This window comes from Acomys russatus, chromosome 8 (assembly GCF_903995435.1).
Source record: "Acomys russatus chromosome 8, mAcoRus1.1, whole genome shotgun sequence".
Taxonomy (NCBI): Eukaryota; Metazoa; Chordata; class Mammalia; order Rodentia; family Muridae; genus Acomys; species Acomys russatus.
The window spans coordinates 31182594-31254682 of record NC_067144.1 but is presented as its reverse complement, the minus strand read 5'-3'; the positions used below and the strand labels follow the sequence as shown (position 1 = coordinate 31254682).

The window sequence follows — 72089 nt, the reverse complement described above, 5'->3', positions numbered from 1 at the left end:
CTTTGTGCTCCACCAACCCTGTTCTCTCTCTTCTAATACTTTCCCTTGAGCAGAATGTAACGGCATGTGCCTGAAGTCTCACCACTTAGGAGGCTGAGTTTGGGGGATTGCCCTGAATTCAGAACCAGCCTGGGCTGCATACTGTTGTCTTACCTCAAAAACATCATACATATAATGAATTGATTGATTAAACCCTGTCTTCACCAAGTGAAGCCTAATTCCCACTGTCCTTTAGTGCTGCACCCAGTTCCTAGATCACAGAGAAATTTCTTTACCCAAATCACAGGCTTGTCCCTGGGGAGGGGACAAAATGACCTGGTTGGGCTTTTTCACTTCCTCTTGACCAGCATGACCAGAAATGCAACACAGCCAGGCACACCTAGCCATATATAATATGTGAGTTGTATATAATTATATATACACATATTATATATAAGATACATTATTATATGTTTCCCGAATAATCAGCAGCCATTAGAAGCAGAAGAGTGTAAATCAATGACTCTAATCCCAGCAGTTAGAAGGTGAAAAATTTGTGTCTAGTTTTAGTTCTGCTTTACCTCCAAGCTTTAGTTGATAGGCAGTGCTTACTTCAGCCTTTCTTTCTTTCTTTCTTTTAAAGATTTATTCATTTATTTATTTACTTATTATGTATACATTGCTTTGCCTGCTTGTACCCCTGCAGGCCAGAAGAGGGCATCAGATCACATTATAGATGGTTGTGAGCCACCATGTGGTTGCTGGGAATTGAACTCAGGACCTCTGGAAGAGCAGTCAGTGCTCTTAACCTCTGAGCCATCTCTCCAGCCCCCAGCCTTCCTTTCTGATACTGGAGAACCCGAGCGTGCTTTCCTTTTGCACCTTCCAATTGCTGGCACTGTAGAAGAAAGGCAGGAGTCCTTCATGAGGTCTTTTCCCACTTCCAAATCATAAACTGCTTTGACCTCTTCCAAGTAACACCTTTCCTATCCCACTAAAAGGGTCTTTAAAGATGTGTCTCCACACATCTTGATAGTGAGCACTAGTTTATAACAAATACTAGAATATTAGTTAGGTCAAACACCCACCAGGATATCCAGTCAGCCCCAGAGACAAACACACTATATTGCTATTATTAGCATCTCCCAACATCCTGTACATACAGTCCTGGATTTTGTCAGAAATGATCCATGTTAGGACCTGAAGACACTAAGATATGAGCCACACTTGAGGCTGCCTTCCAACAGAGAGTGGTGGGATGATGGGTGAATGTCCCTGGCTACATTTCCCCTTTGGACAGAACAGTTCCTGGCCTTGACTTTGACATCTAAAGATGCAGTGAGGCAAAGCATGGGCTAGTGAAGGCCCTGTTGGGTTTCTTTGACTTCCTGGCTGTGGACTTTCAACCAGCAGTCCCTGAAATCTGGAGGAGTCACTTGGCACCTCAACATCCTGTCATTTTCCTTGCCTTGGACTCCTCGTGATGAGATAATCTGCCAATTTATTAATGGTTTGACAACTAGAGAGCACTCTGTACTCTCCTCTGTTCATCACCGACATCAGAGTAAGGTTTTCATTTGGTGTTCAGAGGAACAGTTCAAGAACAGTGCATTCTTCCTGCTGTGTCTTTGTGAGCCTGTCATAATTCGTGGTTTGTCATCATTTGGGACTCAGCAAAGGACATAATCCACCCTTCCCTTCCTAACTAAGACTGTGCTCTGGCTTTTTCAAACTCCTTCCAGAAGTGATCATGCCATCTAAATAGATAAATGCCTGCAGGTGACTTATATCCTCCAATTACCTTCTCCGCTAAACATGGAAAACTGGCAGAGGCCCTGGAAACACTTGTGGGCTGATTTCCAAATCAGCCACCTTTTCACATGGGGAGCTTATCAGTTTTCTTCTCTTGATCCTTCTCAGCCAAAATGCTTAATCATTCCTATTCTTGAAGGTCCAGGAGAGACCTCCAACATCTACTTAGAAGACAGTTCACATTGGCTTCCACTTCAGAGACAAGAGAATACTAGACTGTTTGAGTGTGCTCGGTTAGAATAAAATAGTTTATGACTTTCTATCTTGGAGGAGAGAGAGGGTCACGACAGTCTGCCTTTCCCAAAGACTTTATAGGTAGTTAATATATGCATGGGAGAGGAGACATTTTCTTCAGAAGATAGAGTCAGCTGGCCTGGATCTTCCTATGTAGACCAGACGGGCCTCAAACTCAGAGATCTGCTCTCCCCTGCCTCCTAGGTGCTGAGGTTAAAAGTGCGTCCCAGCCAAGTGTGGTGGCACACTCAGCGAGGCAGAGGCAGGCTGAGCCAAGGCTACATAAAGAAACCCTGTCTTAAAAGAAAAAGAAAGAAAGAGTATCCTAAAAGAAAAGAAAAAAGAAAGAGTATCCTATCACACTTGCCCACCACCAGCTTTTTATATGACCTCTAGTGATTTGAACCCAGGTCAGCATGTTGTAGTAAAGGCTTTCACTACTCAGCATCTCTTGGCCCACAAATCCTATTCAATTTTTAAAAAAGAAACATAAGAATCATTCTCTGAGTTTAAAACATGAAGTCTGTGTCTACACTGTGAGATGGCATCAACATTTTATATGAGGACTGTTCCAGGATTTTAGGGGCTTTAATCATGTGCCATTTGGGGGGTCCTTATTGGAGACACAATGCACAAAATCAGACATGAAGGAGGAGAGTATTTAGAATGAGAAACATGTCAAATGTACAACATTTGAAAAAGCTGCTAACCTCGGGTGTGGTGGCGCTCCCCTTTATTCCCAGCACTTGGGGGCCAGAGGCGGGTGGGTAGCTGTGAGTTTGAGGCCATCCTGGTCTACAAAGCAAGTCCAGAACAACCTGGGCTGTTATACAGAGAAACCCTTTCTCAAAAAAGAAAGGAAGGAAGGAAGGAAGGAAGGAAGGAAGGGAAAAAAGCATCTCACTAAAGTACAATGGTCCAAGTTTCTTTGCTATTCATCCATTGGGGAATGAACTGAGCGAGGGTAGCTCCACTTCTCTGAAACATGGGCTGGCTCTCAGGACATGATGGCTCATCCAGTGTGACAGCTGTGACATTCCAGAACATGTACAGTTAGGTCATTATCTCAGTCAGGCCTCTTGAGACACTTCAAGTGCATAGCTCATGCTTTGAGGAAACACAGACATTGTCAGGAAACCGTAGGGAAGGAGCCACTGCTGTCATCACACTGCTGTAACGGAGCTGCAGGCACCAGCCAGCTCCGCAGTGACTTCTGTTAGACAGTCCAGACACTGCCATAGTGATTAGAGCGGGGTTCTGGATCTCCAGTCCCATTTAATAGTCATGTGACTTTGGGACAATAGCCTAAGCTTTCTTATCTATAAAGCAGAGAAACTGGTTGAGGAAAGGAACAGTAGGGAGGGTTTGGAAAGCTTCATCTGCGGGGACAGAGCTGTCATTAGACAAAAAGAACACATCCCATAGAGAAAGACTACAGTCAACAATGATGCACTGTGTGCCTCAAAATAGAAGAGGGTGTTTTGGGCTGTTCTTATTTGTATTTATGTATTATCTTAAAATGAAGATTATTGTGAGTATAGGTTGAGAGTGTGCATGTGAACGGCAGTGTCTGCAGAGACCAGAGGTATCAGATTGCCCTGGAGCTGGAGTTACGGGAGGTTGTGAGCTTCTCGGCATGGGTTCTGGGAGTTGAACTTGGGTCCCTTATATGAATTTTCGTTCAGAATTTTAGACTCAACAAGATAGGAAAGATCACTATGAATGTAATAGTTATATAATTCCTGATTGTTTCACGGTTTTTCCTGCTGCATGTAGTTTATTTTATTTATGTGTAATAAAATAAATGTATATGTTAAAAAAGAAATATAATAATAAAAAATTCCAGAGAGGAATTACAGTTTAATTTTTTAATGTAATAAAAATAGAAAAGATAAAAATTAATAAAAGAAAAAAGATTTCTAACTTTTTAAAAAAGGAAGAAATGTCTTCTTAGCTTCTGAAATATTCCTTTAGTCCCTGGCTTGTGTTTTTTCATTTGTTTTATTTTATTTGTTGTTTGTATAAATATAATGTGTGGGTATATGTTTGGCACAGCTGGTAAGTGAAGATCTGAGGACAACTTTCAGATGTCAGGGCACTCCTTCCATCCCTTCCATCCCAGGGGTCCACCCAGCTCATCCAGTTTGTGCTGCATGCTGTCATCCGCTGTGTATCTCAAAAGCCCTAGATGAAAGCATTTGAGTTTTTGGTTTGTTTGGTTGGTTTTTGTTTGTTTGTTTCTTTGTTTGTTTTTTCCTATACAGGGTTTCTCTGTGAGGCCTTGGCTGTCCTGGACTCACTTTGTTGACCAGGCTGACCTAGATAGAACTCACAGAGATCGGCCTGCCCCCACCTCCCAGAGTGCTGGGGTTACAGGCGTGCACCACAGCACCCAGCAAGAAAGGATTTTGAATGTTCTGTCCCCAAAGAAATCACAATTGTGAGGTGATGGATATGCTAGTTGTCCTTTTCTGAGTCCTATTTAATGCATGCACATACTGAAACTGTGCTCCATAAAATATGTACAATTATGTGTATCAATTAAAAGTAAGATTAAATTAAGCCTGGCGTGGTGGCACACACCTTTAATCCCAAGCACACGGGAGGCAGAGGCAGGTGGATCACTGTGAGTTCGAGGCCAGCCTGGTCTACAAAGCAGGTCCAGGACAGCCAAGGCTACACAGGGAAACTTTGTCTCGAAAAACCAAAAAAGAAAAAAAACTAAAATGAAATTAAAATAGGTAAATAACTCAGGCAGGTGCAATGGTGTTCAGGGGTCTTATACTTCTAACTGGCTATCTAGTGGTTTTTTGGATTATGTGTGTCGCTGAGAATTGAACCCTGAGCCTCATACCGGCTAGGCAAGTTGTGTATCACTGAGCTACATCTCCCTGCTCTTTCTTTTTCTTTCTTTCTTTTTTTTTTCTGGTTTGTTTGTTTGTTTGTTTGTTTGTTTGAGACAGAGTTTCTTTGTGTAGCCTTGTAGACCAGGCTGGCCTCAAACTCATAGCGATCTGCTTTCCTCAGCCTCCCTGAGTGCTGGGAATATAGGCATGTGCCACCAGGCCCTGCTATTTTTACTTTTTCGTGTGTGTGTGTGTGTGTGTGTGTGTGTGTGTGTGTGTGTGTGTGTGTGTGTTTCTCTGTGTGTGAATGTATGTTTGGTTTAGTTTGGTTTTTTGAGACAGGGTTTCTCTGTGTAGCCTTTCTTGCCAGGCACGGTGACCAAGTTTACTAAGTTATGTAACAGCTTCTAATCATCCTAACCCAGGACATCTCAGAATTACTAGTTGTTTTAAATAGCTGAGTAGTATTTTATTGTGTAAATGGACCACAATTTCTTTGTCTATTCTTCGGTTGAGGGACCTCTAGGTTCTTTCCCGATTCTGGCTTTTATAAATAAAGATGTTATGAAGATAATTGAGCAAACGTCCCCAAAAAAACTATGACATTTTTTTATTAGGCATTAATAAATCTATCTGATATGTTGAAACTCAATAAGCAGAGCACAACATTTAGACTGTTAATCTCAGCCTCACTATAGATGTTGGCTATTTACTCCAAATGACCTATCACATTGAATAAAGATTACTTTCTAAGACTTGTTTTAAAGCCTTTCCCATGGGTCTCCTGAATTAGTGGTCAAATTCTAAACCGTAAAACCCATTCATTAAAAGCTTGGAGACACACAACCCAAGATGGAATAGGCTTGATAGCCATTTTGACAGGGGTGAGATTTAAGAAAGAGCCCTTGCTTAACCCACTGAACCCAATGTGAAGACATGAGATAGCGACTCTGCCCGCCCTTCAGCATGGCACTCAACACTTGCTCCTGCACCAGCTGGAAGACATGAGCCCCCAGAAGCATCCTCACTGCACATGGGCTGAGCTGGGCTAAGCTTCGAACCAGCTGGCACCCCATCCCTCCTTGAGCCTGAATCTAAAATCTGCTCTTAGGCACAGATGCATCAGCACAAAATCTGTCCTCAGGCCCAAGAACTGAGATTTTTGGCTACATTTGAGTAATATGTCTTTCCAACACAGTGATTGGGATGGCAGGAGTGGGAAATTTTGTTAAAATACAGCAGGCAGAGGAAGAATAATTCAGAAATTGTTGGCATCAGACTCACAATTCTAAGAAGAAATGGAGGGTTGGAGGAGGGGCTTTCTGTATGAAATGCTGGAATAGTATAATATGCCAAACTGCTAGTAGCAGTTATCTGCTAAAGAAAGAGCTACTGGAAGGCTTTTGTACATATCTAGAATTTTGAATATTTAGGCATGTGCATTACTTATAAGATCAGAAAAATCAAAATAACCTGTAAGCATGGCACATTCACAATTTATTAATCAGAAATTATGCTGTAGGTCTTCTTATTTGTCTGTTTTTGTGTGTGTGATGAGTGCTTGAGTGAGAATGCAAATATGCCACAGTGCACATGTGCATGACAAAGAAAATCCCCAGTATCAGTCTTCATCTTCTGTCTTGTTTTTATAGGGGGGAGGTGTGATGTGGGGGGAGTTTCTCTTGTTTGCCAGGGTATTACATATCCTAGGCAAGCTAACCTACAAGCTCGTGGGAGAAATTCTCCTATCTTCATCTCCCACCTTGCCCTAGAGGTGCTGGAAGTTCAGACGTACCCCTCTGTATCTGGCTTTTACACAGTGTGTTAGTTTCTATTGCTGTAAAGAGAGACACCATGACCATGGCAAGTCTTATAAAGGAAAGCGTTTAATTGGACTGGCTTACAGGTTCAGAGGTTTATCCATTATCGTCAAGGCAGGAAGTATGGCAGTGTGCAGGCAGACATGGTGCTGGAGAGGAGCCGAGAGTCCTATATCTGGATCTGCAGAGAGAGGAGAGAGGGGCCTGGGGCTGAGGTGGGGGGAGGGAATGGCTGATTGAGCTTCTGAAACCTCAAAGCCCCTCCCCAGTGACATACTTCCTCCAATGAGACCACACCTACTTTAACAAGGGCACACCTCCTAACAGTGCCACTCCCTATGGGCCTGTGGGGCCATTTTTATTGAAACCACCACACACAGGTTCCAGGAATCTGAACTGAAGTTGTCAGGTGCTTCACCAACTGAAACACGCCCCCCAGCTCAGACCCTGAATCTTTACTTTTAAACTGCTGGCAGGGAATCTCTCCCCCTGGCTTGCCACTAGTGAAGAAGAGGCTGTCCTCTCCATGGACTGGCAAATCCCTCGTCTTCTTTGTAGAATGCACTGCCCATGCAGCGGGTTTGCTTGATGTTCACAGTAAGGCCAGACAGCAAGTGTAAAATAAAGACTTTTGCTTCATCTTCAATAGAACAGGATATTCTTTTAACCAACAGTACTGGGGAGAAATCGTTTCATTAACAAAGATATTTGGCCGACATACTGAATAGAGGCTTTCCCCTGCCACAGCAAATAAAGTGTCTCTAATATAATACTATGTAGATAAATGATGGTCCCTTATTCAGAGCCCATCAGAGGTGATCTAATTTGCTGCACGGACTGTAACTTGTTAAGAAGTCTCTGTTTGAATGCTAATGCCATGATAAATTCTAATCGTGTGGATAGAGCCAGCTTCAAAGCCATATTAATTATACATTTAAGCTCTACATACAAGCTCATATATTACAGTATACCCAGAACATGTAAAATACAGTGTGAGCCAAATTAAAATGTGCCAATTTCCTCAGCCATTATTTGCCTTTGATATACTATAGTTATTTCCGTCCGGTCTTTATAAACATTAAATTATTGCTGTACTTTCTTAGCTACTTTGCTTCCCTAGAGAGAGCTTCTTGGGCTTGTTAACTCTCTGGCAAGGTGTTTTACTTCTGCAGAATACCAAGTAGATACTCAGAATGCCTCCTCTCATCTGAAATAAGCATTTTTTAAAAGATTGATTTATTATTTATACAGTATTCTGCTTCATGTGTGCATGTGTGCCAGAAGAGGGTACCAGATCTCACTATATATGGTTATGAGCCACCAGGTGGTTGCTGGGAATTGAACTCTGGACCTTTGGAAGAACAGCCAGTGCTCTAAACCTCCGAGCCATCTCTCTAACCCCCCATATAAGTAATTTAGAAAAAGAATGAATACTGCAAATATTGGCCTTCATGTCCCAAAGACTGTGTCTCCCCAGCCAGTACACCTCCTACCCTCTATCTTTTCATCCTAACATAGCACAACTCAAGTCACCAGAGTGCCAATACAACCAAGCATATATCCTCTGCTTCTGAAGCAGTCTCAATGCCTCTAATGAAAACAGCCATCAGCAAATTCTTACTATTTTATGACAAAAGACCCTCATCAGATGTCATGTCCTGCATCAAGAAAGTCCCCCGAAGTGACTCTCCTTTGACGAGTCTGTACTAACCCTTGGGTGTGTCTTACTTTTTGTGACTCTTAGCAAAGCCCATGTTCTTGGGTGTCTCTTCCATTCCTACAAACACCCCTTTCTTAACCTTCCCTCACAAACCTGTACTGAAATATTTTTATTAAATGGCAACTCTGAGAGGTAGAAGCTGAATTAAATGAGATGCTTAGTATGATAGTGTTATACACATCTACTACATCACACTGAAAAAGCCAAAGACCAAGGGTTGAGCCAAACACCTGTAACCCCAACAACAAGGAGGCTGAGGCCTGAGGACTGTGAGTGTGAGATCAGCCCAGGCTACAGTATTAATCCTGGCACCAAAAACAAAACTAAGAAGGAGTCGGGAGGGGAGGAGGGGGGAGGGAGACAGGTATTCAAATGAAAATGTATATGTTGGGGGCTGGAGAAATGGCTCAGAGGTTAAGGGCACTGACTGCTCCTCCAGAGGTCCTGAGTTCAACTCCCAGCAACCACATGATGGTTCACAAGCATCTATAATGTGATCTGATGCTTTCTTCTGGCCTGCAGATGTACATGCAGCCAGAGCACTGTATACATAATAAATAAATACATCTTCAAAAAAAAAAAAAAGAAGAAGAAGAAGAAAGTGTGTATGTCAGAGCCTGTTGGCTCAACAGCTGAGAGCACTTGCCATTGATCTTGGTTGCCCATCAGAACTACATGGTAAGATCACATCACTGCACCGCATGCCTTGTTTTCGGAAGAAAGAAATGAAGCTGAATCTGAGATGGAAACTTCCTCCTTGCTATCTAGCACATACAGGGTCAAAATATGCCATGCAAATAATGAGGAGAGGAAAAGCTATCAGCAGTCTTATAGGAGTATGTAACACCAACCTGCTGGAGAAGGTATGTCCCCCAGGGCTACAGTGGCATGACCAGTACGGGACTAAGCAACTGCTCTCTGGTTGGACTTAAGGGCTGATGCACAAGCGAGAATTCGTGCATACACTGCAAACCAGGTGAAAAGCCCATGCCTGAGAACACTATGGACTCTAAGGACATGGAATCAAACTGCCTTCAGAATATTTATACTTAAACTCTTAACAAGTGATCAGAGAAGCTTCTTTTTGCAATGAATGACAGTAAATGCAGATTCATGGCTGCCCAAGAGGTTGAGAAAAAAAATGACTAGTGGGGTGCTCAGCCCTAAGCAAGGATATTTATTCTACTTCCTCTATGGCTCAAAGATCATCATGGAAGAAGATACAGAAAGAATGTAAGAGCAGAATAGCAGAAAGAAGGGCTACACAGTGTTGTTTTCCAGGCTTGATGCAACCATTGAAGTGATGAACTCATAGAATCCGTTATTGTGTACATTGGGCCTGCACAAAACTGACCGTGTCAACCGTCATTTAGTGCAATTATTGGCTATTAATGGATGCTAGTGGAGGGTTAGTCATTAGCCTATGGAGAGTGTACAAGTCTGCATTGCGTGGTTCCTCCCCTACTGCCATGTGGCTGGCTATGGTTACACTCAACAGTTTTCACAACACAAAATGGAAGAGTGTGGACGTAGGAAAGGGACTTCAAGAATGAGGGACTGGCAGAAGTCAGAAGGATGTAAGAGAGGGGCTGAGGAGACAGCCATCAAAATGTATTATACACACACACACACACAAAATCCTCGAAGAATATGCTTGCTAAACAAAAAAATAAGAGTGTCACTGGACATTCTTGCTCTTCCTGGGCATTAATGAGGATTCCCCAGTGTGGTTTCATTCAGTGTGATGTTGACATTATTCATTAATTAATTTGTAGTTCTGTGGATCTAGCCTGGGTCTCACACAGACAGTGCCTACTGCTTAGATCACATGTCTAGCATCCTTACCCTACTGTAATTGAGGTTGTTCAATGCTTCGCTGGGCATTAATGTCGAGTCAATTTTCCAGTTCCTGGAGCTATCCTATCCTATTAGTGCCATCATGCATGGTCATCGTCTAGGAGCAAGGAGGGAAAGAAAACATCTTCAGAGGCCTGACACCAGCATAAACCTAAAGGGATGGCAGCCAGAGCCTGCCACCAGTCACGTTCCCAGTAGCAGCTTCTTTCAAGGAATGTTGAGCAGCATAGTTCTTCATCCACTCTGTGAGTCACCAAAGGGCTGGAGGTCAGAAAATGTTAGCTTGGGTCAGGCATGGTAGCACAGACCCATGATCCTAGCATTTAGGAGACTGAGGGAGAATAGTGGTAAAGTTTCAGGTCAGCTGAAGCTATATAGTGAGGCTCTAGCTCAAAAACTAAAAGGAAGAAAGAGGAAAGAAATAAAGGAGAGGGGAGGGAGGGAGGAAGGAAAGAGGAGGGATGGAGGGAGGGATACTCCTGAGCTCCAGAACAGCGGTTCCTCGCAGCAGACCATAGCACCTTGGATGAGCCATGCACTCTCTGAGCCTCACTTCTGTCCTCCTTTGTAATGTAGTAACATATCAGCTGATGTTTCTCAAGGCACTTACTCTAGTGTGAACACCAAGCATAGTGTTTCACACACATCCAACAAATATTTTTTGAAAGAATGAATAGATGAGACATTAGAAAGAAGAGCACGGAAGTCGTTATATACACTTAGGCTACATATTCTCTACACTGAAACATTCCTTCCTGGAAGGAAGGTCTAAAAGACTCAGGAAGGAAATGGAAGTGACAACACCCATCAGGCCCCTTCTTGGCTTGTGTAAGCAATTTCTTTCTTTCTTTCTTTCTTTCTTTCTTTCTTTCTTTCTTTCTTTCTTTCAAACATAGAGATTAAGGGCTGAAGGTGGATCTCAATTGGTAAAAGTCTTGCCTAGTGTGTAGGAAGCCCTGGGTTTAGTTCCCAGTACAGCATAAAGCTGCATGTGGTGGCACAGGCCTATAATCCTAACACTGTCAGGAGTTCAGTGTCTTAGATAGTGATGTCAAGATCAGCCAGGGCTTCAGGAGACCCTATCTCAGAAAAGGTCACAGCTGACATGCCGTGGTTCCTAAAGGAATTTCATTTCCTCTGCACCATTAGAGCAGCTTCCAGTCCCACAGAACGACTCCAGTTGCTTTGAAGGACAAAGAAGGAATCAGTAGAAGAGTGACAGGAGAAAATTGTAGTGGGTTTCTTTACTCTGTTTAACTGATAAACACTAGATTTTATATAAACTATGTTAAGCATAGTTAATCACAGCATTAACACTACTTAGTCTTCAATACCTCACTTTGATGATCTAAGCTGATGCTGCCAAGTTAGATATTGATAAAAGACACCAGCAAATGATTGTTGGGGTACATTGTGTGAACTCATGTCTCTGTGCATTCAACTGTTGATTGCCAAATGAGCAGAGAGCTAAGGACCAGCCAGAGGTTGCTCGACATTGTGACTTCTTCCTTCCTTCCTTCCTTCCTTCCTTTCTTCTTTTTTTTTTTTTTTTATTAATTATTCACTTTACATTGTGGTCATAGGCCCCTCCCTCTTCTCCACCCAGCCCCACCCTCCCTCCATGTTTCCCCCTCCCCCCTCCCTACTCCTTAGAGGAAAGGAACCTCCATGCTCCACCCCAGCATATCAAGCTGAATCAGGACTGAGTGCATCCTTTTCCCCTGTGGCCTGGAGAAGTGGCCCCAGCAGGGGAAAGTGATCAAGAAACAGGCAACAATCAATGAATTAATGAACGGGAAGAAAAGCCTCTTTGTCATTATTCATAGCATTCGTGGGCCTGAGGAAGTCCTGCTATAAATGGTCAAACAATTCATTGGCTTTCTGGATGTATATGTATAAGCCGTAGCTAAAGGTCTGAAACATTTTTCATCCTTTCATTCAACAAGTTTGATAAGTCTCAGCCTTCCATGAACGATGCACATTACATTAGACCTAATTATGTACAATGGATCAGAAAATAGTCCCAACCCTGCATTTTATCAGCTAAAGGATCAGGGAAAAGTGATAAATCTTTTTTTTTTTTTTCCCCACTTTTCAAGATAGCTTTTCTCTGTGTAGTCTTAGCTGTCCTAGACTTGCTTTGTAGACCAGGCTGGCCTTGAACTCTTGGAGATCCATCTGCCTCTGCCTGCCCGAGTGCTAGGATTACAGGAATGTGCCACGGTGCTTGGCTAAAATTTCATCTTAATAAAACTCTGGGTTCTAAGTTTATAAAAGAAGTCAAGAAGAAAATTATTTTCATGACTTCCATGCTTCAAGTCCTGTGCAAGCACTTGAAATATGCCTTTCATCTGCTCAACAAACATTTACTTAGACTATAATCATAGACAGACAGCTATTCTGCTCTGGTAAGTGTTGGATTTACACTGTTTAGTGAGGATGTAGGCACAACTTTAACACAGGAGACATGGTGAGGGGACAGGGCCCCATGTGAAGTGCAAGTGAGTAAGTGGGAGAAAGGGGAATGCATGCAGACACATCGTAGGGGAGGGGCAGCTGAGAAGCGTTTTCTATAAGAGATTATGACTACACAGAAATCCTCCTGACAAAGTGAGTCAGAGGGGAGGACATCCTATTGGGACTTTAGGTTAGAGAAGCATGAGAGAATGGGGATATAGAAGGATCCAGAGAGCCTTAGAAACCTACAAGAACATTATGAAGGGCAGATCTAGGCCCAGGGGTCCTGCTCAAACTATGGTACCAACCAAGGACAATAACATGCACTAAACTTCGAACCCCTACCGAGATCTACACAATGGACAGGATATTCTCTACAGTTGAGTGGAGAGTGGGGTCTGACTTTCACATGTACTCTGCTGCCCCATATTTGACCACGTCCCCTGGATGGGGAGACCTGGTGGCACTCAGAGGAAGGATAGCAAGCTACCAAGAAGAGACTTGATACCCTATGAGCGTATATAGGGGGAGGAGGTCCCCCTCAGTTACAGAAATCCTCCTGATGACGATGCAAGCGCAAGCCGGGTGTGGTGGCGCATGCCTTTAATCCCAGCACTCGGGAGGCAGAGGCAGGCGGATCGCTGTGAGTTCGAGGCCAACCTGGTCTACAAAGTGAGTCCAGGATGGCCAAGGCTACACAAAGAAACCCTGTCTCGAAAAACCAAAAAAAAAAAAAAGACGCAAGCGCGCGCATGTGTGTTGTAATAATTTAAAGCTGATTGGTAAAAGAATCGTGATTTTGAGCTCAAGCTCACCTGATCCTGTGTTTCACATTTTCCACTGTCCCATAACTGTCATTAGTAAAGGAGAAGGGTATGGAAAACGCACTGTTGCATTTCCAAGGCACAACAGGGATTATATTTTATTACTATTCGCCAATGCTGATTTTATCCAAGACCATTATCATCTATCTATCCTCACCACGCTCAGCTAAGAAAATACAATTACTAGATCACATACTGAGAAAGTTTTTTATGAAAGCCATAGACAGTACAGTTCATCCAGAAACAGGGACAGACAACCAAACAGAGAAGAATTCTGTTCGAATGGCTCTGCTGCTAAGAGTCCTGGCCTTGACTCCTGCCACTGACTCAGGGCACTCACAAGCAGCTGAAACTCCATCTCCAGGGCATCTGAAACCCTCTCCAGGCCTCCGCAGGCACCCACATGTACACACATGCGTATACATAAATATTTTTTTAACTTCATAGCAAATATTCAAAAACACATCTTATAATTTTTGGTCCCAATAATCTCATATTTAATAGGAGGAAGGGTCCCAGGTCTGGTGGGGGGGAGGGGTGTTGCAGTAGGAGAATCAGGAGTTGAAGGCCACCCTCAACTTCAGAGAAAGTCCAAGGCCAGACTGAGCTACATGAGAAACCAAAGAAACCAAAGATGAACATAATCTAAGAAATCTGAACGTTTTGGAGAAAGGATTTCACTTCCCATCATCATGAGGGGCGGGGCGCGAACCTCTTGATCTTTTCTTCGCCTTCACAGGAGAACTGAGGACTGTTTTATTTTCAACATTTTTATGCTTTCTGTTTGAAAGGCACTATGTAACAATCACCAAGTTTGGCATCAAAATTCGCCTGGCTCACCTACTGCAAAACCCTCATGATACTTAAGACTTAGCTAACCATAAAAGAACTCTGGGCTATGTCATTGGTGCTGACCCATAAAGTATGGTACCTGGAGGAATCCAAGCCTTAATGGGTATTTGCTGATAACTTCCTCTTTGCCTGGCAGTGTGCCACACTCACTAAGGATTTGTTCCTGTGTAAGTCCTAGTTCCTGAGCACGCTAAGCAATTAGAATATGTGTGTTTAGAGTCCAGTGCATCATTTAAATGTGGAACTTGAGAATTCTAGAGCAATTGGTTTGCCTGACGCTGGTGGTGTAACTCACTTGTGGGGTGTATTTCTAACATTAGCAAAGCTCTACCGTCATTCCCTAACACTGAAATATATTACAAAGAAAAAAAGGTAGAAAGAAAAGAAAGGAAGTAATTTTTTTTTCCCTACTCTGTAGTAGTTTTCTCATTGTCCATTGTTGGGGGTAGAAATTAGGAAAGCCTATTTTGATAGCTAATCTGAGAATGCAGTTTGAAAGTTGCCTTGTCAGCCGCAGGGGAAGAGACATGCTCAGTCCAGATGTGACTTGATGGGGGGGGGGGGAGAGTGGAGGGAGGACTCTTATTTTTTTAGAAAGGGGAGGGGGGAAGGGAGAAAGAGGGAGAGAGGTTAAGACCAACAGAAGAAGAGGGAGGGGGCTATGACTGGGATGTGAAGTGAATGAATTAATGAATTAATTAGTTAAAGAAAAAAGTTGAAAATGGTGCTCAGCAGAATCAACTGACTGGGACTCAAGTGGGCTCACAGAGATCAGGGAGCCTAAATGGTCTGAGATAGGACCTCTGCATATGTGTTATGGTTATGTGTCTCAGCATTCTTGTGGGATTCCTAACAGTTGGGAGTGGGGACTGTCTCTGATTTTTTGCCTGCCTTTGGGATCCTCTTCCTCCTACTGGGTTGCCTCCTTCAGCCTTGATGTGAGAATATATGCCTGGTCTTACTGGAGCTTGTTATGGGGTATTAGGTTGATGTCCCTGAAAAGTCTGCTTTTTTCTGAGGGGATGTGAGGAAGGGTGTGGATCCAGGGGAAAGGAGAAGGAGGGGAAACTGCAGTCAGGATGTAATATATGAAAGAATAATAAATAAAAAGAAAATGGTGCTTGGGTGGAAGCCTTAAAGGGAGCGTAAAATAAAGCTAGAAGGGATGCATATCAGAGGTGGACATGGTCAAACACAGAGATGCGCAGGAGAAGGGGAATGTGGCATTGCTAGAAGGCTTAACCAAAATGAAAAGTGCATGAAAAAGAAACAAAGCCTATCATCTTACAATGAGAAGAAAAATTCAATTAGAGGAGACAGTGGAACACTGATGATGGGGAATGAGGGCAAGGACACTCAGGTCAAAGGGTTAAGTGGGGAGAAGAGGACTGGAGTAGTAGAGGGTAGGAGTAGGCCAGCCAAACCTAAGGATGCATAGTGAAGCCTTGTGGAAATCCATTAGCTGTGAGTTAATTTTTAAAAACCATATCATTGAAATGCCTCAATCTGTAAACCACTGTGAAACAGGTGAAATAAAACATTCATTAACAGATTCTAGAATCATCAGAGTACTTGGGTAACAGAATCCTTGCATAAAAGGTTGTACTTTTTAAATTTATTTTCATTGAAAGTAAAGAAAATGAACTGGTTGTGGTGGAGCACGCCTTTAATCTCAGAACTCAAGAGGCAGAGGCAGGTGGATCTCTGTGAGCTCAAGGCCAGCCTTGTCTACAAAGTAAATGCAGGACAGCCAGAAGAAACTCTGTTTCAAAGAGAGAGAGAGAGAGAGAGAGAGAGAGAGAGAGAGAGAGAGAGAGAAGAAAATGGAGAAATAACTACATTAATCAAATGATTAAATAGGATCATCCAAAAGTATATGTTCATGTAGAATTAAAACATGAAAGATTAAGATCCCCTGTGAATTATTTTTATCTAGAATGCTTATTCAAAGTCAAATGAAGCATTTAGAATTAAATTTGCATTTACAGAAAATTTTAAAATACTAAACTATTTGTGGCATAATACATGAAGATATTATTATTTTACTAGACATGTGATCTAGTCACTTCAAGAACTCAGTGGCGCATGTCTGCCATCCTAGCATTATGGGAGGCAGAAGCAGGTGAATTGATGTGAGTTCAAGGCCAGCCTGGCCTACAAAGTGAGTCCAGGACAACCAAGGCTACACGGAGAAACCCTGTCTCAAAAAATCAAACAAGAACAACAATGAAAAAAAAGGAACTCAGTGACAAAAGCTGAGTGTGGTGGCACACACCTGTAATCCCAGCACTTGAGGAGGCAAAGGCAGGAGGATCTCTGAGTTCAAGGCTGGGTTGGTCTACAAAACAAGTCCAGGACAGCCAACGCTACACAGAAAAATCCTGTTTCAGAAAAAAAAATTCTGTCTTAGAAGTTGTTGGAGCTGGGCATGGTGGCATATGCCTTTAATCTCAACACCAGAGAGGCAAAGGAAGGCAGATATCTGAGTTCAAAGGCAGTCTGGTTGTCATATTAAGTTCCATGACAGAAGAAGGGGAAGATGAAGAAGAAGAAGAAGGAGGAAGAGGAGGAGGAGGAGGGAGGGAGGGGGAGGGGAAGGAAGAAGGGAAAGAGGAGAAAAGAATAAGAGGAAGGAGAAGGTAAAATTTATCTATTATCTCCAGAGACATAGAAGCCTACATTTGAGATTGTTAATTGAATAAGATTGAAGACAGAGATAATTTTATTCTCTTCTTTCTCAATTCAGCAGCGTTAAGGGTCTAACAATTGAAAGAGGAGAAGGTAAAGACGTTGGGTAGGAAAAGTTAAACTAAGTGAGCCATCCTTCTGTTTTCTGTCTTTAAGCTGCTTGACAGACACAACCTTGAGCTGAGGAAGAGAGAACCCTCAATATTATACCAAGTACAAAGTTAAGAGTGTTAAATGGGCCAGGTGTGGCAGCACACACCTTTAACCCTAGCACTCGGGAGGCAGAGGCCGGTGGATTGCTGTAAGTTCGAGGCCAGCCTGGTCTACAAAGCATGTCTAGAACAGCTTTGAGAAACCCTATCTGGGGGGAAAAAAGAATGTTAAATAGAATTATACATGTTGGTTTCTAGACTAGATTGTCTATACGTGGCCAAAACTATGGTTATTTAACCAAAACTTCATTCAAGGAAAGTGAAAAGAGCAATTTGCTCTCCTGGATACCTCTAGAGAGTGCTTCTCAACCTTCCTAATGCTGAGACCCTCTCAATACTGTTCCTCACGTAGTGCTGACTCCCAGCCATAAGATGATTTTCTTCACTACTCTATAACTGTGATTTTGCTACTGTTATGAATCATAACATAAATATCTGCATTTTTTCAATAGTCTTAGGCGACCCCTATGAAAGGGTCATTTGGCCCCCTAAGGGGTCACAACCCACAGGTTGAGAAGCACTGCGTAGTCGCGCATGCCTTTAGTCCCAGCATTCGGGGGGCAGAGGCAGGCGGATTGCTGTGAGTTCGAGGCCAGCCTGGTCTACAAAGTGAGTCCAGGATGGCTAAGGCTACACAGAGAAACCCTGTCTCGAAAAACCAAAAAAAAAAAAAAAAAAAAAAAGAGAACCACTGATTTAGAGGAACAATAGATATTATTTAATGAAGTCATTGAAGATAAATTACTCTTGCCTTCTCTATGTTGTACCACCTCAAGATACGAGTTGCAACTGAAAAATATAATTGACAATGACATTTCAGGTGGAAAGTAGTCAAAATATAATCGAGTTTGTTTGTTGGTTGTTTGGTTGGTTTGGTTGGATTTTCTGAGACAGGGTTTCTCTGTGTAATAGCCTTGGCTGTCCTGGAACTCTCTGTAGACTAGGCTGGCCTCGAACTCACAGAGATCTACCTGCCTCTGCCTCTCAAGTGCTGGGATTAAAGACATGTGCCACCACACCTGGCTAATATAATTGTTTCTTATCAGCCTCATTCTGAAATTCTCCTCTGCTCTCCTGGCTGTGTCCTACTTTCGAAAACTGGTTCAAGTCAGTCTCTCAATTCTGCTGCAAAAAGGCATGCACCTGCTGTGAGGTGGATGTTTACATTAATATGTATCCATATTAAGATAGGTACTAACACAGAGTGAACAAATGTTAAGAAATGCAGCTTTTGAGGCCAGGCGTGGTGGCATATGCCTTTAATCCCAGCAATCAAGAGGCAGAGGCTGGCAGATTGTTGTGAGTTCGAGGCCAGCCTGGTCTACAAAGTGAGTCCAGGACAGTCAAGACTACACAGAGAAACTGTGTCTCAAAAAGCCAAAAAAGAAAGAAAGAAAGGAAGGAAGGAAGGAAGAAAAAAGAAAGAAATGCAGCTCTCGGTTTCCCTAAAAACTCTGACATCCAAAATTCCCCTTATCAACTTCAAAGAGAAAAGACCACTAGAAAAAAATAGCAGAGCTGAGGCTGGATGTAGTGGCGCTCACCTTTAATCCCAGCATTAGTGAGGCAGAAGGCAGGTGGATCTCTGTGAGTCCAAGGCCAGCCTTGTCTATAAAGTAAGTCCAGATTAGTGAGGACCATTACACAGAGAAACCCTGTCTCAAACAAAACAAAACAAAAAGCCAAAACAAACACAGCACTTGGGAGGCAGAGGCAGGTGGATCTCCATGAGTTCGAGGCCAGCCTGGACTAAAAAGCTAGTTCCAAGACAGCCAGAGCTGTAATACAGAGAAACCCTATCTCAAAAAACCAAACAAAACAAAACAAACATAAAAGCAGAGCTGGAAGGCTGGAACATCTCATGGTTGGTAGAGTTCTTACCTAGCATGCATGAAGCCTTGGGATCAAAGGCAATATTCCATAAAATCAAGTGCCTGTATTCACAGCAGTAGGGAAATGGAAGTAGTTAGGCCAAAATCATCCTTATCTGGATAGGGGGCTCCAAGTGTGCTTGGTACAAGACACCTTGCTCCCAAAAGGGGGGAAAAAAAGTCATGATCAGAACCATGTCTGCCAATCATTATGTGGAGATAATATGTTGTTAAAAAAAAAAAAAATAGAAGTTTACTGCAAAGGATATCAAATTTAGGGAACCCAAATTCCTGAAAAAGAGGCCTTGTCCAGTTTCCAAATTCTGTTGTAGCCCCTTTAAAAGCATCTTTCCTGGGCTGGAGAGATGGCTCAGAGGTTAAGAGCACAACCTAGTCTTCCAGTGGTCCTGAGTTCAATTCCCAGCAACCACATGGTGGCTCACAACCGTCTGTAATATGATATGATGTCCTCTTCTAGCCTACAGGTGTATCTGCAGGTAGAGCACTGCATACAAAATAATAAATAAATAAATCTTTTAAAAATTGTAAAAAATAAAAAATAGCATCTCTCCTCATTTTGTTCCATCCCATATTGTGCTGGTTTGATATAAACTGTGTCTTTTGAAAGTAGCTATAATTTTTTAAGGGAAGAATGCATTTATTACTCCGCTGAGCAGTAAAATTAATATTTTTTCTTTATGGCCCACCAGACAGCACGGAGAGTAAGCAATGGCGCATATTCCTAGCCAATTCAGTGGCTTATTTTGTTGCGATCTTTCTTTTTGACGTTGTTCCGTGTCGGATCCGAGGACGTGCTGTCTGCATGGCATGGCAAGTGCTTCTACCTGCTGAGGCCTTCTCACCACCAGCCAGCGGTGACGGACACAGCACAGTGACAGTGTCACTGATGCTCTAAGACACTGGCAGCTTCTCCCAGCAGATACGATGCACATGTAGAAATGACACCGAGACGATAAGATGCTCCTTCAGAAAACCCTGAGGGGAGAAAGACCGACAGGAGAGAGTGCTCACCTGGAACCCCCACCTTCTGGAAGCTGAAACAGGAGAATGACAAGTTTCAGGCCAATCTGGTCTATGTAACGAGAACTTGTGTCATTTTTTTTTTTTTTGAAAAATTGAAAACAGCAACAACAACAATATATACAGGACACAGGGAATGTATTGTTACTTTTCTCACTGTGGCAAAAACAGCCTAAAGAGCCTGGCATGGTGGCGCATGCCTTTAATCCCAGCACTCAGGAGGTAGAGGAAGGTGGATCTCTGTGAGTTCGAGGCCAGCCCGGTCTACAGAGTCCAGGACAGCCAGGGCTAGACAGAGAAACTCTGTCATGAAAAACAACAACAACAAAACAACCTAAAGAATGAAGAGTTCATTTTGGCTCACACTTCCAGAGCCAAAGTCTATCATGGTGGTGAGCTATCAAGGTCTATCAAGTCTATCAAGGTAGGAGCTGGAGGCCACCCATAAAACCACATCCATCTACATGAAGCAGAGACGAATGATGGTTTCACCTTTCTCTTGATTTCAGAGCCCCAAATCCTGGTGTTGTGCACATTTAGGGTGAGTGGTCACATCTCAGTCCTTACAGACATACCCATAGGTTTATCTCCTAGGCAACTCTGGATCCTGACATAATGGTTTGAGCTCATTAATAGCAGAGTTCAGTGGTCAATCAGGTACAGTGTGGGCTGGGGGGAGGGGTTCATTTGACATATGAGGATCAACTAAACATAGTCTTGAGGAAGAAAGAAATAATTGCTTACATAATAGTCTTCTGGAACGATGCCTGGAGATATGTCAAAATTCTGATTTGAAACAAAGTAAATAGTAATGTTCAGTGTGCACCACCAGTGTACATATTAGGGAAAATACATCCTTCTTATCTTTTGCTGGAGGTTCTCAGACAGCCCAGCTAGCCTTTCTTGGCAAGTGTGATCCCTCCATGCAACACAGGATTTGTCTGCACAGGCATTATAGTTCAATGTGGAGTAGATGCAAATAGACCATCTATAAATTACCCAGTCTGATATAGGGGTATATACTACTATGTAATATAATCTATGATACTATAAAATCTTCAATTCTTCTTCCACTAATTAGGAACTTTGCCAAGAGTTATGATTGGAAACAGAAAAACAAATAACACACACATAATAGATGATAGATAGATAGATAGATAGATAGATAGATAGATAGATAGATAGATAGATAACTTTTGAGAGAGAGCGAGAGGCACCAAGCCATGGTGGTATGTACCTTTAATCCCAACACTTGTGAAGCAGAGGCAGGCGGATCAGTGGGAAGATAATGAAAATAATCAGCTTCATTGGCTGCTATTCACTGCTATGCAGAGCACTGAGTTCCAGGCCAGGTTAACTTACAGAGTGTGGTACAGGACAGCCAGAGATATACAGAAAAACCCTGTCTTTAAAAACAGAGAGAAAGAGAGAGAGAGAGACAGAGAGACAGAGACAGACAGAGAAAGGGAGAGAGAGAGAGAGAGAGAGGCAGAGAGAGAGAGAGAGAGAGAGAGAGAGAGAGAGAGAGAGAGAGAGAGAGCATCAATTGTGGCTCTTATTTCATTTACCAAACAAATTAAGCTCTTAAAACTTACTCAAGCCAGGTGTGGTGGTGCACGCCTTTAATTCCAGCACTCAGGAAGCAGTGGCAGGCAGATCACTGTGAGGTCGAGGCAAGCCTGGTCTACAAAGTGAGTCCAGGACAGCCACGGCTACACAGAGAAACCCTGTCTCGAAAAAACAAAAAACAAAAACAAACAAAAAATACTCAATATTGACAGGATAGCATTCAGTAGACTAAGGTTAGGCCACAAGAGGTGCTTTCTCTCATGAGAAAGGTCCGTCATGGGAAAGTGGTGAGAATGATGAGACTCATATAGTCTTACAAGCTGCTATGTGACTGTGTCTCAAAGAAGGAAATACTGTTCATTAAAAAAAAAAAAAATCTACCTTGTAGGCAAGATAGAAACTCGGTGTTTACGGTAATAACTGAATATAGGGCATAAAGGACAGGTCGATATTTTGTACTAGTTACCTTTCTTTTTAGTTAATTAATTTGTTCATTTTATGTATATGAGTATTTTGTCTGCACATACATCTGTATAGTAGAAGATGGCCTCAGACAGCTGGGAGCTGCCATGTGAGCGCTGGGAATTGAACTCAGGACCTTCAAAAGTGCAGTGTGTGCTCTTAACCACTTGAGCAATCTCTCCAGCCTTCAGTTAGTTTTCTTGCAGCTGGGATAGAAAACCAGACAGAAACAACTTAATGCAGAGGTGGGTCATTTGGGCTTAACGAACAAGTGGCTTGGGGAGGTCGGACCATTTTGCCTGGGAAGCTAATGATAGCGCACAGCTCTAACCATTATGGCAGGAATTCATGACTCACCTAGTTACATTTTTCCAAATCAGAAGGTAGAAAACTAGGCTGGAAATCAGACCTATATCTGTGCTCCAAGGTCCACCTCTATATCAGTACATCTGTAAGTGGGTCCCATGTCTAAGAAGTCTGAGTACTTCCCAAGTAGCACCACTAGGTGCAGACTGTGCACTTGAGCATCTGTGCCAGTGTGGTACATTTTACTCCCAAATTACAACAGCTAAACCACAGAGACATAAGTGCACAAGCACAAGCCATCTGAAGTCACTCTTTTATTGTTCAACAAAATGAACTTGATGCCGGGTGGTGGTGGCACACACCTTTAATCCCAGCAGTTGGGAGACAGAGGCAGGAGGATCTCTGTGAGTTCGAGGCCAGCTTGGTCTGCAGAGCAAGTTCCAGGACAGCCGGGGCTATTACACAGAGAAACCCTGTCTTGAAAAACAAAACGAAACAGAACAAACAAAATGAACTTGACATACAATCCTCTCAGACCTGAATTTGGAAACAATTGCTTCCATTTGAATCTTTGAACTTAAATTCTTGAGTCTGTGTTAGCACTCTCTTGTGATATACTTCTATAATACCAGCAGACACATTTTTCATAGGAAAATATTGTATTTCTTCATTTAATAACCTCTGCTGAAGCCAGGCATGATGGTGCATGCTTATAACTGTCTCAGCACTAGGGAGGCAGAGACAGGTGGATCTCTGTGAGTTCAAGACCAACCTGGTCTACAAAGTGAGTCCAGGACAGCCAACCCTAAACAGAGAAAACCCTGTCTCAAAAAAGAAGGAAGGAGAAGAAAATGAGAGGGGTGGGGGGAAGGGAGGGAGAGAGAGAGAGAGAGGGAGAGAGACGGAGAGAACAAAAGAAATAACCTCCGCTGAATGATTTTTTCCTCATTAAAAATCAATTAGAAATATAAAAGTCATAGAAGTAGAGTTGCTGCAAGAAATAATGATTTCTCCCAAAGGGCTGTTATTAAAGGAAACATTGTCCCACAAGCTTAACTTTAGTGGAGTTTATTATGCTTAATGAATTTATTACACCTAAGCTTACCAACAAAAGATACACACAAGGGGTAGAGATGGCACAGCAGTTATGAACACTTGCTGCCTTCCCAGGAGTGGTTCATAACTACATGTAATTCCAGTTCCAGGATATCTAACAAGATCTTCTGGCATCTGTAGGCACCATCACAAATGTGTGCACTCACCTACATGTGTGTGTGTGGCATGTGCACACACACACACACACACACACACTAAATAAATGCCTAGGTAACTGACTAATTAGAGGATAGACGTGAAGAGCCCTGAAACCTGTGTTATGATGTTCACCTGTCAGTGGGTCATTGTGCTGGTACAGGGCAGCATAATTATGAAACATGGAGCATTGTAGGCCAAACATGCAGCATCATGATGGTAAAATGGACAATTGTGACTGTACAGTACAGCATTAAAATAGCACATTGGGCTGCACATGGTGAAACACATCTTTAATCACAGTACTTGGATGGCAGAGACAGGCAGATCTCTGTGAATGCCAGGATGGTCTAGTTACACAGGAAGTTCCAGGATAGCCAGGGTATCATAGTGATACTGTTTCAAAAAAAGAAAAAGGAAGGGGGGGAGAGGAGAGGAGAAGAAAAAAGAAGAGAAGAGAAGAGAGAGAAGAGAAGAGGAAGAAAAGGAAAAGAACAAAAAGGTTGGTACCTTATAATATTGTGTTGTTACAATACATTACAGTGGGTCATTGTAATGCCATGATGCAGCATCATGGTGGCACACTGACGCACAAGGTATCAAAATCAGTGCTTTTGAAGGCCAAAAAAAAAAAAAAAAAAAAAAAAAAAAAAAAAAAAAAAAAAAAAAAGTAGCACTGTGATGTCACAATTGAGCATTGGGAAGTTACAAGGCAGCATTGTGATGGATGGAACAAGGAATATTTATGATGTCACAGTGGAACATTTTTTGTTATAGTACAGAATTATGATGGTACAATGAAGCTTTGTGATGTCACAATGAAGTCATGTGATTGCACAAAAGAGCAGTGAAGTAGCATTGTGCCAGCACAACGCAGCGCAGTTATGGAATACTAAGTGAAGGGCTCTCAGGCCCAAGCAAGGCAAACATGGTGCTGACAGCTCTAGCCCATCTCACTTCCCTCTTCTTTGCTAAACTAAACCTAGCCATTGAGGTCTATTCCCCTTTTTGGCCACTTTCTTATGCCTCACTAATTTCTGCAGCTGGTCACCAAGATCCAACTATCAAAACATCAAGGTACAGCAATCAAAAATACCATTTAGCTACCAATCAGAGCCAGGAGTGGTGGTGCACACCTTTAATCCAAGCACTGGGGGTGGCGGAAGGAGGGGGGAAAGCAGGTGAAGCCAGCCTGGTCTACAGAAAGAGCTCCAGGACAGCCAAGGCTACACAGAAAAATCTTGTCTCAAAAAACAAAAATACCCAATCAGAGCTTACCAACTCATTCTCATTCTAGCTCATTCTAAGACACACCTCCCCTTTCTTCCTCTTAAAATTAACACTTGCATAGCTATTTGCTGCTGTTTCTGCCTTATTCCAACTCAGTAACTTGTCTCTTTGTCTTGCTTAATAAAGCATCTCTTTGTGTTTGGTTTGTGTTTGGCAAATTGGTGTTTGAGTGTGCTCTGTACCTAATCTAGGATCCAGGGGGAGTGCCCTGCAGTACACAGGTCCTTCCACTAAGTACTGTGCTTTGAAATACAGCACTGTGAAACTGAGCAGGGTGCAGCCTTGTAATAGTAAATGGAGCTTTGTGATATCAAAGTGTAGGATCAGGATGGTAAAATGGAGGGCCGTGATTACATAATGCAGCATCGAGATGCTGTATTGGGGCATCCTCTTGTCACAATAAACCACTGTGCCATCCAAGTGCAGTATTGTGATAAGACAAGGAGCATTATGATATCACAATGGGACATTTTCTGACATCGTATGGCATTGTAATGGAACAATTTTCGCTGAGCATTCCAACACTGAAGGCATAAGGTATTATTGTAATGTAACAGTGCAGTGTGCTAGAATAAGGAGTATTGTACATCACATCACAACATCGGATGGAATATTGACATGGAAATGATACATTAGATCTTTATTATGTTAAAATGCAGCATTAATTATGACATCACAGTTGCACAATGCAGCATTAATATGGCAAAGTAGTCATTGTGATGTCAACCTCAACATTTAATGGCACAAAGGAGCAATGGGAAGTCAAAATACAGCATTGTGATGTCACACAGAGCTTTGGGACCTCAGAAAGCAACAGGGTGGTGGTAGAAAGAATCAGAGTGATGTTTCAATAAAGCATTATGTTCACACAATACAGTGTTATGACACAATGGAGCTTTGTGAGTCACAATGAAACATGAAACATCAGGATGGAATTCTGTGATCTTATAGCACAGCACTGGATTATTACAACAGGGCATTTTGATGCCCCGATGTGATATGAGGTTGACATCACCATATAAGGCTGTGTTGGCACCATAGGTATTTGTGATGCATCAGTAGCAAAGCAGCCTTGTTATGAAAAAAAAAAAGAAGGGTTTGGATGGCACAGTTAGGCATGATGATGCCACACTAGATCTCTGTGAGGTGACAATAGAGCACTGTGAGGACATGATAGATCTTCATGAGGTTTTTTTTTTTTTATTACTAAAAAAGTTAAAATTTACTCCTTCTATCTACTATCTTAGTTACTGTGATATTGCTGTGAAGAGACACCATGACAAGGGAAGCTTATAAAATAAAGCATTAGCCAGGTGGTGGTGGCACACGCCTTTAATCCCAGCAGAGGCAGGTGGATCTCTATGAGTTCAAGGCCAGCCTGGCTTACACAAAGTGAGTCCAGTACAGCCAAGGCTACATAGAGAAACCCTGTATGAACCCCCTTCAAAAAATAAATAAAATAAAATAAAGCATGAACAAGGGCTTATATATGGTTTCAAAGGTTAGTTCATGAACAGAGTGGGAAGATGGCAGCAGGCAGGCAGGCATGATGCTAGCAGCAGCTAAGAGCTTACATCTTAACTTCTGCAAGATGAAAGCAGAGAAGGGGGGCTGGAAATGACAGGTTTCTGAAACCTCAAAGCCCATTCCCAGTGACAAATTATCTATCATATTGAAACATTGTGCATGGGACATGATATATGTCCCATTGTGTCATTAAAATGCTCTGTGGCAACGTCACCGTGGTACATATGAGTGTTATAATGCCTCTGAGTACCATCACAATGCTCCATTGTTATATCAAAGTGCTCCACTGTGCCATCTCCATAGTGCACTGTGTATGGTTATACTTTGTTATTACAATGCTTACAATATACAATGTTATTACAACACACTGAGACATCACAGCACTACCTTGTGATATTACAGTGAGCCATCATGACGTCATAAAGCTGCACTGTGATATCACAAAGCTTCACTGTGATATCATGATGCTCTATTGTTCCAATGCAAAATGCCCCATTTTGACTTCACAATGATTTCTTGTGGCACATAGTACTCTGTGTGGCATCAGAATGCTATATTTTTAAAAATCACCATGATTGATCATAATGCTGAATTATGACATCATAATGTCCCTTGGTGCCACCACTGTACTACACTGTGACATCACATAGCTCCGTTTTACCACCCCAGGGCTAAAGAGTATCATTGCTATGCTCCATTATGACGTCACAGTAATCCACTGTGATTAGGTCATACTTCCTAATCCTTCTTAAGTGGTCCACCAACTGGGAGCAAGACATTAAAATATATGAGCCTATGTGGGGTATGCTCACTTAAACCACCGCATTTATAATGGGTCTATGTGGCAACATTATAGAGTAACATTATAAGGGCACAAGTGGATCTCTGTGATGACATTATAGAGTAACATTATAAGGGCACAAGTGGATCTCTGTGATGACATTATAGAGTAACAGTACAAGGGTACAAGTGAGCATTGTGATGACATAATGGACCACTAAGATGGCACAATACAATTTTACTGCTCCAGTGCAGCACTGTGTTGGTAAGGGAGAGCATTGCGATAGCACATGGTGTATTGTGATGGGACAAGGAATATTGTGGGTCAAAATGGGACATTGAGATGGCATAGTACATACAGCAATCAGATGCCACAAGGGAAGGTTGGGCTGTACAATTCAGTTTTGTGATAGCACAGTGGTGCACTGTCATACCAAAATACAGCCTAGTGGTGGCATACAGTACATTCTGATGTCACAGTGGAGTTATATGATGGCACAGAGAACTATGGTGGCACATTAGATTGCCATGATGTCATAATAGAGCATAGTGATGGCACTCTCTAGCACCGGGGTGGTAAAATGTAGCTATGTGATGTCACAGTGTAGCACAACGATGGCACAGAGGGACATTATTGTGTCATAATTCAGCATTGTGACCAAGCATGGTGATGTTTAAGTTCAACATTGTGATGGAACATGGAGTACTGTGTGTCACAATGAATCACTGTGATGTCAAAATATGGCATTGCTATTGACACAATAGAACATCAGATCACAGTGGATCTTGGTGATGTCACAATGAAACCTTTGATGTCACAATGTAGCACTGTGATGCCACAATTTAGCACTGTTATGACAGAGGAGAACACTGGGATTTAAAAACGGAGTATTATGATGGCACAAACCACCTTATGATGTCACCATACACTACAGTGATAGCACAAGGAAGCACTGTGATAACACAATGGACAACTATGACATCACAGTGCAACATTTTTTTTTATGGCACCAGAGTTGTCAATTGCAACACTGTGATGACAAAGAAACATTCTGATGTCACAGTTAAGAATCATGACAGGACAAGGAGCCAGATGTTATGGAGGCATTTTCTCAGTTGAGGCTCCCTCCTCTCAGATGACTTTGGCTTGTGGAAGCTGACATAACACCAGCCAGCACAGTCTCCATAACACCACCTGGCTTAAAGCTCTGTGTGCACCTCAGGCTGGCCTGACACTCACTGTGTAGACAGGCTTGCTTCTAACTCAGTCTTTCTGTCCCAGCCTCCTAAGTGTTGTGTTTATAGGCATGCACTGTTATGCCCAGCTCTATGTAATACTTTAAAATATAAAACAGCAAAGGTTTCAACAAAATGTAAGGTGGGTCTACGGTCAGTTTTATTTAGGACTTAAAGTTATGTAGGAGATGGAGTTTGATTTGTGGAATTCGGGACCTCATGCATGCTAGTCAAGCACTACCCCTGAGCCACATCCTTAGCCCAGGAGATAGGATTTCATATTATTATCATACACACAAAAATTATAACAAAAATGAGTTGAAGAAAACATCTAGTCCTAGTCACGTCCATATTTCCCAGATGGCTAATGCCTTAGTAGTTCAAGAAATTTAAAATACATTTCACTTTCTCTTTGCAGAAAGTGTTTTTTAAACAACCTAGAGCATCACTAGACTACTGTGGAGTGTTTAGCTAAAGACCCTTTAAGGTCAAGTACAAAATGGCTGAGTACATCTGCAACAATGATGAAAATGGCAGAGCCAATTAGAGCGTTAGTATATCAAAGATTAGACATGAAAGAAAGCTTCAAAATCTTCTCACCCTAATCTCTTAAATTACACAGGAGAAAATTGAGTGTCAAGAACTGTGGCGGTACCGGGGTGCCGACAAAGGAATAACTTCTAATGTTCTCTAGCGCAGTCGGGTCACTGTGGTGGATGAGCTTCAAAATAACTAGCCGAGAAGGTTCTGAGTAAGTCCCACACAAGTATAGCATTGCTATCTGGCACAACAGAGATAGACATTACTCTAATCTGATGATCATACGTCATATGCATGTACTACGAGATCATGTCACACAAATACATACAATTACTATACATCAATTAGAAATAAAAAGGTTATTTTTCAAAACTTGTGACAGTTCTGAGCGCATACCATGCTTGTGAACTAATGCCCAAAGCAGAGGATATGAGAGAATCCCAGGGTCAGAATCAAATGAATCTGTCTCTCGGGTCATAGCATGCTGCGTGAGTTTCTTCTTAATGTTGGTTTCTACTACTAAGTCTCTTAGGTAGGGATGAGAATATGGGCCCAAATAGACACTGTACAATCAGATCTGCATGACAGCTGAGAAATCCTGCTTGGAAGTCTTCCATTTTACTGGCTTTCATGAAGTTTGCCTGCAATCCCAGCACTCAGGATTTAGGAGTTTAAGGCCAGCATGAGCTTCCAGAGACCATAGTTTGGGCTGGAGAGATGGCTCAGAGATTAAGAGCACTGTCTGCTCTTCCAGACGTCCTGAGTTCAATTCCCTGCAACCACATGGTGGCCTACAATCATCTATAATGTGATCTAATGCCCTCTTCTAGTGTGCAAGTGTGTATGCAAGCAGAACACAATATACAAAATAAATAAATAAATAAACAAATAAATAAATAGACTCTAGTTTAAAAAAAATCACCAGGCATTGGTGGCACATGCCTTTTTAATCCCAGCACTTGGGAGGCAGAGGCAGGCGGATCGCTGTGAGTTCAAGGCCAGCCTGGTCTACAGAGTGAGTCTAGGACAGCCAAGGCTACACAGAGAAACCTTGTCTCGGAAAACCGAAAAAAAAAAACAAAGATTTTTTAAAAATCTAGGTGAGGTGGTACACACCTGTAGAAGGAATCTCTTGTGTTTGTATGGAAGTATCACCTGTCAGTAAAAAGCTAATGGTCTATCACTGAGGCAGGAAACAGAAGGTGGGACATCTGGCAGGCAGAAAGGATTTTGGGATAGAGAGAGGGGTGGGAGATTTGCAAAGAAGACCTGAAAAAGGACAGATGTATAGTACCTGAGCACAGATAACTAGCCATGTGGTTGATTGTAGATTAGTATAAATAATTTGTTTTTTGGTTTTTTGGTGTTTTTGAGATGGGATTTCTCTATTACACGGAGCCATGAACTCTCTTTGCAGACCAGGCTGGCTTCGAACTCACAGCGATCCACCTGCCTCTGCCTCCCAAGCGCTGGGATTAAAAGCATGTGCCACCACACCAGGCTATAAATATGTTATTAAGTTATGAGCTAGTCAGAGAAGAGCCTAGCTATATGGTCTAGGTATTTGTAAGTATATTTCGAGTCTCACGAGTCATTATTCCAGGATCTTGGGACCAGGAGGAAAAACCACCCCCAATACACACCTTAATCCCATCGCTCAGTAAGCAGAAGCAAGTGAGTCTCTGTGAGTTTGAGAACATCCTTATCTATGTAATGAGTTCCAGGCCAAGCAGGATCTGGCCTCAAAAAGAAAAGAAAAGAAAGAAGGAAAGAGAGAGCGGGCGTGGTGATGCATGCCTTTAATCCCAGCACCCAGGAGGCAGAGGCAGGCAAATCACTGAGTTCAAAGCCAGCCTGATCTTCAAAGTGAGTCCAGGACAGCCAAGGCTAACACAGAGAAACCCTGTCTCGAAAAACAAAACAAAACAAAACAAAACAAAAAAAAAAACAAAAGAAGGAAAGAGAAAAGAACTCTGTGGGCTGACAAACATAACCTCAATTCTTAAAAGTTCTTGTTATCTGCCTAGATATTGCAGAATTTACTCATGATGAACTTGAGCCCCTCTCCCTCCCACCCTACCCTGTCTGTTTTGACTCATCTTCAAAGCCCAGGGCTCAGTTATAACTGACACACAGAAAAAAATCCTACTTTGAGAAAAAAAAAAAATGAGGTCAAATTGCTTTCTGGGTTAGTTCTATTTTTAGGCACGATGTGGCATAATTTATCCTAGTGTCAGAGGGAGCACCCGTCTGAACACACAGGATCAGTCTGTATGCATAAATTTAACAGGAGCTTCAACAGATTCTCATCAAGTGAATAAAGAAATTAACTGGATGATGATACAGTAGAAGAAAAAGGATGTAGCAAAGATGTTTCTGGAAGCACAGGCTAGTGCAACACCCAAGGCTAACAGGTTTAAGTTTCCTCATCTCTAAGGTTTTTGTAAGGTCAGCCACTGAGATTTGGATGAGGTATCCTAAAAGCTTCGCATCATAGTAAGCCTTTTGTACTTCACCTTAAACTGAAGTGTAGGGCTGGAGAGATGGCTCAGTGGTTAAGAGCGCCACCTGCTCTTCCAAAGGTCCTGAGTTCAATCCCCAGCAACCACGTGGTGGTTCCCAACCATCTATAATGTGATCTAATGCCCTCTTCTGGTGTGCAGGTGTACATGAAGGCAGAGCACTGTACACATAATAAATAAATAAATAAATATTTTAAAAAATACAAAAAGCCGGGTGTGGTGGCACAACACCTATAATCCCAACACTCACGAGGCAGAGGCAGGTGGATCACTGTGAGTTCGAGGCCAGCCTGGTCTACAAAGCTGGTCCAGGACAGCCAAGGCTACACAGAGAAACCCTGTCTCAAAAAACAAACAAACAAACAAAAACAACAACAACAACAAAAAACACATACACACACAAAAATAAATAAATAAATAAATAAATAAATAAATAAATAAATAAATAATGAATAAAATGAACCGAAGCGCATCCGTCAATGGCAGGTTGCAGATAGTGCACAGACTCTATTTATACCTCAGCAAAGAGCTATCTGGGCTGAAAACATTAACAGATTATTCGCTATTGGTGACCCATATGATTTTTCATTCAATAACGAAGACAAGACATAAGCCAAATGTTTGTTTAAAACATCCATTTATTATGTATGAATGAATGAATGAATGCATAATCTATGAATAAATTAAATAGGATGATAACACTTCCCAGTGTTAATCCCACTGAATGAGAGTGAAAAACGTCAATTTTTTTTTTTTTTTCCATTTTGAGACAGGGTTTCTCTGTGTAGCCTTACTGTCCTGGACTTGTTTTGTAGTCTAGGCTGGCCCCCAACTCACGGAAATCCACCTGCCTCTGCCTCCCAGAGTGCTGGGATTAAAGGCGGGCACCACCACACCTGGCTTAGCCAAATTCTTTAGTCAATTTATGCAAACTTTGTTTTCTGTCAGACATGGTTATCCCCCTAAATTGGGGCTGGGGAAAATGGCATCAAACATGGAAGAAGGTAGGGTGTATACAGCTGCAAAGCTGCCAGGCTAGGGAGTCTCCAGGGGTGGGGGATTTCTAGAGGGATTACGGTTATGTAGAAAGGTGGCTGAATATTTCAAAATTATTTGGCAGAACATTTTATCATGGTAAATTCAAGGTCTCAGTCAAACTCCATAGGGCAGGGAACATGCCAAATTTCAGAACACGTTAGAGCATGGTCTGTAGGCTTTGAACTTTTCCAAACCTACTTTACTTGGGATTCTTTAATGCTTATGCCCACAAGTCTGTTTCCCGTGCCATGCTTGGGATCAAAACAAAAACATGTTTACATCCACTACAATGTCAATCTTGAATTTTGCAGTAAACAGAAACAAATTCTTATATATAGCTTCCATCCTTAAGACGGACTCAGGCGGGGCTGGAGGGATGGCTTAGAGGTTAAAAGCACTGACTGCTCTTCCAAAGATCCTGAGTTCAATTCCCCAGCCCTCGGGGAGGCAGAGGCAGGTGGATCTCTGTGAGTTAATGGCCAGCCTGGTCTACAGAGTTGAGTTCCAGGACAGCGAAGGCTACACAGAGAAACCCTGTCTTGAGAAACCAAACCAAAGAAACAAAAACAAAATAGTACTTGGTAACAGGCATAGTAGTACACACCTTTAATCGTAGAATTCCAGAGGCAAGAGGCAGGTGAATCTCTGAGTTCAAACCAGCCTGGTCTACATAGACCAGACTAGCCTCCAACTCGCAGAGGTCCTCCTGCCTCTGCCTTCCCAATGCTGGGATTAAGCCACACGCTATCACAGCAGCCATCCTATTTTGCCCTATAGAAGTACAACTGTCATACTTGAAAAGGTTGCATGTTCAAGGTCAGTCTTTTTTTGTTGTTGTTGTTTGGTTGGTTGGTTTGGTTTTTGGTTTTTTCGAGACAGGGTTTCTCCGTGTCACCCTGGCTGTCCTAGACTGGCTTTGTAGAACAGGCTGGCCTCAAACTCAAAGAGATACAGCTGCCTCTGCCTCCTGAGTGCTGGGAGGCTTGTGCCATCACCTGGCTCAGGGTCAGTATTGCTGGATTACTTCAGTGTGGGTTTTTGGTTTTGTTTTTTGTTTTTCTGTTGTTGTTTTGTTTTTGAGGCCATCTCTGTGTCTAGGCTGGCCATGAACTCACAGAAATCTGCCTTACTGCCTCTTTCATGCTGTGATTAATGGTAAGCACCATCACACTTTATAGAAATAGATAGATGGATAGATAGACAGATAGATAGATAAAATTTAATGAAGGGAAATGCTTGCCTAGCATGCCAAAGTCTCAGGGAGTGGGAGGGAGAAGAGTGAGACTGTCTAAAGTCCTAGTTAACCAGAAGGTCCCAAGAACAGAGAAGAATACAATATTACAAGATGCTGAAGAAAGTGATGGGGGTGAATATGAAATAAGTACTATGACACACATAAATTTAAAATACAATAAGAGCCATTGTTTGTACTCTGAAAACCAAAGTAATTAGTTAATTAATTGATTTTAAAGATGTATTTATTTTAGGCTTATAGGTGTTTTGCCCCTACATAGCTTTTATGTTCATGCAGTGCTCGTAGAGGCCAGCAGAGGGCGACAGAACCTCTGGAACTAGTGTGGTAGACAGTTTTTACCTGCCAGGAGAATCCATGCTCAATTTGTAGGGGAGGCTGGCCTTGAACTCACAGAGAACCACCTGCCTCTGTCTCCCGAGTGCTGGGACTACAGGTGTGTGCCACCGCGCCCAGGTCAGTACTCATTTCTCAGTACACAATTTTGTCACCTACTGTATGACCTTTACCTTCCCTAGTTAGTGAATACCAAAGTGAGCACACCTTGATGAATCATTCATAGTACTCCCCCCCCTCGCCCCCCACCCCAGACCGGGTTTCTCTGTGTTTCCTTAGCTGTCCTGGACTCGATTTGTAGATCAAACTGGCCTCAAACTCACAGCGATCCGCCTGCCTCTGCCTCTCAAGTGCTGGGATTAAAGGTGTGTGCCACCACACCTGGCTCTCATAGTGCTTTTAAAAGACATTTCTATTGTCAAGAATAACAGTAGCCAGGCATGGTAGCTCACACCTTTAATCCCAGCACTTTGGAGGCACAGGCAGGCGATTGCTGTGAGCTGGGGCCACCTTGATCTACAAAGTAAGTCCAGGACAGCCAAGGCTACACAGAGAAACCCTGTCTCAAAAAACCAAAAAAAAAAAAAAAAAAAAAAAGAGTAACAGTAAAGGGGGCAGGAGAGATGGCTCAGAGGTTAAGAGCACTGGCTACTCTTCCAGAGGTCCTGAGTTCAATTCCCAGCAACCACATGGTGGCTCACAACCATCTATAATGAGATTTAGTGCCCTCTTCTGGCATTCAGGTATACATGGGGACACAACATTATATACATAATAAATAAATAAATATTTTTTAAAAAGAAGAGTAAATGAATTTCTTTACATATGCGATCTCAGCTGAATGTGGTGGCATACACCTGTAATCCCAGCGCTTGGGAGGCAGAGGCAGACAGATCACTGTGAGTTTGAGGCCAGCCTGGTCTACAAAGTGAGCCCAGGACAGCCAGGAATACACAGAGAAACCCTGTCTTGAAAAACCAAAAAAAAGAGCCGGGCGTGGTGGCACACGCCTTTAATCCCAGCACTCGGGAGGCAGAGGCAGGCGGATCGCTGTGAGTTGGAGGCCAGCCTGGTCTACAAAGTGAGTCCAGGACGGCCAAGGCTACACAGAGAAACCCTGTCTCGAAAAACAAAACAACAACAACAACAACAAAAACCACACACAAAAAAGAAAGAAAGAAAAAATAAAGTGAGATCCCAAACTTGAGCATCTTTATATTATTTAGGATGCAAACAATGTGTTTACAGAGTCCATACCGTATTAGTGTTCAGCAGTTGATGACATTAAAATCCGATGATTTCTTTTCTCAGATAGGGTAAGCAGATGTGGCAAAGAGTAAACACCCCACTGGCTTTAGCAAAAGTGGTCAAAGAAGATTGTTTGGTGATAGCCACAGGCATGTTAGTCCTGTGGTCATTTGGAGCCAAGCAGGGCATAAGGCTGACCTCATGGGCAGAGCTCAAACAGCATAACAGATGAGTGCTATTATGGGGCGACACTGACAGATAGGATTTGCTCAAAATAGCACAATGCACCCAGCTCTTGGGGAACGGTGAGCATTTATCATTGGTGATTAATCCTTCCCAGAGTCCATTTCGAAGCTAACAGGGCATTCTTTGGCACTTGTTTTTCTTTGTGTGGCAGCTACACAGAGGCACCCATTTGGAAAATATTTCCTTTGTTCTTCTATGTAAAGATTCCCCCAAGTATTTAAATAATGAACCGCTTGGTAGATTAATCCCAGCTCCCAAACCTAACTTGGTGGTGGTGGTGTTGAAGCAGGGTTTCTCTGTGTAGCCCTGGCTGTCCTGGAACTCATTTTATAGACCTGGCTGGCCTCAAAATCAAAGCTGGGATTAAAGGCATGTGCTACCATACCTGGCTTGATCCCTTTTCTAGTATGTACTTAGTTATTATAATAATTTATTTTCTATACTTTTATCTTTTTTTTTCTTTCCTTTCTTCTGGAAAAAATGTTGCTTTTTTTTCTTTTTTTTTTTGAAACAAGGTTTTTCTCTGTAGTCTTGGCTGTCCTGGACTCAACTTTTTAGACCAGGATGGCCTAGAACTCACAGCAATCTGCCTGCCTCTGTCTCCCGAGTGCTGGGACTAAAGGCATGCGTGAGCTACCACATCTGGCTAAAATGTTGCTCTTTCTTTTTTGTTTTGTTTTGTTTGTTTTGAAACAAGGTATCACTGTTTAGCCATGGCTAGCCTGAAACTCACTATGTAGGTCAAGCTGGTTTGAAACTTGCTTCTGCCTCCTAAGCACTGGGACTGCAGACATTTCTCCTAAAAAGACACACTTTTGGTTGTCTGCCATAAATGTCAGCAAAGCGTTGGAAGAGATTACACCTTAGTAACCGTAACGCATCTTAAAATCATGAGTATGGAAACCCTGTCTCCAAAAAACAAAACAAACAAACAAACATATTCTCAAAAGGCTCAGGAAACGAGAGCAAGTTTAAAAACATTTAACATACCACAACTGTCTAGGAAGGTTGGTAAAGGTTGATGGCCCTGAGGATGCTGGGATAAGAACACATAAGAGAGATAGTCCTGTTATGGATGTGTAAACTGAGGTGCTTCCTTATTATTTGTGCTCCTCTCTGGCAGGTACTCTTGTACTATTTGGGAGGTAGAAGTAGGAAGATCAGGAATACAAGGTCCAATTCAGTTCCTTAGTGAATTCCAGGCCACACCGGGCTACAGAAGACCCTGTATTCAAAAACAATTGGCAGCTGGGCGTGGGATCACACACCTTTAACCCCAGCACTCCGGAGGCAGAGGCAGGTGGATCGCTGTGAGTTCCAACCGGCCTGGCCTACAAAGTGAGTCCAGGACAGCCAGGGCTACACAGAGAAACCCTGTCTTGAAAACAAAACAAAAACAATTGGCTGAGTGTGGTGTGCACACCTTTAATCCTAACACTGGGGAGGCAAAGACAGGTGAATCTTTAAATTCAAGGCCAGCCTCATCTACATAGTGAATTCCAGGACAGCTGGGACTATGCAGAGAGTTCTGGTCTCAAACAACCAACAACAACAAACAAAAACAAAAAACAGAGAAGTAGCAGGGAGTGGTGGCGCACGCCTTTAACCCCAGCACTTGGGAGCCAGAGGCAGGCGAATCTCTGTGAGTTCGAGCCCAGCCTGGTCTACAAAGCAAGTCTAGGACAGCCAAGGCTACACAGAGAGACCCTGTCTCAAAAAACTAAAATAAGAAAAAACCAGAGAAGTACAGGCAGGGGGATTGCTACAAGATCAAAGCCAGTCTCGTCTTCATAGCAAATTTCAGTTCAAACATAGCTACATACTGAGAGATACTCTCTTAAAAGAGAAAAGCTGAGGGCTGGAGAGGTGGTTCAGTGGATAAGAGCATTGTCTGTTCTTGCTAGAGGTCCTGAGTTCAAATCCCAGTAGCCACATGGTGACTTATAATCATCTATATCTGATATCCTTTTCTAGCATGCAGGTGTACATGCAGTTAGAGCACTCATACATAAATAAATAAAATTTTAAAGAGAGAGAGAGAAGCTGAGAGATGGCTCAGTGCTTAAGAGCACAGACTTCTCTTCCCTTGGACACAAGTTCAGTCCCCAGCACCGACATCAGGTGTCTCACAACTGTCTGACTCCTCGGTCTCTGTGGACACTTGCATGTGTATATACACACACACATACACATAATTAAAATAATAAAAACAAATCTTTCAGAGTTAGTTTCAAGACTGCACAAAGAAACCCTCTCTTGACCCCCCCCCAAAAAAAAACTGGCCTGAAAATGGAGGACTATTTCATATATTAATACTAAGTGCCAATACAATACAAAGTCGTGAAACTGTATATAAATTTTCACATCACTCAACAGGCCGGTAGCAGAGGTGGTGGTTGTGTTTTTTAATTAACTTACAAGGATTTAGGTTGCATTTGGCATTTCTCAGACAAACTTGGCTTTTGGTCCTTCTTTCCTCAGCTTCATCCCTGTGCACGCCCCACACCACGTGTCGGCCTGCTCCCAGCATCTTCCCTCCCACATTCAAGTTAAGCAGTTGTACTTATGCAAAGGTCCTATGTTTCTTTCACACCATCCACAAGGTGGCTCACGACAGCCCATAATTCCAGCTCCAAGGAATCCAGAGCATTCCTTTAGCCTCCACAGGCACCTGAACCCACGTAGTATACATGAATTCCCACGGGCACATCCACATAGACATGACTAAAAACATTTTAAAGATTGGGACACGAGGAAAAAGTACAGATGTTGTCTTTTGCTTTCTGACAGTGGGTCAACCACTCGATTTAAATAGGAAATGGTTTATTATAGTTCTGCCCTTATTTCCTGAAAACTACTATGCAGCATTTCTTAGAAGACATCAGACCACTGATATTTTTAATACTAGCTGCACACTGTGACACATACTTGTAATCTCAGAGGTATGAGGCCGGTCGGTCTACATGGTGGTTTCCAGGCCAGACAGGGCTACAGAAGATCCTAGCTCAAGAATAAGGTAAAGAGGAACTGAGAGGTAGAGAGGGAGGAAAAACCATAATCAGGATATATTATGTGAGTAAAAAGTCTATTTTCAGTAAAAGGAAAAATGATTTAAAAGTAAGATTAATGGTATGACTTTATTTTGGGTGTTTTGGTTTGGCTTTTTTGTTTGATTGTTTGGTTGGTTTTTTGTTGTTGTTTGTTTTTATTTTGAGATAGGGTCTCTCTGTGTTAGCCTTGGCTGTCCTGGACTCAATTTGTAGACCAGGCTGGCCTCAAACTCACAGCAATCTGCCTCCTGAGTGCTGGGATTAAAGGCGTGCGCCACCACGCCCAGCCCTTCTTTTGTTTTTTAACAGCCCTTGGCTGTCCTAAAACTTACTTTGTAGACCAGGCTGGTCTTGGATTCAGACACCTGCCTGCCGCCTCTGGCTCTTGAGTGCTAGGACTAAAGGCGTGTGCCATCACCACCCAGCTCAATGACAAGAGTTCGTATCTCGCATCCTTGGAAACACATCTTTGCCAACTCCACAATCTTAGAATGAGAGTGGGATTATAAGAACCAAACACAGGCTGTAATTGAGATAACTTGGTGTTGTTGTTTTTTTTTCCTTGTTGTTGGTTGGTTGGAGACAGGGTTTCTCTGTATAGCCCTGACTTTTCCTGGAACTCACTCTGTATCCCAGGATGGCCTTGAGCTCACAGAGATCCAACTGCCTCTTCATCCCAGAGTGCTGGGATTAACTGTGTGCACCACCACCACCTGCCTCTTTGCTTAAACTCATGCTTGTTTTTATGCCTCTATTTCTCAAATGTTGGGATTACAAATGTGCATCACTAGACCAGCTGAAGGGGTTTTCTTCTTCCTACCTTCCTTCCTTTTTTTTTTTTTTTAAACACAGAGCCTCAAGTAGCCTAGACGGGACTGGATTTTCCTGTGTAGTCAACCTTGACCTCCTGATTTCCTATTTCCATCTCCTGAGTGCAAAAGTTAAGGTGTTTTCCACCCTGTCAAACTTGAGTCAACTTTTGAAGCAAGACAATTAAACAGTCATCGGAATCCATGTGTTTTCAAGACCGTACTTAAATGGCATTCTATTTAAAAGATCATGGAAAAGCAGATTGTTGAGATCCCAGATGAAGCTGGGAGTACTGAAGATGTATTTTTAGCTGTTAGAGGACTCGGCAACCAAGCACAAAGCTGTGGGTGGGATCACTAGCACCACAGAAACTAGGTGTGATGGCTTACAACCCCAGCAGTCCTCACACTTAGCCCCCACTCAGGAAGTGGACGCATGAGGATCGGGGGCAGTTTATAAGAATCTGTCAGAGACATCCACACCCATGCCCTCAGATGTGTCTCACTTTTGTTTTTGGTTTGCATTTTGGAAACTTTTTTTGTAGCCTTGGCTGTCCTGGGCTCACTTTTGTAGACTAGGCTGGCCTTGAATGTACAGAGATCCACCTGCCTCTGCCTTTGTTGAGTGCTGCGATTAAAGGCATGTGCCACCGCGCCTGGCTGTCTTTCTTTTTTTTTTTTTAATTTATTTAGTTTTATTTTATGTGCATTTGTGTGAAGGTGTCAGATCCCTTGGAACTGGAATTACAGACAGTTGTGAGCTGCCATGTGGGTGCTGGGAATTGAACCTGGGTCCTTTGGAAGAGCAGGCAGTGCTCTTAACCACTGAGCTATCCCTCCAGACCCTGTCTTACTTCTTTTAATCCCTCTTTCTTTCTTTTTGGTTTATTTTCAAGACAGAGTTTCAAGCCGGGCGTGGTGGCGCACGCCTTTAATCCCAGCACTCGGGAGGCAGAGGCAGGCGGATCGCTGTGAGTTTGAGGCTAGCCTGGTCTACAAAGTGAGTCCAGGACAGCCAAGGCTACACAGAGAAACCCTGTCTCGAAAAACCAAAAAAAAAAAAAAAAATCAAAACAGAGTTTCTCTGTGTAGCTTTGGCAGTCTTGGACTCACTTTGTAAACTCACAGCGATCCACCTACCTCTGCCTCCCGAGTGCTGGGATTAAAGGCATGAGCCACCACGCCAGCTTCCCTTTTTCTTTCTTTCTTTCTTTGTTTAGTGCACATTAAAATTTGTTTAATAAACACCTCACCAAAAGAATCTATTTATCCAATAGAGAGAATTCCTGAAATAGGATTATTATCATTGGGGTGTGTGTGTGTGTGTGTGTGTGTGTATGTGTGAAGTAATCACTGTAGCCCAAAGTGGCTTCAAACTCACAGTAAACCTTCTGCCCCACTTCCCCAGTGCTAAAATTACAGACGTTAGCCACCATGCCCAGCTGGAAATAGAATTACTCTTTGAATAATCACTTGGAGGGAATAGTAGTTGAGGCAGGAAATAGCTGAGGGAGCCAAGGACCATATAGTTTAGGGTAAGAAAACTCTAATTTCTTAGATACATTATCAAAATTATCAGTGAAGGGATAATTGCACCCATAGCCTTCTTTTGTGGACTTCTCTATGGAACATGAATTATAGATATTCACAACCTGGTTGGGTATCACCACCTGGTTTGGTGTAATCACTACCTTGGTGAAATGTGCTGTTGGAAAGACAAGGGGTATTTCTGATATGAAGTGAAATTACAAGGAAAGGCCTTACAATCATGTCTCAAACAATACATTCTTAAAAAACACAGTTCACCATCTTTAATCATTGGGGAAATGTAAATTAAACTAAACTGAGATTCCAACTTCATCACACACAGTTGGAAAGGCTACCAGCCAGAAGAAAGATGACAGCAAGCGCTGGTGAGGGTGGAGGAAAAGAAGCCTTTTATACTGCTGGTGAGGATGTAATTCTGTGCCTCTATGAAAGTCAGTGTGGAACATCCTCAAAGTAAAAAACAGAACTACCAGACAACCCAGGTACCCCTCTTTTGAGTACACACCTGAAGTAGTTCATGTCAATAAACCATAGGGATTCAGTACATCCGTGTTTACTGCCACTCTAGTCACAATAGCATGTCAAAGACGTGGTGGTGGTGATGGGGTTCTAAGTTGCTGACATATTGCTAGGGACATTGTTCAGAAAGAGGCATATGTGCAGGTGAGAGTCCTGAACTAAACCGGGCAAACTCTGTGAGTTTGCAGCCAGCCTGGTCTGCAAAGACAACCCAGGACAGCCAGAACTATTACACAGAGAAACCCTGTCTCCAAACAAATTAGAGAGAGTCCTCGGCTGTCAAGTGTATTAATAAAAGGTGTGTGCGTGTATAGCCCAGACTAAGTGGAGACCCAGATTGCTAAACTATTTTCTATATTTGCCTGTCTTTAAAACAGATTAATAAATTAAAAAAAAAAAAAAAAAAAAAAAAGCCAGGCCTGGTGGCGCACGCCTTTAAGCCCAGCACTTGGGAGGCAGAGGCAGGCGGATCACTGTGAGTTCGAGGCCAGCCTGGTCTACAAAGTGAGTCCAGGATGGCCAAGGCTACACAGAGAAACCCTGTCTCAAAAAACCAAAAAAAAAAAGACTACAGGGCTGGAGAGATGGCTCAGTGGTTAAGAGCATTGCCTGCTCTTCCAAAGGACCTGGGTTCAATTCCCAGTAACCACATGGCAGCTCACAACTGTCTGTAACCCCAAGATCTGACACCTTCACACCAATGCACATAAAATTAAAATATTTTTTTAAAGATTAAAAAAAAAGAAACAAGACTACAAAAAGAACATTATGACGGGCAGATTTGGGCCCAGGGGTCCTGTTCAAACTATGGTACCAACCAAGGACAATCAATACGTGCAGTAAACATCTAACCCCTACACAGATCTAGCCAAGGGACAGGACATTCTCCACTGATGGGTGAAGAGTGGGGACTGACTTTCATATGAACTCTGGTGCCCATATTTGACCACGTCCCCTTGATGGGGAGACCTGGTGGCACTCAGAGGAAGGATAGCAGGCTACCAAGAAGAGACTTGATACCCTATGATCATATACAGGGGAAGGAAGTCCCCCTCAGTCACAGTCATGGGGAGAGGAATAGGGTGAAAGTGAGAGGGAGGAGGAATGGAAGGATAGAAGAGATGGGATAACAATTGAGCTGTAATATGAATGAATCAATACATTTTTAAAAATAATTAAAAAAAAAAACAATATTCCAGGAGGCTTGGACCCAGCGTTTGCCAGCTGAGCGAACAAGCTGAGAATTGCAGGCTGGTAACAGGAACAAACCGAGGAAGCTGGGTTAAAGATTCTCCACTAGCCTCTACCTCAACCCTGGCCCCAGAATTGATTACTTTAGACCCCATGTACCTGAAAGCTATCTCCCCCACTTAGAACTTACTACCTCAGACCCCATTCACCTAAAAAGTCACCAATTATTAGCCTATCATCTGATAAGTGAGTTCTGCCTCTGTGAGATAGTATTTAGACCCTCTGCCATTACAGAACGAGGTCTCTCATCTCTTTGGAGTTTGGTGGACCCCAATGTGTCTTGGCTAATAAACTCCCTTGCTTTTACATCAACTTTGGACTCTGTTTCTCAAATGGGCTTCCAGGGATTAAACTTAGACGACCTAAGTTTAACAACAGAGGTCTGCTGGCCTCTGCCTCTCAAGGGCTGGGATTAAAGGTGCATACCACCACACCTGGCCCCTTCTTTCTCTTTTTCTTAGTATGTGTTAACTGTATGAGACATAGTGTTTCTGTTTAGTCCAGGCTAATCGAGGTGTGTTAATACTCCTTAAAGGAGCCAGTCTCTGTGTTTGTCATGGCATAGAATAACTAGAACAGCACCATTCTGATACTACGGATGGGCCCGGCCAGCCCTGTAGTCTTGTTTCTTTAGCTGACAATATCACTGCTGAGACCAGGCCATCTAGAATTTCCCACTGTGAGTTTGAGGCCAGCTTCGTGCACAAAGTGAGTCCAGGACAGCCAGAACTACAATAGAAACCTTGTCTTGGAAAAACAAAGAAACAAAATAACCCAAAACCAACCAAACAAAAACAAAAAAAAAAGGAAAGAAAGGAGATGGAAGTGATCTTGCATGCCTAATCCCAGCACTCAGGGAGGCAGAGGCAGGCAGATCTCTGAGTTCAAGGCCAGCCAGGTCTACAAAGTGAGTCCAGGACAGCCAAGGCTACACAGAGAAACTTCATCTCAAAAAGAGAGAGAGAGAGAGAGAGAGAGAGAGAGAGAGAGAGAGAGAGAGAAGCAGCTGAAGAGTGGTTCAGTAGTTAAGAGTGCTTGCGATAGATATAGAAAAGCCAGATGTGGTGGCACATACACTTAATTCCAGCACTCAGGAAGCAGGTAGATCTTTATGAGGCCAATTTTGTTTACATAATTCCAGGACAGCCAGAGCTACAAAACAGACAGAACCTGTCTTAAAAAACAAACAAACAAAAACAAAACAAAAAAACTTGCTATTCTTCTAGAAAATTCAAGTTCAGTTCCCAACATCATATCAGGAAGTTCTCAACTACTCTAGCTCAAGGGGATCCAACACCAGTCTGTGCTCTACAGGCACTCTCAAGATTGGCTGGGAAAGATAGGCTCACTGGTGAAGTAGTGGCATGAGCGGAAGTAACCAACCACTTTGGATATTTAAAGCCTACTGGATGACCAGAACCTATTCCTGACTGCATTAACCATGTCAAAAGCCTATGGTAGGATAGTCACAGGTCCTGAGGGAGAACCTAGCGCTATCATTCTGCTAAATGGATATAGTAATAATTCATCTCTAAGTGTTTTGTTTGCTTTGGTTTTTTGAATCAGGATTTCTCTGTGTAGCCTTGGCTGACCAGGACTCGCTTTGTAGACCAGGTTGGCCTCGAACTCAGAGATCCGCCTGCCTCTGCCTCCCTAGTGCTGAGATTAAAGGTGTGTCTCTAAATTCTTATATTTATACCAACCCTCATCAGATCTTGGTTTTGCAATAGTGATTAGTACAGAAGCCTACTCCTAGTCAATATACAGAGAATAAAAGAATGTGGAGTGCCTCACACAGCTCCTGTCCTCCACTGCTCAGGAATCAAGATATTTTGGAAAAAGGCTTAGAAGGATTATAAGAGCCTGAAAAGGAGATGTGTGCAGAAGAATAGTATTTGCCAGATGTGACAGTGTATTTGCACACATGAGCTCATAGCAGCTGGGAGTGCACATACAAGGTCAAGCCACCCAAATCCCAGCATAGACTGGAGGAACTCTAAGTCCTACCGTACTTGAGGAGCTGTTTGCAGTTGATAGCTACTAGGAGTCAAGTGAGACATTAGTATTTCATTTTTCTTGGGGGAAGGGGCTGTTGCTATTCAGACACGGCTTCACTGTGTAGCCCAGGCTGGCCTTGAACTCATAGATGCACCTAGCTATGCCCCACCACTGCACAGCAAGGCATATTTCTAAGCTTTCTTTTTCCTTTTACCTTTTGATATTTTAAGTCACTCATGTATACAGTGCTCTGCCTGCATCTATACCTGCACATCAGAAGGCAAGGGATCTCATTACAGATGGCTGTGAGCCACCACATGGTTGTTGGGAATTGAACTCAGGACCTCTGGAAGAGCAGTCAGTGCTCTTAATCTCTGAGCCATCTCTTTAGTCTTATCTATAGAGTTTAAGATTTATTATGTATACAACGCTCTTGCATGTACACCTGCAGGCCAGAAGAGGGCATCAGATCACATACATTATAGATGGTTGTGAGCCACCATGTGGTTGCTGGGAATTGAACTCAGGACTTCTAGAAAGAGCAGTCAGTGCTCTTAACTGCTGAGCCATCTCTCCAGCCCTTATCTTTGGAGTTTTGAGACAAGTCTTTCCTACCTGTCAGGTGCTAGGGGAGTGCTGCCAACTCAAGCTTCCTTTTGTAGTCTGGCTACTAGCCCTGGTTAGCATAAAATTCACTGTGAAGACCAGTCTGACCTTTGGAAACTTTCAGAAATCCCCTTGCCTTTACCTCCCAAGGGCAGGTTTTGTAGACATGTACCACCCCACCCTTGCTCAGGACATTTGCAAATTCTTTGTGTTTTAAATTTAAGTCTTCATAGAAGAGACTTGGTAAGAAAAAGAAATAACCTAAGAGCGAGGGTTTTGAGGGAGGAGTTTTTTTCTGGTTTTTTGAGACAGGGTTTCTCTGTATAGACTTGGCTGCCCTGGACTCTTGTAGACCAGGCTGGCCCTGAACTCAGAGATGTGCTTGCCTCTGCATCCCAGTGCTGGGATTAAAGGTGTGTGTGCACCACCAAGCCTAGCTGGGAGGAACTATTTTCAAATCCTTGGCATAATCTTTATCTTGAGACAGTGCTGCTCTGTGGTGTAGTCTGAGCACGGTGGTTCATATTTGTAGCCCCACCCAGTCAGGAGGCTGAGGTACGGTGAATGGATCCTCAGTTCAAAGGCCAGTGAAGGACAGCATATTGGGAAAATGGGTAAGCTTGTTTGTTCCTGACTTTCAGCAAATCTTTCTTTTGTTTTGCTTTGTATTTATTTTTTGAGACAGGGTTTCTCTGTATAGCCTTGGCTGTCCTGGACTCACTTTGTAGACCAGGCTAGCCTGGAATTCACAGCAATCTGCCTGTCTCTGCCTCCCCAGTGCTAGAATTAAAAGTGTGCAGCACTATGACCAGCCTACTTTCAGCAATCTTTTGCGTTACTGATAGTGCCAGTGATGGGTTAATCCATGGCCTGGCATGGATTCTGAATTCGCCATCCTCCTGTCTCAGCTCCCTCCATATTAAAATTATATGGCATTGAGACGGGTGTAGTGGCACAAGCCTATAATCCCAGCACCCTGGGAGGCAGAGGCTAGCCAGGGCTACAGAGAAACCTTGTCTCAAAAAAAAAAAAAAAAAAAAAAAAAGTCATTAACAGCATAAAGAATCTGATCTCTATAGCTTACTTTAAGTGACTTAACATTAAACATATGCACTGTGACATGTACATCTAAGATGGGACAGATCAATAGAGATGGGAACTAAGGATAAAGAACCACCGAGCTGGACTTACCTGTAATCCCAGCACTGAGGAGGCTAAGGGAGAATAAATTCCAAGGCCAGCCTGGGCTCCAAGATGAACCTGGGTTAGAATGAGACCTTGCCAAAAGCCAGAAGGAAACAAATGCCAGGCTGAGGATTATCCCCGAATATGAAGTATTTGAATAGCACCCAGAAAGTGGACGTGTCAATGCACACCACACCAGCACTAAGTAGGTAGAAAGGTCAGAAGTTCAAAGTCAACCTTGGCTACAAGAGCGTGTTAAGCTAGGGAAAGCTCAAGATGCTAGGAAATGTCACTGCCATGTGCCTACAATGTGGGTACAGCAGCACACCTTTAAATCTGGAATTATGAGAAGCTGAGGCAAGATCAAGAGCTTGGCATCAACCTAGGTCACAAGGTCGAGGCACGAAACCCAAAACTGTCTCAAACCTATGCACAAGACACCAAAGTATGCTTGTAAACTTGGGAGACCAACCTGGGCTCTACAGAGTCTCTATCCCTCCCATAAAACTACAACTGGGGAATGTAACTGTGTATGCTACTGGCTAGAATCTCCAGGTTGAATGCCCAGCACTGCACTTATCTGGTGGCACATATCTGTGAATGCCAGCACTTAGGAAAGGAAGGCACAAGGATAAAGGCTAAGTCATCAACATTCAGTCAAGGAGATGGGAGGGGTTCATGGGGCCCATGCTCTTCCTGGGGAGCTACTGTCAGTTGATGACTTCCCCGGGCATGGGGAGTCTCTAGTTGTTTAATCAATGTGTTGCCTGTGCGCTGGTAAATAGCTCAGTACTCATGTCTATGGTCAGGGGCCCTGGAGATAGAATTGGTGGGAATAAGACTGTGATAAGAGAAGGTAGGGATAATGAGCGGGATCAGAGTAGAAAGTGTTAAGTAATATACTTGTTTTTGGGGCTGGAGAGATGGCTCAGTGGTTAAGAGCACCGCTTGCTCTTCCAAAGGTCCTGAGTTCAATTCCCAGCAACCACATGGTGGCTCATAACCATCTGTAATGTGATATGGCTCCCTCTTCTGGCTTGCAGGAGTACATGCAAGCAGAGCACTGTATACACGATAATAAATAAATAAATTAAAAAAAAAAATACTTGTTTTTGTTTTTGAGACAGAGTCTCTCTGTGTAGCCTTGCCTGTCCTGGACTCACTTTGTAGACCAGGCTGGCCTCAAACTCAGAGATCGGCCTGCCTCTGCTTTCCGAGTACTGGCATTAAAGGCATGGGCCACAATTTTTAAAAATTAAAATATTCAAGGCTAGCCTGTGCTGAATAAGATACTTGTCTTAAACATATAAAAACAAGCCGGGGTGTGGTGGCTTCAATCTCAGCACTTGGGAGGCAGAGGCAGACAGATCACTTTGAGTTCAAGGCCAGCAAGTCTACAGAGAAACCATGTCTCGAAAAACCAAAAAGAAAAACAAAAACAACAACAACAAAAAAACACCCTTAAATAAATAAATAAATCACTCAAAGACATAGATATCTTACATGTATATTGCTATATAAAAGCCAATCTGAAAGGCAGCATTATATCATTTCAAAGGTATGGTATTCTAGACACTTGTCAACAGCTACAGAGTGTTTAGCACAAGCAATGAACTCTATACTGCAGTCAGTATTATGTCAGTACTGGTTAGGCATGTAATCCCCACACTTTGGAGAACCACCACAAGTTATAGCTAGCCTGGTTTCCCTAGAAATCCTAGGCCAACTGGAGTTACACAATAAAGCCTTACTCAGAAACAAAGAAAAAAAGAGGGGCTAGAGAGATGGCTCAGATGTTAAGAGCAGTGGCTACTCTGCCAGAGGTCCTTAGTTCAATTCCTAGCAACCACATGGTGGTTCACAACCATCTTTAATGAGATTGGGTTCCCTCTAAAAAAATAAAATAAAGGGCTGGGCGTGGCGGTGCACACCTTTGATCCCAGTACTCGGGAGGCAGAGGCAGGTGGATCACTGGTGTACAAAGCGAGTCTTGGACAGGCAAGGCTACACAGAGAAACCTTGTCTCAAAAAACCAAAAAAAAAAAAAAGAATGCCTTCTGCTTTCCTAATTTGAAATTGTTTCTGCTAACCATACCCCTCCTCCCCAGGGGTGGAAAAAACCCTGTGAAAAAAGTGCAGCAAAACCAACCCATTAAAACAATCATTTCCTAAATAGCTAAGCCTTTAACCAAGTCCAACATAAAGCCATGATGAGATGCCAAAGACTTTAGAAGTCAGCAAGGTGTTATTAGACGGATGTTGATTTGTATGCACTCTCCACTGTACTGTTAGTAGCAGGAGGAGGGCCTTCTGAAGACAAGATGTCCAGTATTCCTCACCATTATAGGGAACACAGACTGCTTCTCTTTCGTTCTTCCAACCCTTTCAGGTCAGAACAAAACCTTGACTTGTCTGAGGGGGTATATGTAGAGGTAGGTCAGTGTTCTTCTTTGCACTGTTCCTCTTTCCTTCACTTGTAAGATTTCTCATCATCTTCTTATTGCTGTAAGACAAATGTTAAAAGAACTGTAAAAGAAGTTGTTTTGGGGGGGTTAAACCCAGTTTTCCCTTCCTTCACAAAACCTAGTTTTCCCCTCACAAAGATAAAAGCTGGGTGTGGTGGCGTCTGGGAGGGAGGCAGAGGCAGGCAAGTGAATCTCTATTGAGTTTAGAGTCAGTCTGGGACCTTATCTCAAAACCAAACCAAAAGGAACCCATTTCGGCTGGGTGTGGTGGCCCACACCTTAAATCCTAGTACTCAAGGCAGAGGCAGGCAGATGGCTATGAGGCTAGCTTGATCTTCAAAGAGTTCCAGGACAGCCAAAACCATTACACTGAGAAACCCTGCCCGCCCCCCCCCCAAAAAAGACTGAGAATAAGCCACACTTATGGAATTCTAAGTTGCTTCCTCTTTCTTTCTTTCTTTCTTTCTTTCTTTCTTTCTTTTTTGTTTTTTTTGAGACAGGGTTTCCCCTGTGTATCCCTGCCTGTCCTGGCCTCCCTTTCTAGACCAGACTGGCCTCAAACTCACAGGTGATCCGCATGCCTCTGCCTCCCGAGTGCTGGGATTAAATGGGATTAAAGACATGCGCCACCACGGCTTCCTATTTCTACCTGATCTATATGGCAAATTAAGGATAGAGGGTGTTTTCCCTCTGATTTCTATTCAATTATTCAGGAAATTCATCTAGACATCTTGCTTTTTCCATTTCCAATGCCTAGAGAGATACTAAGGGGTTACCTTTGGACACATTCAGGACACAGCAGATTGTCTTCCACACCTGGTGCTGGGAAAATACAGGCTGGTAACAGGAAGAGAGAAATCATCCTTTGCGGAGTGTCTGGAACCCAGGTCTGACCAGCGTGGAATTGTAGGTGAACCCAGCCTTTCCTGTCTGCAGGGAGATGTTTGCCGTGGACAACACACCATCTGCATCCTGGGTAGCAGAAACAGGCAAAGAGAAACAGCAAGGTCAAGAAAACTCTGCACCACCTCTCAGGAAGCTACTCTCGAATTTGCTATCCTAAATTTTGCTAAAAATCAGATGCATCTTCTGATGGCTCATAAACTGATGGAATTCTTAGGTAATGAGCATTGGAAAAAATAAATGCATGGAAAACTGCTCAGATGAGTTTCTTCTTTTTTCTTTTTCCCCAGACAGGGTTTCTCTGTGCAACAGCCTTGGCTATTCTGGACTTGCTTGGTAGACCAGGCTAGCCTCAAACTCTGCCTGCCTCTGCCTCCCTTATTGCTGGGATTACAGGCGTGTGCCTCCCTGTCCACTCACGTAAGTTTCTAATGACAGGAATCTTAGTTGCTATGAAGAATGCTTGCTTTTGTGCTCAATATTTTGCTAAATGGTTTAAATATATTAATACATTTATTATGCATACTAGGCTTTTCCTATGATCAGGGAGGTAGCTAGTATTTTGAGTATTAAGTACCATTTTATCCAATGAATTTATACCAGTATTCTGACAGCCCACTTGTCTGTATGTAGTAAACTGCCTTGTTCTCATCTGACTTAAAAAGCCATGACTGTGCCAGCACTTGGGAGGCAGAGGTTGGTGGGTCACTATGAGTTCAAGGCCAGCCTGGTCTACAAAGCAAGTCAAGGACAGCCAAGGCTACACAGAGACCTTGTCTTGGAAAACCTAAATAATTAAATAAATTAATTAAATAAAATTTAAAAAGTGGCTTTCTTCTCAAAAGCAACCTGGAGGTTCAGTACAGTTCTCAAACTTTCAAAAATCACATGGGAGCACAAAAGAATCTGGAGGGCCAATGCAATCTTCAACAACAAAAAGAACTGATGAGCATCTGATTAAGTTACACCACAGAGCCATATTAACTAAGGTGATGTGGTCCTGACATCCTGGTTTTTCAAGACAGGGTTTCTCTGTGTGGCCTTGGCTGTCCTGGAACTCACTCTGTAGACCAGACTGGCCTCAAACTCACGGAGAATCACCTGCCTCAGCCCAGTGAGTGCTGGGATTAAAGGCATGTGTCACTGCTTCCTGGCTTGGCCACATGAATTTTGATGGACATGCCACAAATACACACTGGAAAAAAGAGCCTCTTAGATGAATGGTTCCCGAAAAATCAGATAGCCACATATTGAAGATCTCCTGACTCTGTACAAAACTCAATTCGAAATGGATCAAAGACTTTTACATAAGATGTGAGACTGTTAGAGGAAAATAAAAAAAACTTCTCTGCCAGCTATACATGCATACCAGAATATCTAGAATATATTAACATATTGTATTCACTATTAACCACCACCCCCCTTTCTTGTAAACAGTCTTACTATCTAACAGTCATTGCTGTTTATCAGTAGAAGGGGGAAAAAGTCCTGGGGCTGGAGAGATGGCTCAGTGATTGAGAACACTAACTGATCTTCCAGAGCATCCAGGTTCAAATCTTAGCACCCACATGGCAACTCATAACTGCCTTTAACTCCAAGATCTGACACTCTCACACAGGCATACATGCAGGCAAAACACCAACGCACATAAAGTAAAAGTAAATAATAATAATAATAGTAATAATAATAAAAAAGAAGCTTTGTGTGAGTCAAATTTATAATCTAAGTCAGTGGTTCTTAACCCCTTTGGTAAACCTCAATCTCAGAAGCTACTTTACACTGCTGCTCACAGCAGTAGCAATGTTATAGTTATGAAGTGGTGATGAAAATAACTTTATGGATGAGGGTCACTACACAAGGAAATGTATTAAAGTGCTGCATCATTAGGAAGGTTGAGAGCCATCGCTCCAGTACTGTTTGAGTACTGCTTGGGTAGTCTTTGATTACCCAGCTTGTCCTTGACCTCACCATAAAGTGAAGGATGACTTTGACCTACTGACCTACTAGCCTCTACCTCCCTGGGATTGCTCATATGTACCACCCTAAAGTCTTCAGACTTAACCGCTTGCTGCTTTATGGTCTTTCTGATGTTAACTATGCTTGTAAAGTGTAGTACCCACACCTTTCTGTTGGGCTTACCGTTGTCTTCGGACAGAAAGGCCCCTACTGATTGAGGAAGTGGACGGCAATTCACAGCCTTAGGCTGAAATGCTTTCATGGCAATTTTTCCCCAGGCTGCAAACACGGACTCCCGAGCTGAAGTTAGAACTTCCACTACACCACTCTCGCTTTGCTTCTGGCTCTTAGAGCTTGTGGGCGCTCTGGTAATGGAGATCTTGGGTCTCTTGGGAGCTGGCTTCATTCTGGCCTCAAGAGATGTGTCAGGAATGTGCTGCAAATGGAATTCACCAGTATTCAAAAGTGCTTGGGGCTGTTGTGCATATTTCCTGGCAGAGTATCGACATTTTGAAACAGTCCTCTCAACTGCTGTTCGCAACAGGGAGAAAAATGTGGTAGTTAAAAGCACAGATTGGGCTAGAGAGAAGCAGGGAAAGTCATGATAGACTGGAGTTAGGAGTCCAGCAACAATGTGTAATGAGCTGGGCATCTCCAGAATTGCCTGCTATAAACTCCTAGGGGGCTGGAGACAGGATGTTGCTATCTGGCTTTCAGAACACCTGAGAAAACTCGAGTGCCTCAAAGGAGTAGGCACATTGACAGGACACCAAATGCCCTCCTCTGGTCTCCAGTGCACAATGGTACATGGATCTGCTCACACTGAAAAAAACTAGGGTTCTAGATAAGATCACAGTTCAAGGCCAGGCTGGGTTGCATAGTGAGATAGGGGCCCAGCCGCTCCTTTGTTTTCCAGGATTTGTTGAAGGATTTGTTGCTTTTGTGCGTGTGTGGTTTCTTGGTTTTGTCTTCAGTCTCACTCTGTAGCCCAGGCTGACTTTGAACTTGTTGCCTACCTTCCTGCCAAGTGCTGGGATTGCAGTAGACCACCCATCTAGCTTTTATTCTCCTTGAAGTGTCACCTCATATTGGCCTAGGACTTACTGTGGGGCTGAGGAAGACCTCTAATTGTAGACACCCACCCTAACCTCCTCTGTTCTGAGATCCCAGGTGTATGTCATGCCCAGCTGTAGTATCCAGTTTCAAAAACCAAAAGCACGGTGGACAGGGGTTTGGGTGCTTCTAAACAGTCTAACAGTACTACAGAAATATCAATATATCATGTGAAATTTAGTGGTGCAGGCCTGTAATCCCAACTGTTAGTAGTTCAGGGGAGATTGGGGCAGAAGGACCACATGCTAAAAGGTTGCCTCAGCAGCTTCCTGCTGGGGAAGATGGCTCATTCCTGTAACCTTGACACTTGGGAGGTGGGAGGAGGATTCAACATTCAAATCTCCTTCGTTACACACAAGGAGTTGTTGGCCTGCCTAAGACACTTAGAGACCTTCTCAATACAGACTACGATATGTGGTGGCACTCGTCTTTAATATCACCATTTCAAGAGGCAAAGGCAGATGGATACCTGAATTTCAGGCTGTCCAAAAACCACACAATAGGACCTTACATATATTGGAGAGGGAGAAAGAAAGAGAGAGAGAGAGAGAGGGAGGGAGAGAGAGAGAGAGAGAGAGAGAGAGAGAGAGAGAGAGAGAGAGAGAGAGAGAGAGAGAGGGAATTTGAGTCCAAGCCACACATTTGGTCCCCCAAATAAATGTCAGTAACACTGCCTTAGGAGGTTAAAATACACAAATATTAGTAAGACAGCCCACAGGGGGAGCCCACCTCCACCCCACCACATCCATTACTTACACATTTTTGTTCAGAATAGGAATGTCTCTGGATTCTCAAGTAAACCTCAACTTTCTAAGGGAGAAAAAATAATAAAGTTAAAAGTTGACCAAGTGCTCCATACTTAGTCCATCCAGCATAGAATCCTAGCGGGGGGCCACAAACCTTGCCATCCGTACTCAAGTTATGATAGCGACACCATTCCCGAAGAGTGTTTCGGGACACATTATTAATAGGTGGCAGAGTGGCAGGCGGAGGGTTCCCTGGTCTGAATTTTCTAGGAGGTTCAGGTTGCTGAGAAGTTGGCAGAGGGGGAACTGAGAAAAGAACAGAGACAAAGGAATAACTATAACATCTGCTTTAGGATTTTTCTCACAAACCAGTTTGTACAGAAAAATAGCTTCTTTTTGTTTTTGTCCAGTGACAAATGAGAAAATGAAAAAAAAAAAAAAAAAAAAAAAGGAATTCACTTGACCAAGATCTCGTATCTTCTAAAATAGAAAATCCAGGACACCAACCCACACCTACTTTTTTTGTTTGGTTGGTTTGTTTTTTTGTTTTTTTGTTTTTTTCCCCCTGAAATAGGGTTTCTCTGTGTACCCTTGGCTGTCCTGGACTCACTCTGTAGACCAGGCTGGCTTTGAGCTCACATAGATTCGCCTGCTTCTGCCTCACAAGTACTGGGATTAAAGGCATGCACCACCACACCTGGCTCAGCCAAATTCTCTAGTCACCACGCCCAGCCACACTTACATTCTAAATCTTACACTTTTTTCTTTAAGATTTCTGTCTTAGCAGGGTGTGGTGGTGCACACCTTTAATCCAAGCACTCGGGAGGCAGAGGCAGGCGGATCTCTGTGGGTTTGAGGCCAGTCTGGTCTACAAAGTGAGTCTAGGACAGCCAAGGCTACACAGAGAAACCCTGTCTCAGAAAAAAAAAGAAAGAAAAGAAAAGAAAAAAAGATTTCTGTCTTATTTTAATCATGTTTGGGTATGTGCCAGTCAGTGTTCTCAGACAGAGGAGTTGTCTCTCTCTCTCTGGTTTTTGTTTTGTTTGAGATAGATTACTTTGTGTAGTCCTGGATCTTGCTTTCCAGAGCAAGATGGCCTCAAACTCAAGATTCACCTGCCTCTTCCTCCCAAAAGCTGGAAATAAAGGTGTATGCTACCACATGTAGCTCTGCCTGTCCTAGAACTCCCTCTGTAGACCAGGATTAAACTCAGAGATTAAAAAAGACTAAAGGTTTGCACCCCACATTGGTTAAGCTTCATGTAAGGATACTTACTGCAGGAGGGGCCTGGGTTTCTCCCCCAGCACCATAAAAACTGTACATAGTGTCAAAATACGTGGGAAGATCAAGAGTTCTAGACCATCCTCAACTATATAAAAAGTCCTAGACTAATCCAGTGGTGGTGGCACATGCCTTTAATCTCAGCACTCAGGAAATGGAGACAGGTGGATCTGAGTTTCAGTCCAACCTGGTCTGCACAGTAAGTGCCAGGACAGCCAGGGCAGCATAGAGAAACCTTGCCTTAGGGGGAAAAAAGTTGCCAGGAGTGGTGGCACAAGCCTTTAATCCCAAGGCTCTGGTGACAGACAGGAGAATGGATCTCTGTGAGTTCAAGGACAGCCTGGCCTACAAAGTCTAGGACAGTCAGGGCTGTTACACAGAGAACCCTGTCTCAAAAAAAAAAAAAAAAGTTACATGGGAACATGACTAAAGAACAAGTCAAAAAAGTCTAGATTATGAACCACAGAACACCCAAATTGTTTCTAGAGAATCAAAAGAGCCTTCACTAGAATCTACCCCAAATCAGCACCCCACCTATGCCTCCTTTTCTATCTGTAGCTCCCCAGCCCCAAGTCGCTCAGAAGAGACCGTGTAATACCTTTCTTTGAAGCACTGAAAAATTTTAAGAGCTCCCAGGTAGTCTGGGTCTTTTGTTTATTTATTTTGTTTTAAGACACAGAGCCTACACTGCCCTCACTCAGAATGCCCTGTTGAGGGTGAACTGGAATTTGATTTTCCTGCCTTAACCTAAGGAGTGTTCAGACCACAGGCCTCTGTTTCCATCCCCTTTCAGTAAGCAAAATGTAAGTGCATTTTTAACGTATTTAGTTTTCATAAAAAGAAAGCACATTTCCTTTTTCAGCCTTCCTTTTTAAGGTAGTGGTGGTGTTCACACTTACATTCTCCTGTACGCTAGACAAACATACTGTCTCGATCCTTAACTTCATTTTTGGGAAGAGTTCATACTACACAGGACAAGGATGCTGTGTGCCATGATTATTCCCTATCCTGAACATGGCAGTGCATGGGGATTAGCAACCAAAATGGGTGAAGTTTGAAGATTCTCTTCTCACAGGTCATTACCATGAGGTTAAGGGATTGTATGGTTCAGGAATCCTGGTGGTGGTGTTCACCCTCAATCCCAGAACCAGGGAGGTACAAGTGAGGTGCGCTGGGGTAAATCTGTGAGTTTGAGGCCACCTTGGTCTACATAGAGAGCTCCAGGCCAGCCAAGGCAACAAATGAAATCTTGTATCAAACAAAACTAAGAGTCTACAGGCAGGCACACCTCTAATCCCAGCACTGAGAGAGGCAGAGGAAGCAGATTGCCAAAGTCCAGGCCAGCCTGGTCAACAAAGTGAGTCCAGGATAGCCAAGGCTACAGAGACACCACAGTCCCCAGTCTACTTTTTTTTTTGGCTTTCCAGAAGCTTACCTGGTGGCGTGAGGCCTATGCTTGAAGAAACATTCAAAGGTTCCATAGGCTGCTCGGTGTCAGGCTCCTCTGTAACTGGGACCAGCGTTAAAATCACATTTTCTTCATTGAGTTCATCCTCAAAGTAGTTCTGCAAAGAGAGGCAGTGAGAGCTTCTGCTTACTTTCCAAGGCAAGCCTGATGACTGCATTTGCCAACTGTGTGTTTAATGCCAGTACTCGGGAGGCAGGGGCAGGTGGATCGCTGTGAGTTCGAGGCCAGCCTGGTCTACAAAGTGAGTCCAGGTCAGCCAGAATTATTACACAAAGAAACTCTTGTCTTGGAAAAAAAATGAGGGAAAAAACAAAACAAAACCCAAAAAACCAAAACCAAAACCAAACCAAACAAACAAAAGAAAACATCTGGAAAGCAGGCTGCCTGGAACTACCAGGCCTTTGTGGAAGGACTCCCAGGCTGGCCTGGAACCCACAGAGATCCTCCTGCTTCTGCCTCCCAAGTGCTGGGATTAAAGGCGTGCACCACCGCCACCTGGAGGCCCGGAGTGGAAGGACTTTCTGTACCAGAGTAAGTAATCTCAATTGTCCTGTTTTCTAAGTGACAAACCAAGTGGGGGTGGGGGGAATAAAATAAGGGAGGAATGACACCTCCCTCAGGAAGTGCCAGAACACTTGGCCCATTCCCCTCCCCTTCTCCTATTGCAAGTACTTTCAAACTTTTATTGGTTTTGTTTGTTTGTTTTGTATTTGTAGAGCACCTTTTCCAAGTTCTCCAGACAGATTCGCGCTTTTTTTTTCCTTTTTTTTTTTTTTTTTTTCTGAGGAAGGGTTTCTCTGTGTAGCCCTGGGTGTCCTGGACTCACTTTGTACACCAGGCTGGACTGAATTCAGAGATCTGGCTGTCTCTGCTTTAAAGGAACAGGCCACCACGCCCGGCCAGATTTTGATACCTTAAAAAAAAAAAAAAACAAAAACAAAAACAAACAACATGCCAGGCGGTGATGGTGACCGCCTTTAATGCCAGCATTTGGGAAGCAGAGGCAGGAGAAGCTTGGCCAGTTTGGTCTACAAAACCAGTTCCAAGACAGCCGGACCAACAACAAAAAAAACAAAACTAGAACCAAACTGAACCTAACCAAACCAAAGAGATGGCGCCTTTTAGCAGTAGTGACTTGGCCTGGCCAGTGTTAGCCTCTAGCTTGGTACAGTGGCCCCCATCTGGCCCAGAATCACTCAAGCCTAGACAGGGAAACGCACCAGGCATTAGAGGTACTGGGAACTGGTTACTGCTCATTAGAAAGAAACACAGCAATTTTATTTTCTAATTTTTAAAATAAATATCTATCAAAAAATTTCCACCTAATTTTTAGCTCATCTTTCCTGAAGATTTTTTTTTTTTTTTTTTTTTTTTTTTTTTTTTTTTTTTTTTTTTTTTTTTAGCTACCCAACTCCTTGTCTGAGACAATGTACAGGTTTCATCTAGGGAACAGTTTCGTTTCACCCCCCAGGAAATACAGTATCAGGCATTTGAACAAAAAGTCATAATAAGCAGACTTTCAACCACCAAGTTCCTCCCAAGTCCGAAACAGGAGTGAGAGCTAAAAAAGATAGGGAAAAACAATTGCAAGAAAAGAATGAGTTCTCTTAGAAAGAAAAGTTACCTTGTCGTTATTGTCCTGGCTGGCCTGTGACATCTTCAGGCAGGCTTGGGCAGAGACAAAGGTTGGAAAGGTATAGGTAGGTGCCCGGAGCTCTCTGCTGTAAACCTGGCTGATCTGATCTCTTTTATAGGTAAATGCCTCCTTCAACTTCCTGTTGCCTAAACTGGCTCTTTCCCCTCCCTCCTCCTTTCCCCGCCCTCCTCCCCTTTGACAGTGATTTTTATCAGTTCTATTGGTCTCAGTAGATAGCTGATGGTATATAGCTGAGTTTTTAAGTATATTAAATGCCCACTCCCCTCCTTTTTCTAAAATTGAGCTAGTCCTGGTGGCGCATGCCTGTAATCCCAGTGCTCCGGATACAGAAACAGAAGCAGGAGGGTCATGACCTCGAGGTCTGACTGGACTACAGAGAAAGACCCTCCCCCAGGGTGCTGCAGTGGAGTACTCCAGTGCTAGAGGGGCTGAGCCAGGAACAGAGAGAACTCCTTTAATCCCAGCAGTCAGGGAGGCAGAGGAAGGGAGAGCTCTGTTAACTGGAAACCAGCCTGGTCTATAAAACAAGTCCAAGACAGCCAAGGTTACACAGAGAAATGATGTCTCCAAACAACCAAAATAATAATAATAATAACAATAGTATTATTATTAAATAAAATTAACTTTAAAAAAAATTAAATCAGCACATGCCTTTAATCCCAGCACTCAGAAGTCAGAGGCAGGCGGATCTTTGTGAGTTCCAAGCCAGCCTGTTTTACAAAGCAAGTCCAAGACAGCCAGGACTACAAGAGAAACCCTGTCTCCAAAAACAGTACAAAAAAACAAAAACAAAACAAAACAAAAAAAATTAAGTCATGCTTAGTGGACTGTCAGTGTGGCTTTGTGGTTAAGAGTACTTGGTGAGCCGGGCGTGGTGGTACACGCCTTTAATCCCAGCACTCGGGAGGCAGAGGCCGGTGGATCGCTGTAAGTTCGAGGCTAGCCTGGACTACAAAGTGAGGCCAGCCTGGACTACAAAGTGAGTCCAGGACAGTCAAGGCTACACAGAGAAACCCTGTCTTGAAAAACAAAAAAAACATGGGGTTGGGGATTTAGCTCAGTGGTAGAGTGCTTGCCTAGCAAGCGCAAGGCCCTGGGTTCGGTCCTCAGCTCTGGAAAAAAAAAATATATATGCTGAAAAACAAAAGAAAAAAACAAAACAACAACAACAAAAAAGAGTACTTGGTGGTATACACATACACAGGAAAACCACCCATATGTAAATTAAAGTTTAAACTAGAATTTAAAAGACAAGTTAGCTTTTCACTTAAGGTAGGTGTGGTGGCATTATTTAGTTCAGTATTCATAAGTTCAGTATTCTGGAAGCAGAGGCAAGCACCAGCCTGATCTATAAATAGAGTTCTGGGTCAGACAAGAATACACAATGAGGAATACACAGTGAGACCCTGTCTCAAACAAGCAAAATAAATAAGTTAGCCAGGTTTATCACATTAAAGTTACATGATCCCATTCCAGGGCTCCCTATCTGCACACACAGGACAGAACAGACAACCAGCCAAGACTATGTGTGTGTGTGTGTGTGGGGGTATGAAATGCCTGTGTTAGTGTGGCTAGGCAGTGGAAATGAAAACAAACACCTAACAATCCTTTGCTTTCTCATTAAAAAAAAAAAAAATCAGTCAGTTATGATGGCACATATTCAGGTGGCAGAGCAGATCTCTGAGTTTGAGACTTGTCTGTGTTACATCAACAAGTTCTGGCCAATTGGGGCTACCCTAATGACTACATCCGAGACACTAACAAAAAAAAATCCTTTAATTTATTCAACATATGTATACACACACACACACACACACACACACACACACACACACACACACACACATTTTCCAGTTTTTCTAGACAGGGTTTCTCTGTATAACAGCCCTGGCTGTCCTGGACTAACTTTGCAGACCAGGCTGGCCTTGAACTCACAGAGATCTACCTGCCTCTGCCTCCCGAATGCTCGGACTAAAGGCGTGCACCACCACGCCCCACTTTATAGTCTTTTCTTTATATATTTTTGCATATTATTGATTCATTTTGCTCTTTTCTTTCTCTTTTTTTGAGACAAGTCACATGTGACCCCATGCTGCTCGGCTTACTAGGTAGCCAGATCCCCCTGAGATTCAGGTTGTTTGTCTCCACGAGCTAAGTGTTCTTATTAGAAGCAAGTACCATAGAGGCTGACTGAGAGTCTGTGGAGAGGATTCAGGGCCTAAGAGCACTCATCTGGAGGACTGTGGCTCAATTCTCTGCGTCTTTGTGGTACTTCACTATAGTCCAATGTCAAGTACAGTCCCAGGGAACCCAACATCCTCTTCTGGTGTCCTTGGATACCAGGCATACACATGACGCACAGACAGACAGACATGCAGACCAAAATACCAATTCACAGCTGGGCGTGGTGGCGCATGTCTTTAATCCCAACACTTGGGAGGCAGAGGCCTGCCTGATCTACAAAGTGAGCCCAGGACAGCCAAGGCTACACAGAGAGACCCTGTCTTGAAAAAACAAAAACAAAGCCGGGCGTGGTGGCGCACGCCTTTAAGCCCAGCACTCGGGAGGCAGAGGCAGGTGGATCACTGTGAGTTCAAGGCCAGCCTGGTCTACAAAGTGAGTCCAGGATGGCCAAGGCTACACAGAGAAAGCCTGTTTCTGAAAAACAAAATAAAACAAACAAACAAAAAAAAAAAAAAAAAAAGAAAAGAAAGAAAGAGAGAAAGAAAAAAGAAAAGAAAAAAAAAGTTGTCTTGGGGCCTGGAGAGACGGCTCAGAGATTAAGAGCACTATTTGTTTTTCTGAAGGTCCTGAGTTCAATTCCCAGCAACCACATGGTGGCTCACAACCATCTATAATGAGGTCTTATGCCCTCTTCTGGTGTGGTGGCATGGATGTAGGCAGAGCAATGTATACATAATAAACACATAAATCTTTAATAAAATAAGTTGCCTTGGTCACAGTGTCTCTTCACGTCAATAAAACCCTAACTAAGACAAATGCCTAAGGCTCCAAGTTGAGTCCCTAGTACAACAACATTTAAAAAAAAAAAAAAAAAAAGGAGGAGAAAGATAAAGAATATGAAGAAGAGCCCAGCATGGTGCCACAAACCTTTTATCCCAGCATGCCGGAGGCAGAGGCAGGTGTATCCGACTTCGAGGTCAGACTGGTCTACAGAGAAAGTCCAGGACAGCCAGGGATGTACACAGAGGAACCCTGTCACGAAAAACCTCTGCATCCCAAGTGCTGGAATTAAAGGCATGCACCACCATGCCTGGCTATGAAAAACCAGAGACAGGTGGATCGCTGTGAGTTTGAGGCCAGCCTGGTCTACAAAGTGAGTCCAGGACAGCCAAGATAACATAGAGAAACCTCATCTCAAAAAACAAACAAACAAAAAAAAAAAAAAAAAAGAAAAGAAAAGAAAAAGAAAAACCAAAAATAAAGTGAGTGAGAGAGAGAGAGAGAAAGAGAGAGAGAGAGAGAGAGAGAGAGAGAGAGAGAGAGATGAAGAAAAGCTGGGTGTGGTGGCTCACACATGTAATCCCAGCATTTGGGAAGCAGAGGCAGGTTAATCACTGTGAGTGGGAGGCCAGCTTGGTCTACAAAGGAGTCCAGCACAGTCAAGACTACACAGAGAAACCCTGTCTCAACTGCCCCTCCACCCCCCCTCGCCCCGCCCCGTCCCCCCCACACATACACACACACACACACACACACACACACACAAATAAAAAAAGAAAGAAAGAAAGAAAGAAAGAAAAGGAGGGAAGGAAAGGAGAAAAATGTGCCCTGAGCCATCTTCTTTCCGCATTTGGAGCTTTTCCTCAGGATGTTAGGGACTCTTAGGTTGGCTCTGTATCAGCTGCTATCTCAGCACTTGGGAGGTTCAAGTATAAAGTTCAAAATTCTCCTCAGCTATGAATGTAAGTTCCACATCACCTTGACCTAAACACACCCAAGAGAGCCTATCTTAGAACAGCAAGCGATAGTGGCCAAGAAAGGGAGCCATCACCATCTCTAATGCACTGGACAAGTGTTAAGCACTGTTAAAATTTAAATATGCCATTTTTTGCCGGGCGTGGTGGCGCATGCCTTTAGTCCCAGCACTCGGGAGGCAGAGGCAGGCGGATCGCTGTGAGTTCGAGGCCAGCCTGGTCTACAAAGTGAGTCCAGGATGGCCAAGGCTACACAGAGAAACCCTGTCTCGAAAAAGCAACAACAACAAACAAAACCAAAAAAAAAAATTGCCATTTTTAGTGTTAATGGTCAGTTCTTTAAATTTGCATTAATAAGCATTCCTGATATTCATTTTCCTGAAATGAGCAAGGATGGTTTTTGGAGGAGTAACTTGATTCTAAATAGCAGCTGTTGGACTCTTGCTAGCAACTCTGCATGCCTTGGACAAAAGGACAGCTTTGGCCAGCAAAGCTGTTGGAGACTTTTTTCTATTTTCTTTCTTTCTTTCTTTCTTTTCTTTTTTTTTTTTTAATTTCTAAATTTTTTCTTTTTTTTTTTATTAATTTATTCTTGTTACATCTCAGTGGTTATCCCATCCCTTGTATCCTCCCATTCTTCCCTCCCTCCCCTTTTCCCCTTATTCCCCTCTCCTATGACTGTTCCTGAGGACGATTACCTCCCCTTGTATATGCTCATAGGGTATCAAGTCTCTTCTTGGTAACCTGCTGTCCTTCCTCTGAGTGCCACCAGGTCTCCCCCTCCAGGGGACAAGGTCAAATGTGAGGCACCAGAGTACGTGAGAAAGTCATATCCCACTCTCCACTCAACTGTGGAGAATGTTCTGACCATTGGCTAGATCTGGGTAGGGGTTTAAAGTTTGCCACCTTTATTGTCCTTGGCTGGTGCCTCAGTTTGAGCGGGACTCCTGGGCCCAAATCTGCCTATCATAATAATTTTTTTTTTTTTTTTTTTTTTTAGGTTTTTCGAGACAGGGTTTCTCTGTGTAGCCTTGGCTGTCCTGGAGTCGCTTTGTAGACTGGGCTGGCCTCGAACTCAGAGCGATCTGCCTACCTCTGCCTCCCGAGTGCTGGGATTAAAGGCGTGCACCACCACTATGTCCAGCTTTTTTTTTTTTTTTTTTTTTTCTTTTTGAGACAGGGTCTCTTTACGCAGCCCTGACTGTCCTGGAACTCACTATGTAGATCAGGCTGGCCTGGAGCACAAAGAGATCTTCCTGCCTCTGCTTCCTGAGTGCTGGGACTAAAGACTTGTGCCACCACACCCAGTTGGAAAACAATTGGTTCTAGCCTTTTGCTTTCACAAGTGCTTATGTATTCTAAGTGTCTCTGGTTTCCCTTCTGACTGGCCTGTGGAGAAGTGCTGACCTTGACGGTCTAGCAGAATGATGCCATGACTGGTATTAAGACACAAGGTTGTGATTGGCTCAACACACAAGCATCAATAGCTGTGATTGTTGCAAAAAAGAAAGACTGTGATTGGCTCAAAAAAATGGCTGCTCTTGTTTCAAATAAAAGGTTGATTGGCCTAACGGTCCCTCTCCCTCTCTCTTACCCTCCCCTCCCTCTGTGCTGGGATTAAAGGCGTGGACGACCACACTGGGCTAGAGGTGAATTCTTTTTGTTTGTTTGTTGAGACAGGGTTTCTTTGTGTAGCCTTGCCTGTCCTGGACTCACTTTGTAGACCAGGCTGGCCTCGACCTCACAGCAATCCTCCTGCCTCTGCCTCCCGAGTGCTGGGATTAAAGGCGTGCACCACCATTCTTAAGTCTTTTCTTTTGAGTGATTGCCCTCACATATTTGCCTTTTCCTCTATCCTCGACTTTGTTGGAAACAAGCAAAAGAAACGTATTCTAACATTTTGTTTTCAGACTTCATTGAATTATACCCTTATGTCAAAATATAATTGGACAATGCTACAACCTTGCTCAACCCCCCTCGCTGTCTGGTTTCACCCTTTAAATAAGCAATACAACATCACTTCAGCGTCTCAATTCAGTTCTCAAGTCTACTCTGCAGCTCTTATCAATCCATAGCGGCTTGACTACAGTACAATTTTTTGTCATCAGCATTGACTCAGTGTTTGAATTATGTTGGATTTAAGTGGACCCCACAACAGACTTGGGTTTTGTTTATTAATTAATTTGTCTGTTTGTTTTTTTCGAGACAGGGTTCCTTTTGTAGCTTTCGCTGTCCTGGACTTGCTTTGTAGACCAGGCTGGCCTCGAACTTACAGAGATTCGCCTGCCTCTGCCTCTGGGAGTCCCGGGATCCAAGGCGAGCACCACCACGCCCGGCTTAGACTCACTCTGAACTTACTGTGTAGCAGAGGCAGGGGGGAGACTTTCAACTTCTGCCTCTTACCTCTCTGGTGCTGGGATCACAGGTGTGTGCCACCATATGCAGTTTGTACCGCGCAAGGGATCCAACCCAAGGCCTCAGGATTAGGAGGTGTGGACTCCAACCCCTGAACTATCTTTCTTACCCTGCCTTGTTGATGTTGAGCTCCATCCTCTTTACTGTGTGTACGCTTTGCCCACAAGCACCCCAGCCTCGCAGTGCCTAGCAGCCAGGGCCCAGTGGCTGTCATTCAACCTTTCTGGTAGTTTTAACCTTCTGGCTTTTAGTAATTAAGTGCCATAGGCTGGTTGTATTATTTCAGGGTCTGTTATCCCCTAACTGATATTACAGCCGAATGCTGCCACTGCCTCACTGGCCATCAGAGAAGATACTCAACTGTGCTGTGCTCCTTTCCAGCACATTCCTCATAGGCCTTCTCAGCACCTCGTCCTATGAGATTGTGTAAAGAAAGAACATCCCTTCAATGATGTGGCCCCAAATGCCATCTCCTCCCAGCACTTGGGAGGCAAAGGCAGGCAGATCTCTGTGAGTTCGAGGCCAGCCTAGTCTACACAAGTGAGTCCAGGACAGCTAAGGCTACACAGAGAAACCCTGACTCGAAAAACCAAAAAAAAAAAAAAAAAAAAAAAAAAAAAAAAAAGAAAAAGAAAAAAGCCATCTCCATCCCTCCAGGCCTATTTTCCTCACTCTTGTTCTTCCTTCCTCTCTCATTTGCCTTTATAACCTGAGTATTGCTACTTCGTCCACATTGTCACTTTCTTTGGCTCAGAATCATCTGTTCTACTGGAGCTTGTTCTCCTCAAGTGAGTTCATGTGTGCAGGTCCTTTAGAGTATTTTTCCTCTTTTGTCAGCCCAGAAGAGTTAGTTATTCAGGACCTCATCCTGGAACGTGTGTGTGTGTGTGTGTGTGTGTGTGTGTGTGTGTGTGTGTGTGTAAGCGCATGTTAAAAGAGTGGGTGAGCCAGTTTCCTTAAGTCACCTAAACTGGTCTTGAATGCAGTAAAACCAAACAAATCTTGTTTTTGGATGTTTGTTTTTGTTGTTGTTGCTCTTTTTTTTTCTTTCTTTCTTTTTTTTTTTTTTTTTTTCAAGACAGGGTATCTCTGTGTAGCCTTGGCTGTCCTGGACTCACTTTGTAGACCAGGCTGGCCTGGAACTGTGATCTGCCTGCCTCTGCCTCCCAAGTGCTGGGATTAATGGCATGCTCCACTACATCCTGCTTTAAGAACGTTTTCATTTGTAAGTAATTAACAATTTGGGGGGGGGGGCGGTTATTTGAAACAATGTCTCTCTGCGTTGCCTTGACTGTCCTGGACTTGCTTTGTAACAATTGTTTTTTGGTTGGTTTTGTTTTTTGAGACAATGTTTCTCTGCATTGCCTTGGCTGTTCTGGACTCCCTCTGCAGACCAGGCTGGCCTCCCAGATCCACCCTGCCTTCCAGAGTGCTGCCATTACTGGCGTGAACCACTGAGCCCAGAGGTAACAACTCTTATCTTTTGGTGTCTTTCTTTATTTTTTTTTTTTAATTTTTATTTTTATTTTTAGAAGGGGAGTGGGAGGGAGGGAGCATTTGTAGTTATTTTCAGAGCTGGGAAATGAACCAGCATTTACTGAGCGCCCATTTGTGGATTAGACCTCTGTTCTAGGAGGCTGTTAGACTCTAGGAGTAAAGTACCGGACAGAGTTTCAGGAGAAGCAGCAAGTGGAAGCTGCAGGCAGGGTCATTAGGACTTCTCCCTGACTGCAGACCTTATCTCAAACAAGACTATGACCTAAGACCTCTTTATAAAACATTTCATCTTTACATTCAGAGGAGGAAGTCAAATGATGGCCTGAGACTGTGTAAAGAAGGCAAGAGGTAGCTGGGTTTTAATCCCAGCACTGGAGTGGGAGGCAGAGGGCAGGTCAATCGCTGCTAGTTCCAGGCCAGCCTGGTCCACAAAGCTAGCCCAGGACAGCCAAGGCTACACAGAGAAACCCTGCCTTGAAAACCAAAAACAAGTCAGAAGTACCAACCACAAGTTCAGGCTCACGGGAACTGTTTGAAAAAAGAAAAGGTACAAAGCGTCGGTGCACTTGGGTTCCAGGCATCCGTTGGGACTGTAGTTGCTGTCATTAGGTTTGCGCAATCAACACTGTTCTCCACTGAGCCATCTCTAAGGCCTGTCGTTTGAAAGAGCTTGATCTGATATGGAAGGCATTCCAGGAAAGAGAAGAGGCGCTATCTACAGTGAAAGGATTTGGGCTGCGTATAAAATGGAAGGAAGGTTGCTGGAGGGGATGTCAGAGATAAGGGAGGCAGAAGGTAGGAAGGGCAAGTTTGAGTCATCTGTGAACGCTGGCATTTCCTCAGAATGAGCTGCAGACAAGTCATGACCCGGATTTCATTTACAGGACCTCTTTTCATGCATTCATTTGAATATTTTCCTAAGTTAAAAAGAAAAATTCTGCTGTCAGGTGTGGCGGTGTATGCGTTTAATGCCAGCACTCGGGAGGCAGAGGCAGGAGGATCATTGTGAGTCCGAGGCCAGCCTGGTCTACAAAGAGAGCTCAGGACAGCAGGGCTACACAGAGAGACCCTGTTTTGGGAACCCCCCCCCCAAAAAAATCCTGGACAAGGTAGAACACACCTTTAATCTCACAACTGAGGAGGCAGAGGCAGGTGGGTATCTGCTTTTTTGAGAAAAGGTCTCTCTGTGTAATAGCCCTGACTGTCCTGGTACTCAGAAATTCACCTGCCTCTGCCTCCTGAGAGCTGCGATTAAGGCGTTGCTCTACCACTCCCAGCTGGCTCCCCCTTTCTGAGGACTAGGGGAGGGGATAGGGAGGAAGCTAAAATTGGGGTGTAAACCGGGCATGGTGGTGCGCGCCTTTAATCCCAGCACTCAGGAGGCAGAGGCAGGTGGATCGCTGTGAGTTTGAGGCCAGCCTGGTCTACAAAGCGAGTCCAGGACAGCCAAGGCTACATAGAGAAACCCTGTCTTGAGAAAATAAATAAATAAATAAAATAAAATTGGGATGTAATAGTAAGAGAGTAATATCAAAAGAATGTCAGAAACAGAAAAGGGGAAGCTACTAGGCTTGCCTAGTGTTTATTCTAACTACAGGTATAATCTTCAGGGTTAGAGTCACATTAAATCTTTTCTGACAAATGAATTATCAGTAATAACTTCATGTCCCACTGTATCACATTAGAGACGCATTTTCTACCATTTCTAGTACTGTGGCCCTATGTTTAAAGTGACTTGGGGGTGATACTGGGGACAGACTGAATGTATCCTAATGCTCTGCTTTACTTTAAGCCTTTCCATTGAGACAATCTCACCATACTGACCTCTTGGTTTCATACACTGTGTAGCCCAGGGAGACCTTCAACACATGAGAAGTCCTAGTTCACATTCCAGTTCTGATGCGAAAGCTCTACCTGACAAAATCAGGCATTTTCTTGGCATAACCTTGGGTATTTTATTAAATTATTAAAAAAAAAAAAATTACACCCTGTCTGCCATTCCCCGCTTCTCCTGGCTGGGAAGGCCTAAGCACATTCATGGGCTCCTTGTCAGGAAGGACACAGGATTTCTTCACAAAGACTCACTTTTCACCAACAATGGTTTGGCAAGTCCTCTACCCTACTCTTGGAACTTCCTGTGTGTGCCACGAGGTCCACTGTGATCTACACGCAGACATGCCACACATACAGAAACCATCTTAACTTACTCTGTCAGGGGAGCCAAGCAACAAGCAAGTCCCTTGTACAGTCAACATCTTTTAGAATTAACAGCCCATGCCTGGCACAAGTGGGACTGAAAGTGGTGATGGTGTGTTCGCTCCCATCACACCCCAGAGCTCTTCCTGCCTTGGGATGGCGCCCTCACCCTGCCTCCCTCTGCTCCAAGCATTGTTCCCAACGCCTTTTTCAAACACCATGTCTAGAGACGAGCAGGAGGAATTCAGCAAAGTAACCAGTCAAACAGTAAAGGATCAAAATCAAAAGCCACAAAGCAAACTTGGTGTATATTTTTACAACAACAGAAAACAAACCCCAAACTAAACACTAACATAATACAACCCAGGGACGAGGGCACAGCAGACTCCAGGGAAAGCTAAGTCTTTACGGAGGACTGCTGAACTGGCTAGGACCCTGCTGTGCAGGGGACAGGACAAGGAACTGTTTATCTGGAAGATGTCGCATTCCTGCCCCAGGACCTGCTTGCAGCAAAACAGGCAGGACACTTTCTTATCTTCACACAAGAGCAGGAGGCTACACTCCCAGGATTCAGGCAGAGCTCTTCTTGGGTTTTGGTGGACTCACTGGCTCTTTTTCTAAGCTGCTTGTGCTCAAACCAACAATGTCCCAATTTCTGGGTGAGATTTCCAGTCTCAGTGTCAGCTGCAGTTCCGTAGACCACACCAGAGTGGGAGGTGATGCCAGTAGCTAGCGCAAACCTAAGAGATCTTCCCTTTATCCTTGAAGGCTCTTAGTTAAGACCTTGTTCCTAGAAAACAAATTTATTCCTGGATTCACTGTTTATTCATGTCCTTTCCCCCTTTTTCCCCCTTCCCCTGAGGCTGCCCCCAGGTCCTGACGGGGTCTCAGATAAATCAGGTTTGTCCCAAACTCCTAAATCCTCCCAGTCTACAGATCTCTAGTGGATTACAAGTGTGCCACCCACCCAGTTAAGAGGAGTCACCAAAATCTCAACCTTTAAAATAGACACATTGTAGCTGGGTGGAGGTGGCACAAGCCTGTAATCCCAGTATTTAGGGAAGCTGAGGCAGGAAGATCTTCTGTGAATTGGTTCAGTGCCTCCACCCTACAGGTCCTGGGACTCCAATTCAGGCCATAAGGCTTGGCCGTGGTTACCTTTATGAACTGAGCCATCTCCCAGCACAAGAGACCAAGCCTAGCCTAGCCACACAACACAGATCGGAAGGCTGTTAGCTAGGCTTTGGCAAGGGGGTGGCAGAGGCAGGCGGATCTGCATAGCAAAGGCCAGCCCTATAAACACATCCCCACGGAATTTACTTACATGAGCAAAGCAACACTGAAACCCAGATCTACAAAATTGCTCTCTCCCCCAGGAAACTTCAAGTCAAGTGCCCACAGTCAGGATTGCGGGCACAGCACTCACCTATGGACACACTTGGGGCACAGCATGTTGTCCTCCAGATGTGGGGGTGGAAAAGTGCAGGCCGGAAGCAGGAAGAGAGCAATGACTTTTCCTTTCTTATCAGGTACCCACGCTTGTCCGGCATGGAACTGCAGCCGAGCCCAACCACGTGTGTCCGAAGAAAAACTTCTCCCGTGAACCACACACCACATTTCCCCTGTGGAAGCAAAGAGATTTTACATGATCACAGTGCAGCCACACACTCAAGCACAAGAGTGATCACAGTTTCAGCTTAGACTCAACGGCACCCTGAAACACCAGCCCTGAGAAGACTGGGAATCCAGCCCTTTTCTCAACCCACCTTGTTCCCTGCCACAAAAGGGTGCAAGAGACCTTCAGGCTATAGGGCTGTACATGCAGCACCATGGTACAGTATTTACTTAGCCTGCAGGAGCCTGCACATCACAAGTACACCAAAGAAAACTGCCAGAAGGTGGTGGCAGTGTTCGCCTTTAATCCCAGCACTAAGGAGGCACAGGCACGCTGTGAGTTGGAGGCCAACCTGTTCTACAGAACTTAGTTCCAGGACAAAGTTACAGAGAATCCTGTCTCCAAAAATGAGACACAAGCTGGGCGTGGTGGCACACATGCATAATCCCAGCATTCAGAAAGCCAGACACAGGCAGGATCTGAGTTCGAGGCCAGCCTGCCTCATGAAACAGGGTATCGCTATGTAACTACAGTAGTCCTAGAAGTTAAGAGATCTATCTACTTCTGTCTCCCTTGGGTGACCTGCGAGAGCAAGAGCTGTCTGTCTTTCCAGCCTTAGAATCTGACTGTACTGCCCACTGCAGTTTTTTGAGACAAGGTTTCTCTGTGTAGCCTTGGCTGTCCTGGACTAACTTTGTAGACCAGGCTGGCCTCGAACTTACAGCGATCCCCCTGCCTCTGCCTCTCGTGTGCTGGGATTAAAGGGGTGCACCACCACCATCCAGCTGCGGGAGGGTTTTTGTTTTTTTTTTTTACTACATTTTTCCTTTCCTTTTTTTTTTTTGAGACAGGCTCTCTGTGTAGTCCTGGCTGTCCTGGACTCGCTTTCCAGACCAGGCTGGCCTCGAACATTTTTTTCAAGACAGGGTTTCTCTGTGTAGGCTTGGCTATCCTGGCCTCATTTTGTTGACTAGGCTAGCCTCAAACTCAAACCTGCCCGGCCTCTGCCATGCCCCGCCAAAGTGCCAGGACTAAAGGCGTGTACCACCACATTGGGCTATTTTTCTCTATCATTCTTTTGAAAGTCTCCTGTAGCCCAGGTTGACCTCAAACTCCAATCCTCATACTCAGACCCTGGGATCAAAGGCTTATGACAAGCGTGATGACTTATATCTATTTTGTAACAAGGAACTGGAAATTGTCAAATGTCACCAGCTTAACAGATGCCAAGAGATTTCTAGTCCCAATCCCAGAGTTATTTTTCCAACCTGTACTTGAAATTCTTTTTTTTTTTTTTTAAAGATTTATTTATTTATTATGTACAGTGTTCTATCTGCATGTATACATGAACAACAGAAGAGGACATCAGATCTCATTATAGATGGTTCTGAGCCACCATGTGGTTGCTGGGAATTGAACTCAGGACCTTTGGATGAGCATCCAGTGATCTTAACCTCTGAGCCATCTCTCCAGCCCGAAATTCTTTAATCAAAGGGGAAGAAATGACACCAAGCACATTGCTTTTTGCTTGGTGTGTGAGTAATTTGAAGTAATTCTCACAGGGTGATTCCCTGGACCAATAACCTCATTCTATATATTGCTTGGGTAGCTGACAGAAATGCAAGGCAAAAGGAGGCATGCCTGGGCTATACTTTACAATCTTTATCTCTGGGCTGGAGAGATGGCTCAGAAGTTAAACGCACTAGCTGCTCTTCCAGAGGTCCTGAGTTCAATTCCCAGCAACCACACGGTGGCTTACGATCATCTATAATGAGATCTGGTGCCCTCTTCTGGTGTGCAGGAGTACAAGCAGGCAAAAACACTGCAAGTGGATCTTTGGTCTACAAAATCAAGTCCAGGACAGGTAAGGCTACACAGAGAATAACAAAAGATGGGCATCATGGTGCACGCCTGTAATCCCAACACTAGAGAGGCAGAGGCCAGTGGATCTCTGTGAGTTTGATGCCAGGCTGGTACACAAAGAGAGTTCCAGGACATCCAAGGCTATTATTACACAGAACCCGGTCTTAAAAAATTAAAAACCAAATTCTCAACAA

At 43.5% G+C, this 72089-nt stretch overlaps 2 protein-coding genes across 3 annotated transcripts in view; both read right to left on the bottom strand.

Moving 5' to 3' along the window:
- Positions 1-48848: 48848 nt before the first annotated feature.
- Positions 48849-58371, bottom strand: Dppa2 (developmental pluripotency associated 2). The gene is made up of 7 exons (XM_051150350.1): positions 58339-58371; positions 56682-56811; positions 54120-54271; positions 53976-54029; positions 52290-52542; positions 50024-50219; positions 48849-49285 (listed from the first exon to the last, which is right to left on the bottom strand). The coding sequence occupies exons 1-7, from the start codon at positions 58369-58371 to the stop codon at positions 49168-49170; spliced, it is 936 nt and encodes a 311-aa protein (XP_051006307.1). The 3' UTR covers positions 48849-49167.
- A 10802-nt stretch (positions 58372-69173) lies between these two features.
- Dppa4 (developmental pluripotency associated 4) overlaps positions 69174-72089 on the bottom strand; it is a 7396-nt gene continuing 4480 nt past the window's right edge. For both annotated transcript variants that reach the window (XM_051150444.1, XM_051150445.1), the window contains 2 exons: positions 69844-70039; positions 69174-69207 (listed from right to left, as the gene is read on the bottom strand). In XM_051150444.1, coding sequence (XP_051006401.1) covers positions 69174-69207; positions 69844-70039 — 230 coding nt within the window. The remainder of the gene's footprint in view (positions 69208-69843; positions 70040-72089) is intronic.

Bases quoted from the DNA above. Each gene is read 5' to 3' on its own strand.
- Dppa2 (XM_051150350.1), bottom strand. From the start codon at position 58,371: ATGTCACAGGCCAGCCAGGACAATAACGACAAG. The intron at 50,220-52,289 runs GTAAGCCCAACA...TCTGCTACCCAG, and splicing joins CTTTCTGTCCGAAGACAACG to GATGCAGATGGTGTGTTGTC. The intron at 49,286-50,023 runs GTAACCCCTTAG...TTTGTCTTACAG, and splicing joins TGTCCTGAATGTGTCCAAAG to CAATAAGAAGATGATGAGAA.